Source organism: Eublepharis macularius, chromosome 2 (genome assembly GCF_028583425.1).
Source record: "Eublepharis macularius isolate TG4126 chromosome 2, MPM_Emac_v1.0, whole genome shotgun sequence".
In the NCBI taxonomy this organism is placed as follows: Eukaryota; Metazoa; Chordata; class Lepidosauria; order Squamata; family Eublepharidae; genus Eublepharis; species Eublepharis macularius.
Genome location: NC_072791.1, coordinates 217474047 through 217546135, shown reverse-complemented (window position 1 = coordinate 217546135; position 72089 = coordinate 217474047).

Sequence of the window (72089 nt, the reverse complement as noted above, 5' to 3'; positions counted from 1 at the left end):
GCCAAAATGGGTCCAAAATGGCCGCAAGTCAGGTGGGCGGGGCCACCTGTCATGTGACCTCTTTGGGGAACTGCCAGAACTGTGTTCCTGAGCATTTCCCCTCAAAATGAGCCCTGGAAACACTGATGTACATGACAGTGTTTCAAATTAGAATGCAGCAGAATTGGAAGTCAGGGTGCATTTCACAAAAACTTGCCTCTCTGTCACGAAGCGCACAACGTTGTTTTGATTATTGTCAGGGCTGGGGGTAGAATGGTGGAAAACTACTTTCCCAGTCACAGTGAGGGCAGTATTTCTTGCTGTTGCTCTGATTGGGCTTTGTGATGTCATCATAGAATCAGACCTGATTGGCTAAATCAAGAAGACTATTCAGATTGAGAGTAATGCTTCTTGCCCTTACCCTGATTTGGCTGTATAAGGACAGAAGGCGATCATGCTGCCTCTGAGACTGCAAATTGGTTGAACTCGTCTAAGGGTGAAGTCTTGTCTGTTTCTACAAAGGCGCTATAGCCACATATCAAGGAAGGAAGAAATTGGATGGCAAAGATGTAGAAAAAGGAAGGCAGACAGTATACATGTAACTAGGGCTTTTTTCTAGCCAGAACACCATGGCATGGCATTCTGGAGCCTCTTAAAAATACCCATGTGACTGGGTATTTTAAAGAATTTTTTTGGCCATTTTGGGCCAATTTCGGCCTAATTCGGGCCCAATCTGGGCTGTTTCAGGCCCATTTTGGCCATTTTGGAACTCTTTTGGTCCAATCTGAGCCCCAAATGGCCAGGATTAGACTGCTGACAGATGGGGGAGGGTTCCCATGTGCAGTGGTGGGCCATTCCATACTGATTTGGGCCCCATCTGGGCCATTTGGGGAATGTTCTGGTTGAATTTGGGCCCAAAATGGCCAGGATTGGGCCACTGCTGGGTGGAGGAGTGTTCCCCCGTGCGGCAGCGGCCCATTCCACTCCTATTCAGGCCTGATCCAGGACATTTTTTGTCCATTTCAGCCATTTTGGGCTTGTTTCAGACAAATTCAGGCCTGAAATGGCAGGAGAGGGTCCTCTTGTATGGCAGAGGCCCATTCCTGGCCAATTTGGGCCATATCTGGGACATTTTAGGCCCGATTTGGCCCGATTTGGGCCCAAAACAGCCAGGATCGGTCCGCTGCCAGGCAGGGGAGTGCTCTCCCACATGGCAGCTGTGCATTCCATGATGATTTGGGCCTGAATCGGGCCCCTTGTGGAGTGCAGGAGTGCTTCTGGGACAGCCACAGCCTGAGTGATTATGTCACTTCCTGGAAGTAATGTCATCACATGGTCCCAGGAGTATGCACACATTTCACGCATGCGCGTATGGTTCCCAGTGAGTTTCACCACCTCTTTTCCCAGAAAAAAGCCCTGCATTTAACTATTTCACTCCTCTGAAACATTGAAAAATTTTGTGTATGAGAATTTGGCACGCTCCAAGTTTTAGCCTTTTCTTCTTTCTGATGTACCACTGGTCTTTAGGTACCTGCCCCACTTTTCAGTAACCTTGTTCATGTGTTACTGTGAACATACAGCTGTTTTCAAGAAAGAGCCAACATGAGTTCCCTTTGCAAACGGATCTGGATACCAGTACCTGAATAAATGTGGGGTTTGACTCCCATGTTCAGTGATACATAAGTTGAACACAACATGAGAATTACTGGATGAACATATAAAGAAAAATCAAATGTATCTCCAGAATGGCAGCTTCGCTCATCTGAACAGGTCTCCTGCAGGTACCAGGCTGCACACAGGTGAAGTCAGCAGCAGCCCGTACAAGGGCTTTCTCTGTGGTGGCCCCTATCCTGTGGAATGACCTTCCTGAGGAAGTCAGAAGAGCCCACAATCTCCTGGCTTTCCATAAATGATGCAAAACTGAACTATTCAAAAAGGCTTTTTACTCAAATGGGAGGGCTGCATTGTAGGGATGGGGTCTCAGGTGCTTCAGTGACAAGTTGGGGGTCATAGATTTCATCACCATTTTTGCCTTATATATTATCTGCTGCTTTAAATATGTACTCCTATGTACAACCAGCGCACCATGTTGTCTAATGTTAGTGCTAGAATTGATTATGTTTTGCTCCAGTATTTTCTACTCTTTCTTGGATCCTTGCTAATGCTGCGTCTTTAAACTTGTATCTACCTTATGGTATTGTATTGAAATGTACTTACTTGATACTGATTGCATTACCCTCATACTGTTTAATCCACCTTGAGTCTCAGTGAGAAAGGTGGACTATAAATGACGTAAATAAATAAATAAATATGTAACCCCCATGAGCGAACTGGTAGGGCAGAGTCGGCATCTGGAGCCAGGCAGCTGAGAAAGGTGCCGGTTGCTGGGGAGCTTGATAACAATTAATGTGCTCTGATCACCTTGAATAAGATCATCAGAAACACGTTGCATGTGGACAATAGTGAGTGAAGTGGCGTATGTGTATTCTTTTAGGTTTGATATTACTACTGGAATCCAGGGGTCATTTCGTAGAAAAAGAGCTGGAGGAACTCATTAGCATAGCTTATTAGCATAACTCATTAGCATATGCCACACCCCTTGATGGCACCACAAGTGTATTCCTCCCTGTTCACTTGCCATTCACTTGGTCTCAAAGTGGAGTGAACAGGGAGGAATACACGTGAGTCTGTTCACTTGCCAGCCAAGTGTCATTCATCACTTGTAGCTTGGCCCTTGGATGCGCACTCAGTTTTGCAGTACTTTCCCCCCATCAGCCTTAGGCACAAGCTAAGTTGCCAAGTATACTCCCTGCTTAAAATTGGGTCAGCTCTGTTCAAAGTATCTTCTTCAGGGTTCTGCACCTTTTCTGCTCTACAAGGAATGATGCAACACATGTTTATGTGGTGGGAGTGGGGGGGTCTAGATCTTGAAGACCCTCCTCCTTCTCGGTGGTTTAATGGAGAAAATGGGCGGTGGGGATTTTGAGTTTGCTTTGAATGATGCCTGTCTTCCATCAGGTTTTCTTTCACTTTTTGCTTCTGGCAGAACCCACCTTCTGTTGGGGAAGGAGGAAATGTTCCTGGTTCTTGGCTACTTTTCCCACCCAATGTCAAGGGCTGATTCCGCACACGTTAGATAATACACTTCCAATCCTCTTTATAGATCATTTGGAATGGATTTTTTCGTGTGCAGAACAAAAAATCCACTTCAAACGATTGATAAACTGCATTGAAAGTGCATTATCCAATGTGTGCGGAATCCGCCAAGGTTTCCTTTCAGTCGGATCAGAGATATGATGACGACACCAACATGAGAGCTGAGAGACCTTCTACTGGGAAACATTCCCGTCTCAAATATTTTAGGATTCTCTCTCAACTCGTTTGGCTCGGGCTGTGCATTTTCATATGACTTTTCCTTAACCTTTATTTTATTTTATTTTTTTAAAAAAATTGTTTGGATGCATGTTTATGATTACCCCGTGCTTGCCGGAGGGGGGAAAAATTGGCCCCCAGAAGAATATATAACATGTGTGCATAATGCTGTGTAATATTATCTCCTTTTCATTGATAAACTGGTCTCATTCTCCAGCGAAAACGAATGTCGAAAAGTCGCATACGTGGAAAGAGTTTTGTGGTTAAGATAGTCTTAAGATTTGTAATGAACAATTTGTGGTTCTGACATGGTTCTTATGTGGCCCTGAGCAAATCACTTTGGAGCCCAGTTCTCTGAGATTGTGTTTACTGAAGTAGAACAGTTGAGGCTGAGGTCTTTTGGTAGTAAAGGGTTCAGCCAGCCAATATTTCTTAACTGAACAGGTGAAGCAGCATACATTTGCATGGATCTTTCCCCCACCTTCTGCTTTCCCTCTCCCAGGCACCTCTCTCCAACGAACCTATGCTGCATTCACTGGGAGATGCTGGTTCTTGTCTCCGCTTTGCCATGGAATTTTGCTGGGTGACCTTGGTCCACCAACACATTCTCAGCCTAACCCACCTCACATGGTTGTTGTGAGGATAAAATGGAGGAGTGGAGAATGATACTTTGATTCCCCATGGGAGAGAAGGGCAGGGTATAAATGCTGTAAATAAGTAATTTCATTCCCACACCATGGCCGTTTCCACACAGCTTACCTTTTGCCGGAACGCAGCGTGTTCTCGTGCAAAATCGCGCGATAACAGCATGTTCTCGTGCGAAATTGCACGATAACAGAGTGTTCTCGTGCGAAATCGCATGATAACAGCGTCTTCCTGGCGCGATTTTGCGCAGGAAGACGCTGTGTTCCGGCAAAAGGTAAGCCGTGTGGAAACGGCCCATTTGAGAGTATGTATGTGAGTGAAGCAGGACCAACTGTATGGGTTTCCCTTTCCACCGTCAGATGATTGGGCAAGAAAAAGCTGTGGTCATTCTTTGACTCACATGAATTATTGTAGGAAAGGGAAAGAAGCTTTCTTTTCATATGTACTGTGGGTATCTATAAAAGGGGCCTTAGGGATCCACTTCAGTTAGGGTTCCCAGGTGCCCACCAGTGGTGAGCAAACTCCCAGGGATTTGCCCCTTGTCTGCTGATTGCCCTGTGATTGACAGGAGGGGGCAAGGGCTGTTTTCACATGGCCACGCACCTGGAAGATTGCACGAAACTCACAGCACAAAAGCATCTTTCTAGCGCAATTTCCCAGTATGATCCTGTTTAATGGTGCTTTTCCTGACGTCATCGGGTCATTAAAGAGGATTGTGCTAGGAAGACGCTTCATGTGGTGAGGTTGTGTGATCTCCTGGGGCGTGTGTGATAACGGCCAAGTTCCCAGAGGTTGCCTGCCACTAGCAAGCACTTCAGGAACATGCACTGTGCACACACTCCCAACCAGCACAGTGATGTCACTTCCGGAAGTGATGTCATTGTGCTGGCTGTGGGAATGTTCCCACGCATTGTTTGGGGTCAATTTCTACCCCAAATGGGCCAAATTGGGCGTGTACAGAGTGTGGGAGTGCTCTTGCAGCTGGATTGGTGATGTCACTTCCAGAACACGCTGCTGGCACGAGGTAAGTGCCAGGTCACCAACCCTCCTGTGGTGGGGGGCTAGAGGGACCTGGTGGGGGGCTAGAGGGACCTGGCAACCCTCACTTCAGAGCTGTCTCTGTTGGGCCTGTAAGCTGCTTCTGTTTCCCATCATACAATGTCAAGTATCACTCATCAGAGGGCCAATTGTATTGGCCCTCAAGAAGCTATTTGCCAGCCAGTTACAAAATTTGTGTATGCTGATCTGTCTGTTGATAGCGGTTGGATAAAGATTGAGAGGTTTCTGGTTTTTTGTGGGTGGCAGCTTGCCTGTTCCTTCTTGGCTTCTTGCTGGAGTTTCGCCTCACAGCCTGCACAATAATTGCCAGAAAAGTTTGGCCAGGCCCTTCTTTAAGCAAGGGGAGAATATTTGAGGAATGATCAAGTGACGGGAAGACTCAGAAAATATGGTTCTAATTTCACTTAAAAGTGGGGCGAGTGTGCACAAAAAGCTAAGAATGTAAAAAAAAAAGAGAGAGGATATTACAAAAGTGTATTAGAAGACAACAAATCAGGGATTAGAACAATGACGCAAACAGCCCTCAGTATTGTTGGAATTGTCTCTGATCTCGGTAGGCTTACCAAGTGCAACACTTGTATTCCTGCCGCTGCTGATGTCCACAGGGGAAGAAAATGGTTGGAGAATGGCATCTTATGTGGAAATGACTTGACTTCTGGGTTACGCTCTAGGAATCCCCCCAATTTCTATGGGTTTGACCATAGAGATCATGGGGATTCCTAGAGCATTGTCTGGAAGTGACATCATTTCTAGGTCAGATGTGACCCTCCTAGTCCCTGCCCCAGGGGCTGCAGGCAGGAAAGTCTGGCCACTCAAGCTCCCAAGGATCTTGAGGCTGCCTGTGTGTAGCTCTATAAGACTCTGTCCTCATCAGAACCTTTAAAGTAAATGACTGATGCAAGATTACCCTGTGAGCTTCATGGAGAGTGGAAATTTGAACCCATATCTTCCCTGTCCAGTGCAGTAGACTCTATATCACACCAGTTCTCTAGATAATCTTCACACACTTCAAGTGAAAACCTAGGAAGAGGAATCAGAACCAAAGGTGAAGGCTTGGCCATTTCCATACGGCTTACCTTTGCTCATAACGACCTGGAACATTGCACAAAAAACGTGGAAGATTGCGTTTTCTCGTGCGAGATTTGCACGACGTTGCGCAAATCTCACATGAGAAAACGCAATCTTCTACATTTTTTGTGTGATGTTCCGGGTCGTTACGAGCAAAGGTAAGCCATGTAGAAAAGGCCCTTGACTTTTAATTTTTTTTTGGCCTCTTATTCCACTACTGAACCACCAGGCATGTCATAGCCAGACTTGTCACCTGACCTATCAGGGCCCACTCTCTGCTGCTGCTAGTCTCCATCCCTATCTCACCCACCAGGCACTACTCCTTATCTCACAGATGTCACTCCCCTCCATTTTGGAGCCCCAAGATACGTAGTGATTAGCAGGAATGCCAAACTGTTCTCTCCCTTAGCTAGCTGCCATTGATCTAGAAGAATAGTGCATCCAAGTTCCATATTGAATTGATCTCCCACTGCATCATGGGCTTCATGCTGGGATGCCATCTGGTTTTCCAGGGGAGGTTGCAAGAAAGACAAATCTTTCTGGAAGCACTCACAGAGAACTTTTGTTTCTGATTTTACCATTTCACAGAATTTTAGCATGAAGCTGCTTTTATAAAATGTGTGCCATCCGACAAAAAGGCCAATAAACACTAGCCGCTGACAGAACACTTACTTTAGATGAAGCCACTGAGCTTTATCTAAAGCACTGAACTTGAGGCACAAAGTTTGACAATACGGCCAAGATTTGTTGATAAGAATTTTTAGGATTCATAAAAAACTCGTCAAAAAGATAATCAGATTCTCCCATCTAGTCTGTTTGCAACAGCAGCCAGTTCAATGTCTCGGAGTCCTATGCCATGGTTAGAAGGCACATGATGCCACAAAGACCTGGGTGGGGATACTTCCTGGGCACCCAAACCACGGCAGCTTGAATTCTATAGAAGAAGAAAGGTGGGATACAGTGTGTAACCTGGCCATCCTAACCAGTTATTGATAAATAAATTGTTATGTAGGCCCCAGAAACTTAAAGGATTCCATGTTTGGACCATTAGCAGAGTCTATTGTTTGGCATAGGCATAGGAAGCTGGTTCTGGTGGCTGGTGTGTGTGCAGGAATGAAAATAACCAATCCATACACTTGCTTTATATTTAGAAAAGAAATAAGAGTTCTTTATTGTAGGAACTCCATACTCTGATAGGAAAGGAGGAGAGACAGATCCTAACTACCTATCTAGTCTAAGGATGGACATGGATGGCAGGACAAGGCCTGCATCCATGCTGCCAAGATGGAGGGAGGAGGAGGAGAGAGCTGTTGCCTGGAACAGAAGGAAGTTAGAGGGAGGAAGTCAGGAGGAGGAAATCCTGAGAATAGCAATCTACATATCAAAGGACAGTCAGAGTAACAGTAAACAGTAGTGACCTCTCTATCTTTTTAACTCTTTGGTTTGTCCCCCTCTGAAACCTGAGGAGAAAGGCAGCGTTGAATCCTCCTCTTCCAACAGTTATGCCCTTCTAAGACAAATGAAGTCAACTGACTTAGAAGAACACACCTCTACTTAGGAGGGCACCCTAGCCCTGTATAGACACTCCATTAGCATGTTAACTCACAAATGCAGTAGCCCAGACACCTGCCTGCATGGTATTCCTGAGTCATCAGTACAGTGCGAATGCATGGAAGATGTGCCTGTGGGCGCATCCCCTCCCCCCATGACCAGCAACATTCTAAAAACAGCCGCACTGATCAGGGGAGGTGGTACATGTTCTGGCATTCCCCACACATATTCACTCCATGTAAGACCACTGAGCGATTACTTGGAGGTGGGAGGTGGGGCCAGCACATAGATGCCCCCCGTCCCTTTCCCTTTCAGTGATTCAATGGGATCATCTGCACAGGGCTTCAGTGTGTGCTGAATATTAAATTCAGAAGCAAGGTATGCCCCTGACCTGGATAGCTCAAGAGAGCCTGATCTCATCAGATCTCGGAAGCTAAGCAGGGTCGGCCTTGGTTAGTAATTGGATGGGAGACCTCCAACAAAGACCAGGGTTGCAGAGGCAGGCAATGGCAAACCACCTCAGGTAGTCTCTTGCCATGAAAACCCCACCTGGGTCGCCATAGGTCAGCTATGACTTGAGGGCACTCTCCACCACAAGTGGAGCATAAAGCAGAGGGACTTCTATGATTGTTTATCCTCAAGAACTTTCTGAATGTCTTCAGAGTCTAAGTGAAAATATTACACATCTGCGGATTTTGTGTTCTTTTCAAAAGCGCTTTGCATATTTCTCTTGGGAAATATATTAAGGAGATGGCTATTTTCCCTGTCTTGTTGAACAACTGAATCTATGGTTGGAAGGAACTAATGGAATTTAGTAATCTTAAAAGTATTTAGATGATATTATTTTTATGCCACATGTCAGTTGTAGCCATTTTGCTGTATCCTTTATTCATGTTTTTATATTCATGTCGATAATATTTACTCATAAATGCTAATGTATTTTACTGTGCTTTTGTAAGACTTGGCAATTTTTAAAGTGTAGTCTTTGTTTTGCAACAGTGAGTATAATGAAAGTGGATATGAAGTGAGGTAAAATGAAAAGAAAATTGGTAGCGATGGTAGCTACAGAGTCAACTTCACTATGTCTAATGCACCGTAGAGTGCATGATGAAGCAATTATACTGTTTATAATTGTGAAAGGTTAGAAGTAAAGGACGGCAGGAAAAGCGACCCAAAATCTTTTGCTGTAGCTTACATAGCCTAACAATTAATCCAGCTCTAAGCCCAGTTATGGTTACTGACGGAGGTAAGCAGAAGGCTTGTTAAACTTCAAATAGTGGTTGAAGGTGCAGACAGGTGTGGTGTAGTGGTTAGAATGCCAGACTAGTATCTGGGAGACCCCGGTTTGAATCCCCACTCTACCATGGATGCTTGTTGGGTGACGTTGGGCCAGGCACACACACTCAGCCTAATTTACTTCACATGATTGCTACGAGGATAGAAATGGCAAAAGGCCAAATCAACCCCTCGCACAACTTATCACTTCTGCATCGAGTGTGCCATGACTGGCCGATGCTTGGAGGGTTTAACGATAGAGTTCTGTAATTCCTAGAGCTACCCATTATTAATTCAAGGTTGCACCCTGGAAGCGACATGCCAGCAACTAGCCTGGAGCCTTCTTAAAATTTATTTCTCTCCCCTCCCCCCACTCCCGCTGGTTGTTTGGCTCATCGTGGCAAGCCTAATCCTCAAGGATTTGCAAAAGGCAGTTGTGGCAGGAGGAAGATTTATAATTCCTCAGCCTGGCATCCGAGTGGCCCTCTTGCATCTCCAGAGGGTGCTGCCGATCTTTACCTAGCCAAATTGCATTCTTTCCTGTACAACTTAATTGTCAGCAGGTGGAAAGAAAGGCATTGTGCCTCACTAATCTCTTTTTGTGGCAGATATAATGCGGGCTGCTTGGAAAGTTAGTCAGCGGCAAGCACCCTGGGCATCCTGACATAGGTTTGCCATTCCCCTGCCAGGGGCAGGGGGTCCCCTGCTCCCACCTCCTCCCCCACCCCCACTTACCTGGCCAGTGGGGGGAACACCTCCCCGGGCACCCCCCGGTGGTGTGGGCACATCCCTGGGCAGCGTGGCACGCCCCTGCACCCCACTGCAACGTGCCCTTAGGGGAGCATGCATGTGCTCCCAGGCCGCCCTTTGACCTGCGTGATGATGTCACTTCCCAGGAAGTGATCACTCAGCTGGCTTCAAGTGGACGAGTGGGGAATCAAACTTGGTTCTCCAGATGAAAGTCCTGCTGCCTTTACCCACGACACCAAACTGGGTAGCACCACTTGGAGAAATGTTAATGGGCAGGCAAAGATAAGTGAAGAGTGGATGAATTACTGGGAACAATGATGGGACTACTCATATGCTAATGAACCTGCTGGGTGGCCTTTTTCGATGCTTCCAATAATTAGGAGCGGTGGTTGTGTTACCGGTTTCAGTTCAGCTTTTAAAAATAAACTTTTGTTCAACCCCAAGTTGGTGTTTGTGGGCTAAAGTAGGCGATATGACATTGTTGGGGAGGCTGCCCCCATTTTACCTCTTGAATCCCCTCCGTTGACAAATGCTGCTGGGCCCCATTTCTGTTCGGGCCCTGTGTCTTTCACTTGGCGGGAGGTGAGGGACAAAGGACATGTAGTGTATGAATGAGAGCAAGTTGCTTTTCATCGCTCCAGAGCATATTTCCTTTACACAAATATTTGAACTTCAGCTTTGAGCTTCCGCTTGTTCAGCATGAATGGTTTGCATCAAACTCTGCTAATGAAACAGAGATTTCTGGTCTCCTTGCCCCTCCTTGAAGGCTTCCAGAAACTGGGTCCTGAGCCTCAGAGGACCTTCAAGAACAGCCTGGGCTAGGTGGGAGCCTTTGGAGGGGTTGGGCCTCCTCCCTTTTGCTAGCGCAAGGACAGGTTTGGATCCAAGCCAATGAGCTTAGTTTGGATACATTTTTAAACCCCTTACTTCTGTCAGCTAAATTATCTGTTTCACACCTAGAAGCGCCTTTTAAGACAAGCGAAGCTGGTCGTCTTTAATAGAACTCTAATTGGCCCCACTCGCAGCTTCCCAAGGGAATTAAACTATCCACACACCCACGTTTATGAAGTATGGCACTCTTATCTGGTATCAGATAGTAACCATCCCAGAAGGCAGGCACTCAAAATAACTCCTCAGTATCTGCATAAAGAATATACTATTTTTTTTAAACTTTTTTTTTTAAATTAAAATTGACTGCTCAAGGCTTGCAGCCTTTGCCAGTGGATTTTCTCCAAAAAACACTCCTTCCAACTCTGTGTAGGAAACAGCTAAGATAGCACGCTTTCCATATTGTACGATCAAAGTTGCTTCCAAAAACTCAAGCTTTTCCCCACAACAAAATGTCATCAAGGAGGTTTTTGCTCGAATCCGCCTGCAGAGACAACTTAGGCTCCTATCCTGCTAACAGTAAAGAACTATTAAAGACTCAACAAGAAAAAAAGGCTAAGAGATTGACTGATTGAGGGCCAAGCTACAAGTGACAAATGACACTTGAACGGCAAGTGGATCGAGTGGAGAGCAAGTGGAGGGCAAGTGAACAGGGAGGAATACACTTGCCATTCAAGTGTCATTCATCACTTCTAGTTTGGTCCTGAGACTGTACATCTCTGACTGCCATCTTGCTCAAACAAGAAACAGAGAAATAGAACATTTAGCTTCTAAAAAATTACCCTAGGTTCTTATTGGCATTGGAACCTTTCCACATGTGATAGGTCAGGTTTTGGCTACAGAGAAATTACTATTCCCTAGAACTTCCTGTAAAATAAGGTGTTTGGGGAAATGTGATTCTTTCCAGTGGCCCATCAGACTTGGCACGGCTGAGTGGCATGTTTGTGCCATGGCGACATACTATTTGGGTGCCCATGTAGAACTACTAGTGCAAGAAGCTGCTCACAGTTTGCTCCTCATAGGGACTCATAGGAAGAGGTAGTCCGCTGTACATTGGGGATATGATCTAGAGAGAATAGAGATTTTTCAAATGTTATAAAAAATTTCAACAATACGAAAATCTAGTGGCACCTTAAAGACTAACAACATCTATTTCTACATGAATTTTTAAGGGTCACAGGCTCACAGCTCACATCATCAGATAGATATGTGATGGAAAGCTAGACAGGGGATTTTTTATGAATTTAGGCAGGGAAGGAGTCAAGGCTTGGTGTGAATTATAATATGAGCCTTTCTCAATGTTCTTATTGTGCTATATAACCTTGCACTAAAATCAGTGAATTTCCACTTAAACTATTTGCTTACCTGTTTGAGCTTCTGATCTCCTTCACCATCCAATATATGCTCATTGTGTTGACTTATGACAGTTCTCGTACCTACCCAATCTGCATCAAATCCCCCTCTTCTCTCTCTCTCTCTTTTTAAAATTTTTTTTAATTGGATTAGATTATAATATCATTCAGTACATTCATTACCCCCTTGTAAGTCTATTTCTAACCTCCTCCCTTTCCTCCCCCCTTTTTAGTTGACTTCCAACAGTTTTCCAACCCTTAGTCTATTTTATTACTTAATTACTTAATATCTCATATACTCTGTTATACACACACTTAATACTCTTTTCTCTAAGCTTATTAAATCTCTACTAAAAATATCTCTATATCTCTATGGTACAAGTTTCCCTTTAAATACCTCAGGTAAACAATATATTCTACCTAAAATAATGCTAGCATAATCATATATATTAGCAATCAAGATATTAAAATATAACATTACATCCATTTTACTTTCCGATTATCTAAACTCTTTACTTTCCACAATCCTCCTGATTCTAATATTAACAAACTCTAATATTCTATTACACACCCATCTTTTACTTTTTCTTGTTCTGAGCTTATTTTAAGTCTATAAGGTAACTGTTATACTCAAATATCTATTATATACTCTTTACTTAAACTATATATTGTACATAATATCTAGCTAGCTTAATCTTATATATCTTATGTATCCATAGTAAAACATCTATTATTTAATACTCTATAATTTTTACTTTTATCATAACCCCAATAGTAGCTTAGATTTCTATAATTATATTCCCCCTTTCCCGGTAAAGTCACTTCTCTCTTCATCTTCTATTACATTTCAATAATTCTCGAACTGCCACAGTTCCTAAATTCCCCTCTTCTCCTTTCCACTGAGATTTACACTTAAAAGGCGCATTATTTAAGTCACACCAAGCCTTGACTCCTTCCCCTCAGCCTGTCCCCTAACATTTTCCTGTATGAATTTCCATCACATATCTATCTGGCAAGGTAGGCCATGGCCGTTTCCACACGGCTTACCTTATTCTGTAAAATAGCGAAATCTCGCACGAAATCTCGTGAGAAGATGCTGTTATCGCATCTTCTCGCACGATAACAGCGTCTTCTTGCGAGATTTCGTGCGAGATTTCGCTATTTTGCAGAATAAGGTAAGCCGTGTGGAAACGGCCCATGAGGCATGAAAGCCCATTTTGAAATAAAAGTTGCTATTTTTTAAGGTGCCACTGGGTTTTTGCTTTATTGTGCTATGGCAGAGTAATAATGCTACCCATTAGCAAACATAAACCCTGCAATCCTAAGAAGAGTTACTCAAGTCTAAGCCCATTGGGTTACTGGAGTAACTCTTCTTAGAACGGCATTGTTAAAAATTTAAAAAGTTGAAATTAGTGAAGTACCAAACTTCTGTAAGACAGCATGTTCAGCGTAAAAAGAGTTTCCCCAAATATTCCTTGAAATCCTTTTTTTTTTTGCTCCTGTTTACTGTTGTTTCTTTTCTTCAATTTGATATGATTTTTTAAAAACAGCTTTTATCTTGCTGGCTATATGACCCTGACCAAACAGGGAAGGTAGCATGACAAAATATGGTCTCACATGGCCAATTTGATTAGATCTGCCGAGCCCCTGGTGGGGACCACGGATGTTCCACCTAGAGCTGCCAGTGCCTGGTGCCGTTCCAAGTGGTTCTAGGGGGGAAATCTTTTAAAGACCTAGGGCCAAGCTAAACATGGCGAATGACACTTGAATGGCAAGTGAACAGACTCATGTGTATTCCTCCCTGTTCACTTGCGCTCCACTTGATCACTGTGATCAAGTGGAGTGCAAGTGGAGCGCAAGTGAACAGGGAGGAATACACGTGAGTCTGTTCACTTGCCGTTCAAGTGTCATTTGTCACTTGTAGTTTGGCCTCTAATGGCACTAAGGGCCAAGCTACACATGACAAATGACACTTGCCTGGCAAGTGGATTGAGTGGAGGGCAAGTGAACAGGGAGAAATACACTTGCTGTTCAAGTGTCATTCGTCATGTGTAGCTTGGCCCTGAGACTGTGTAAATATCACTATCAGGGAAAACCTGGAAGTGGTGGTGAGAAACTCTAGGAACTGGTGGAAACTCAATGGTGTTACTAGAATTTCTAGCAGTACTCAGAGTTACCTGTTATCATGTCCTGGTTTTCCCCAGAAGTGACATCATCATGTTTGTGAAGACACTATCCCCATGACCTCATCCCAACACTCCCATTGGTTGTTGGGCTACCTAAAATTAAATTTGGATATGGGGCAACAGGACAAACAGAGTCATTGCATTGCTCTTCCTCTGAATGGAAGAGGGAATATGGAATGTGTTGCCTGTTGTGAATAAATCAGTCCTGAGCTCCCCGGCTTCCCGCACTGTCTTGGCAATTTCATTGTCCATCCATGCAGGGCGGCATAATAGGACATGTCAGCCTGGACAGCCAAGCCCATCTGGTTACATAACCCTTTGATAGCATCATTCTTTTCTCCACCCCACCCTCAAATTATTTTCATGCACCCTTTTTAAAAATCATCAAAATATAGAGCTTTTTTACAGAAAATTTCCTTTAAAAAGGAACACATTTGGGGGGCACAGAAATATGAAAATCACAGTGCAATCTAACCAGCATCTCCCCCTTCTGAATTCAATGCCTTTATAGTGTTGTAGCCTTGCTTAGGGTTTTACTGTCAGTCTCCTATCTGGGCTGTATATTAAAAAGAGAAGCACTGACTTGTGTGCAAAAAATGGCAGAGTGAGGTAAAGAAAATTTTCAACGATTCCAAGTCAAGCCCCAGCGTAGAACCCGCCAGAACCGTTTCCCCCTGGTTACAGTTTCATGGAAAGACCAGCCTGGTTCAAGACTGGTTTGGTTTGAACATGGAGGAGGTCTCCGTACTGATGAAAAACGGCGTCCGTGTTTGCTCTCTGGCTCACAAAAGCAGTCAGTTCATAGCCATGGATGATAACAAGCACTTTAAGCAGCACACTCGGAATACAACGGATAAAATGGGAAGACAGACGGAGAAAACTGCAGGATGGTATAGATGCCACCCTCATTAATTATATTGCCTGCATTACCAGAGTGGCTCTCATTCCTGTCACTTGGAAATGGTGGCATTTAGCATGAAGGGAGCCTGAGAACTTTTCTTTAACAGATGGTCGGTGCCATTTTGGATTTGGCTTCGGTTGAGGAAAACTGTCCTTGTTGCTTTTAAAGCTGCTTTTTACATGGTGAAAAAAATACATATTTAAGGATTCCTTAATAATCAAATGCGTTGCTCTATGACAACAAGAAAGCTTTTAAATCATTCAGGAAAGTTGCCAGGACATGCTCTACAAATGGATAAAAGAATAAGGGTAGTCCTGAGGTGTTCTTTGGTCCTGTGAGAGCCGTATGTTTTCAAAGTATGGATCAGTTGTTTGGAATAGTTGTTGGAAATCATTAGCAGGAGCGATATTGCTGACATTTGTAATTATCTTGTTCAGTCTATGAACTTGTCCCTACAAAATGTTCGGTTTCATGACGAATTGAGCACCATTTCCCTCAGAAGTTCTTCTCAAGTTCTGAATGTTAAATAAGACCACACATGGGTTGCCAGTAATCCATAAACGAAGTGTTCCCCAAAAAGCAACCGCTTCAAGGGAGCATGTTCAGATGGTCTTTAATGTATTTGTTAACCATTTACTCGCCACAAAACCCTCTTAGATTGCTGTAAAATACATGACTTGGCCACCTGACTGAGCAACCTTTTATTTGGTGGGAATCTTTTCTCTTGGAGTCAATTCCTTTGACAACATTTTAACAACAACAACAACATTCCATTTATATATCGCCCTTCAGGACAACTTAATGCCCACTCAGAGTGGTTTACAAAGTATGCTATTATTATCCAACAAAACACCCTGTGGGGTGGGTGGGGCTGAGAGAGTTCCTAGAAGCTGTGACTGACCCAAGGTAACCCAGCTGGCTTCAAGTGGAGGAGTGGGGAATCAAACCTGGCTCTCCAGATTAGAGTCCTGCTGCTCTTAATTGACTGACCCAAGGTCACCCAGCTGGCTTCAAGTGGAGAAGTGGGGAATCAAACCTGGCTTTCCAGATTAGAGTCCTGCGCTCTTAACCACTACACCAAACTGGCTCTCTTTTGAGCAGCTCTTCTTCATCCAGATCTTGTAAAACTCTGTCTAGTTCATGGCTTTGTTTATTACATTTGTGTTTTTGCATTTGAATTTCCACAGTTTGTACTGGAAAGATTGGAAGCAGTGCAGGTACAACCAAAATACAATTCCCAAGGATTTGTGTGACACCAGCACAGTGTACATGAGCTGGAATAAAATTCTCTGGAAACGGATGAGTTTTTATAAATTGCTCAGTGAGAAAACTTAAAAATTTCAAGCTGCATCTCAGCTGATAGGAGGGGAATGTTCCATTGCTGGTTAAAATTAGAAGGAACACTTTGTCATATATATTTTATTTTTATGATGGGGAGAAAGAGTCAGGAACTTAGTTTGGGCTTATGTCAGCTCATGTTATTATTATTATTGTTATATTTCAATGTATAAATCGCCCATCCTCGGGGGCTCTGGGAGGTAAACAAGTTAAAATCAATAAAAACAAGAAAACAATTCTAAAATCAACAGATGATAAACAATAATGAAATAAATTAACCAGATACATTAAGATGCAATGGTGGGGAGAACCCACCCCCACCCCAAAGATGGGAGGCCAACATGGCACCGCCCCCTTCAACCACGGAACGTCTGGTGGAACAGCTCTGTCTTACAGGCCCGGCGGAACGATAATATGTCCCGCTGGGCCCGGGTCTCCATTGACAGAGCGTTCCACCAGGCTGGGGCTAGGACTGAAAAGGCCCTGGCCCTGGTTGAAGTGAGGCGGGCTTCCTTAGGGCCGGGGACCACCAGTAAACATTTATCCGCTGATCGAAGCAGTCTCCGGGGAACATACAGAGAGAGGCGGTCCCGAAGATATGACAGTCCCAACCCGCTCAGGGCTTTAAAGGTAAGAACCAACACCTTGAACCTGATTCGGAATTCAACCAGAAACCAGTGCAGCTGGCGCAGGACAGGTGTGATATGTGACTAGACAGTTTTGTGACATGTGTCATGTGACAGTTGTTTTGTGGGCCCAAAGGATTCATGGTGGAAACACTTTTGCAAGGAACAGAAACGCTACTGTGATACTGGAGCAGGTGAATGTACAGAAGGCAAAAATACAGTTTGCAAGTGAAGATGAGGCATATGTCTCTGATACTGTAATGAGATGGCCCAACTTAACATTGCAACGTCTCATTGGTTTAGATGTTTCCTCTCTGCTGCCCTTCTGCAGACACATTATTGATTTGCAGGAGAAATCCTATGTCTTCGTTGGAAATAGGACATGAAAGAGTAGAGTGCAGAGAATTTGTTTGCATAACGGCGATGCCAAGAAAACTGGAGTTGCTATAAAGAGGGCTTGGCTGCAGTAGAAGTAATACCTGTTTCCATTTCTGATCCTTGGTGGCCCGTCTTCATTGAGAGTGTACCATGACGGATGCCGAAATTGCCAATATAGGAACATTCTGGAGATGTGTTGTTCATGTTGCAAAGAGACTGAAAGCTTTCCCTTCCCTTAACAATAAAACCTCCAAGAATTTGGAATCATCTGTAGAAATTACTGGCAATGGTAACACATTTAGGCCAACCAAAGGGAAGTCCTTTTTCACACCCCACTCAATTAACACAGGATTTGTTGCCACAAGCTTAGAATTAGATTCTTTCAGAGTGATAAGGCATTATTTACTCCCGTGCCACGCAGCCAAGTTGGAAGCTTTCCTCTGGCTTTAAGGAGCCACCCTCCAGAAGTCTGGGGAAGGTTCCTACGGCAGAAGGAAGGCTTCCGATTTGGCTATGCAGTGTGGAAGGAAACAAGCCAAGGTCTATAAATGGTTATTAATTCTGCTTTTTTATATTCAGGTTTGATAAGTTTCCTTCATTCTTTAGAGAGGGGAAATCACATTCATTTATTAGGGGTTGTTTCTGGCCATAATCCTGTGCCCTGCATGAACACAAAGGAAAGAGCAGAGTGGCTCTTGCTTCATCTTCCTACCCCCGTCATGGCAACTCAGTTCTGGCCCTTTCCCACCGTGCCAGGTGTACTGCCTCATGCTAATGGTTTCCAACTCTGGTTTGGGAAATTCCTGGAGATTGTGGTTTTTGGGTGTTTGGGGAAGGGAGGGAGCTCAGCAGGAATATGATGTCACTTTGGGACTTCTGTTTCTCTTAGGCTCCGTGATATACCATAGAGTTTACCCTCTGAAACTGCCATTTCCTGCAGTGTGGAACTGACTGGAGATTACTTATAATTCCAGGACATTTCTAGGCCTCAATTTGAGGTTGATAAACCTATTCGTGCCCAGTCTTTCCATTTAAACATAGGCTTTCCATAGTCTCTCTCTCTCTCTCTCTCTCTCTCTCTCACACACACACACACACACACACACTCACGCATATACATAAACAGGGGACTCAGGTAGCCACACATGGCAGCCTGAGTGAGGGCCAAGCTACACATGACGAATGACACTTGAATGGCAAGTGTATTTCTCCCTGTTCACTTGCCCTCCACTCAATCCACTTGCCGTTCAAGTGTCATTCGTCACTTGTAGCTTGGCCCCAAGATCAGCCCCAGAAAAGGAATGGTTTAAACAAGTGAGCAACCAATTAGGGTGCAGGGATGGCCTAAGGAAGTGAGGTTAAGTTGGGTCCTTTTAGAGAATGCCATTCCAACCTGCCACCTCACCCCACCCCACCTTTGCACAATGTGTGGGGAAGGGTGGCATTTGGCCACAGTCTGACAGAAAGGGTCTCCATCTAAAGCTGAGACTGCGTGTTTTGTGCACAGTGCCAGGGCTGTATTATTCATAAGAGTGACTAGGATGAAGCCAAGGGGCCCTGCAGGGACTAGGGGCTCATCAGTTTTTTTACTGAGGCACACCTGCACATAAATTACAATTAACTGATTCTCTTATATAACCTCTATTAATAAGATACTTAACTACGGGCCAAGCTACACATGACGAATGACACTTGAACGACAAGTGGATTGAGTGGAGGGCAAGTGAACAGGGAGAAATACACTTGCCGTTCAAGCGTCATTCGTCATGTGTAGCTTGGCCCTACATCTTTATGGAAGTGAAACAAATTGTCTCTTATATTAAAACAATTATATATTTTTAATAATAAAAATTTTATTCACTTCAAAATATTACAGTATTGAACAATTAGACCCCCCCCCCAAAAGTGCTTCCCTGAAGAGTTCTACTTGTGCAATTAAAATATTTTTTAAAATTGTGAGAAGAATTTTTCAGGAGACCCTCAAAATGATTATAGGGCTACATACTGCAGTCTGGTACCTACCATACCACAATCAGGCAGTCAGCTGCAGTGGGGTGAAAGCAGGGCTTTTTTCCTAGGAAAAGAGGTGGTGGAACTCAGTGGTGGAACTCAAGACCGCACAATGATGTCACTTTGGGTCACCTGGAACAAGGGGGGAGTTTTTTAACATTTAAATTGCCCTCAGTGAAAATGGTCACGTGGCCTGTGGTGTGGCGGGCAATCTAAACTCCCCTACACCTGGACTTCAGGGGGAGGGGCCACCGGCCATGTGACCATTTTTAAGAGGTGCTGGAACTCCGTTCCATCGTGTCCCTGCTGAAAAAAAGCCCTGGGTGAAAGAATCAAGTGCCAAAGGGGGCCCAAAATACCTGAAAGCTTAGGGGCTTGGCCATGGGTTAATACAGCCCTGCACAGTGCCAGAGTGGCCCAGATGAAGGTATGTAGAGTCTGGCCTTTGCCAGAGTCTTTTGGTCCCAACAAACATGGAGGTAAAAGGTGAGTTTATGGCAGCGGACTCATGAGGCCATTTGCGTTCTCCGAGCACCGCAACAGTTAACGTCTAACAAACCCCTTGCGGTGGTTGAGTTCCTTCTTCCATTTGATGGCTCAACTGAAGCTTGATGTTTATGGCGAACATTGTCTTGATTCCTTTAGAGGAGATGAGCATCTAAGGAGTTTGAAAATGTGTTTTAATTAAGATTCTGCTAAATTTTATCAGACACCTACTTGGAAAACAAAGCAACTGAATAATTAACTCTGATGAGAGCAGATGCTGCTCTAATGACAACCTGTTACTACTCAAGTGCCTCATTAGTTGTTTTACTGTGTTCTTTTAATATGTCCAGAGCTCCTCGGCTAATGAGTATATCGGCGACCATGTACTTTAAATAGTTCTTCATTGTGGACAGTTGCGAAGATGGAAGCTTCCCCCCCCATCAAAATCTCTATTTAAACTCCCCCCCCCCACACACACACACTCCCTGCTGTATTGCGTTGTGTGCAGACACTCGGAAGCAGGCGTTTGCTTACCTACCCTTCTGGGATTAGTTTAGCTATACATCAAGTGAAGCTTCCAAATTGATGGGAATCTAATGATGCATTTATTTACAGATGTGCACCTCTGTTCCTTGTTACATTGCCAAGTGGTGGGAAGAGGAGAAGCCTCCCTCCCTCCCCTAACAGTAATGTGACCAAGCCACTTTTTTCAAAATGCCTATTCCATTATTTATAGCCATCTAAAATAAATGTGTGCACAAGTCCACACTCACACATATAGGCACTCTTCTAAAGTATGCACACAGAAGATTGCAAAAATAGAAACTGATTATTTATATCCAAATAGCCTATTTTAGTAAAATACATTGTGGTTTTTCTCTCTCCCAGTGATATGCTGTGGCTTCCTCTTAGGGAATGTATTATTTTTATATTTAATACTGTGGTATTCTAGTTTGAACCATAGGCATAAAACAGGACTGATCTGACTATAAAAATAGATCATTAAAGGTTTAAACTGAATTTTTCTAAAAAGGAAACTGAATTAATCAGTGAACTAGATTTCTCTTTTATGAGGCGCCTGTTTTCACCACCAACAGATTCCCAATGACATGACATGTTTAAACGATTTCTGAAAGATATGGTACAGCTGTTTTCAAGATAATTAAAGATTGGGATAAAGAAAAAGCGAATGACTTTAAAAAGTTTACAGTCCAGTAAAAGGCTTCCAAATACATTAAAATGAAGGCCATAGTTTTTCTGCATTTTCAGCTGAGGATGGAATTGCAGTCAAGGCTCGGCTTATGGGTGGAGCTCCATCTGAGTACCTATTGTTTGTAATGAACTCTCATACTCGTACAGGGGTCCAGAAGTCATAGCCAGCACTGGCAATCTTATACTTGTACATCACAGCCAAATATTATCATCTAGTTACATTTAAGTGAAATCAATAGGATTTCAGCATATATAAATCTGCTGGATTGTAGCCAAGCTGCATAAAATCCGAACAGAATTTGATGAAGATCTTTTTAATTACCAGCAATATTCAATTTATGAACCCCTAGAGAAATATTTGGATGGTGATTTCTTCTTCTTCAGAAATGCCCATTGATTGCTGTTCTCTGTTGACTTAATTAATCATCTGAGTTCAGTCACATGGTTTGATCACATGGCACACCGTGGTCAACTGGAAGTTGAACTTTTCTACATGGTATCATTTTTTTGTTCTGCGGTTTATTCCCTTGCATTATTCACAGTTTGGGCCATGTTGGTCCTCGTGGAAGAGTGGAACAAGATTTACATCAGGACAATTACAGCAAAAAACCCACACTGTTCTTGTTAAAGAATTATGGTTGGTTATGGAACACGTTTGACATAAAGCCAATGAAAGGGGTTCGCTCAGATAAACAAGGGCCTTTTAAAAACTACTTTCCTTCTGAGCTAGCTGGTATAATAGGCTTCATCCTACTATAGGAGAACATTTTCCATGGGAGCTGCATGGCAGTTGGACTGAACGCTAAATTAGATTTCCCCCAGTTGGTCTTGCCACACAGCGAAAGCATGCTGTTGCAGTCGATGTCTCTCCTGATTAGAGTTTCACTATGCATGCACCACCAGTAGTGTGGGAGGGAGGCGCTGGTCCAACATGACACATCCTACTGCTGATGCAATATGTCACAGAAAGACACGCTGAGAGCCTTGATTAAAATTTCCCTTGGCACGCGCATCAGAAGGAGCTCCATAGAAGGAAGTGGAGTGCCATCGACTGAGACTGGCTGGCTGTTTGCATTTGCAACAGGTTGAAAAACTGACGGCAACAGCTCGGAGCCTCGCTTCCAAGTGACCTTTACAATAAGTGCACATTCTGTATTTCGACTGTTCACAATAAACATCCCACGTCAATGCCAAAAACTGGGTGGCTTCTTGCCATGTGGGGACTGGAGCTTCAGTTACGTCTGGTTCCAAACACATATTAGAAACACTCCTGTGATTTCTGAGTGGCTACTTCAAAGAGGGGAGCAGTATTTTGTGCGAAGGAACTGCAAAGAACGGCCCAATACGAATGGCTCCCCAGGCCATGGCCTCCCATTACCCCCCAGGCCCTGTTCACACCAATCCCAACTGAGCATTAGAAAAAAGGAGGAAGACAAAATGGCACAACAAAGAAAAGTGTGGAGTAGGGTATGCCGATTATGATGTCATAATGTCAGAGGTCACAGGAGTGTTCTTGGACCCCTCATTAGCATATTAGAAGAGATCTCCTTGGGAAAATATTTAGGTTCAGGTCATAAGAGATGAGGGACATGTCATTTATTAGCCCAGAGAATGGTCTCCACATAGAGGTTCTTCTGCTATAACTGAGGAACAAGATTAACTCCAAGGACAACCTTGAAAAGTTGGTGTTGCATGAATTGATGGAGAATGGGAGACATTCCATAGCTCTGTCTCATGGTTCAGAAAGCCCAAGTTCATGGTATGCAGCCCAGTCACCTGCACAAGCTCACCGCTGAGAACCTGTTCTGCTGAAGGGATGCCCTTTCTGTTGGAGGGTGGGAATATAAACAATCTGTAAGCCTGTCCCAATTTATTTGGACCTATCTGTGCTCAGGTTATTCCCCACATCCTGAGATGTATCCTGGGAAGAGCAAACTCAATAGACCATGTGTGTGTGTGTGTGTGTGTGTGTGTGTGTGTGTGCAAGCGTGCACATGTGAGTGTATGCTTCTGGGACTCTAAACTAGTAGGAGATCAGCAGAGTAACATCAATTGGAGGGATGTGATGGGTGTAGAAGCTTTGGCTGGCTTGTGTGTGTGTGACATAGAAAATAACAAACTTGCACAAACTCATACTCGGATAGGAAAGAGGAGAGATAGATCCCTATTTATCTAGTCTAAGGATACCAGTGGATGACAAGATGAGTCCTGCATCCATCATGCAAGATGATGAGGAGAGAGGATTGTGACAAAGAGAGGAAGAAAAAGCAGGGCTTTTTTTTCAACAGGAACGCAGTGGAACGGAGTTCCGGCACCTCTTAAAAATGGTTACATGACTGGTGGCCTTGCCCCCTGATCTCCAGACAGAGGGGAGTTGAGATTGCCTCCTTTAATGATGGATCTTCCTCCACTAGAAGCATTGCTACTTAGGAGAAGGGGGTCACGGGAGTCTATCTGACACCTGCACTTGGAAATAGGTCCTATAAAAGGGATTGTTGGAAGCCCACATTGGCACAAGTGGACATGGGTCTGGATGGCAGGAACAAGAACAACAACAGAAAAGTTTCCAGCCTCCACTACAGGTTACAACACAAATTGCTATGGGGTGCCGCAGGGACCAACTCCAGAACAGTATGGGCAGGGGGAGCACTACGGCTTTTGAAATCTACTTTCTGTAGATGGCTTGTATTGCCATATGCCTCAGTTCTTCCAAAGCAGAATTCCAAACAGATCACCCATCACTTTGCTTATCAGCACTCCAGTGTTATAGTTGAAGCTTTGTACTTTAAATGATGCATATATTTTTGATTTTCTAGGATGAATTTACTTGCGCAAAATTTCATTTAGATCTCAACATGATGCCTTTCCTAGAAAAGTAACGAATCTGGGGGCCCTTACCTAGATGGCCCAGGAAAGCCCGATCTCATCAGATCTCAGAAGCTAAGCAGGGTTGGCCTTAGTTAGTAATTGGATGGGAGACGTCCAATAAAGGCTAGGGTTGCAGAGGCAGGCAATGGCAAACCACCTCTGTTAGTCTCTTGCCTAGAAAACCCCAGTAATGGTCACCATAAGTCAGCTAGGACTTGACAGCACTCTCCACCACCACCAATGAATCTGGGGACAGAGATTTTTCAAGCAGGTCTGCCTCCTTCAGATTTGGTTTGCAAACATTCTGATTTATGTTCCATATCCTTATTTAACTTAGTCATTAATAAAAACTATAGGCTGGGAACTTGGAGAAATGTTGACCAAACTTCTTGGAGTTCTGGCCTTTTGTGTAAGGGCTGGGAACTCCTGCTTGGAAAATTCCTGGAGAGTCAGGAGTAGGCATGGGCATGAACAGGAAAAAAATGAACATGGTGTTCATTGTTCATTGCCATCCACGAACAACGAACAATGAACACTGACGATCATGATCTCTTCAGAAACATGTTCATTGTTCATTGTTCGTGAGGGCCAGCAGGCTCTCCTCCAGCCATCAAAATTCCTACCATACCACTCCCAGAAACCCTACATGAGCAGGCAGCAGGAAAGGTACCAATAATAAATAATAGCTTGGCCCCAGAGCTTGGCAGCAGCTCTGGAACCTGAAGGGGTAGATCCCTATCCCACCACACACAAAGGAAATTCAAGCTCCGATGCACTCTCGCTGTCTCTCTCTCAAAATGCCAACAGCAACTGTCCCCCCCCCTCACTGTCTGCCAAAACAGATCTGGGAGCCCCCCTCCCCCTGTTCTTTGATTCCTTGCAATAAATTTGGAGCTCCACACTTGAAAGGAAAACCTGCCTATCAAGCTAAATTGGGCTTAGATTGGGGTTTCCAGGGCAACAGCAGGAGTTCAGAGTTCAGGCAGTCCCTGCCTCTGGTTGCCAAGGGAATTGATTACAGGTGCCAGACTGTCTGGCTTGACAAACAGCAACGAATGAGGCTTGCAATGAAACCTGTTCATTAGAGTTCGTTTAGAATGGGGCCTCATGAACAGCTTGTTTGCGAACAGCTGATTGGGCTGTTTGTGGCTTTTTTTAGTTCATATTGCTGTTCGTGCCCATCTCTAATCAGGAGTGGTGTGTGGGCATAATTCAGAAAGGGAGAGGAACACAGCAGTTATGTAATGCCATATAGTCCCCGTCCCCCCCGCCAAAAAGCAACCTGATAGAGCTTAATTGAAATCTGTTCTGATGCTCATTTGATGGTAGGGGTCTCTCTGGTCTGTACCTCTTCACACAGTTAATGGTGGGGGACGAGCTTCTCACACAGGAATGTATCTCCCCATATAGAAAATGACTATTCCTAATACATTCAAATTAAATAATAAAATTTAGTTAAATAAAATATCTCTGTACATAGACGATGAGATGTCAGAGAGAAGAGTTCTAGCCTAGCCTTCTAGTTGTCTGCATTGATGGGAAAGCATTCAGTTATGTGAGGCCCTACCTATAGTTGGAAGAGATGCAACTCCAATTAAGCTTTCAGTGAAAACAAGAACGAGAGAATCACATTTCCTTAAATTATGTCAACATGAATCAACACCTCCATTCCCCCCAATGTTAAGAATCTCCAAATTGTTACAAGAAATTAAGACTTTTGTTATACTGCATCACAGGGCATGGAAAACAACAGCGCAGAAGTTGCCTACTGCTGTTCAGAAAAAAAAGACAGCATTTAAGAGACTTGCGGTGAAATCCTACGAAGAGTTGCCATCCTTCTAAATCGATTGAAGTCAACTGGCTTAGAAGGGTGTATAACTCTCTTTACGATTGGCCTGGTAGCCGACAAGTAGCTGTTCTTGCGGCGGTGGCACGAGTCATCACAGGAATACTGATGGGCGAGCATATAATGCCAGTATTGCGTCAGCTGCACTGGTTTCCGGTGGAGTACCAAGTCAGTTTCAAGGTTTTGGTACTAACCTATAAAGCCCTATGCGGACTGGGACCGGCGTATTTGCGGGACCGTCTCTCCCCATATGAACCCCAGAGGACTCATTGTTCTAGTGATAAACATCTGGTAAGGGTCCCTGGCCCCAGGGAGGCCCACCTGGCATCGTCCAGTTCCAGGGCCTTCTCGGTCCTGGCCCCAGCCTGGTGGAACGCTCTGTCTAACGAGACCAGGGCCCAGCAGGATTTGTTATCCTTCCGCCGGGCCTGTAAGATGGAGCTGTTCCTCCAGGCGTTTGGGCGATGATAGGCGAAGCCCCCTGGCCGATAGATTACAGAATATGCCCTCCCTACTGGCAATACCCCCATCAAATAAACAGTTTCCCACGATGATGTTCTGGTGATGGGTGAAGGTCGGTTGGCTGGCTGCTGTGCCATTATGAATCTGTATATAACAACAACATTCAATTTATATACCGTCCTTCAGGACAACTTAATGCCCTGAGCGGTTTACAAAGTATGCTACTATTATCCCCACAACAAAACACCCTGTGAGATGGGTGGGGCTGAGAGAGCTCCAGAGAACCATGACTAGCCCAAGGTCACCAAACTGGCTTCAAGTGGAGGAGTGGGGAATCACACCCGGCTCTCCAGATTAGAGTCCCGCGCTCTTAACCACTACACCAAACTGGCTGTCCAGTATGTATTTTTAACTGTGTAAATCTGAATTGTTTGATGATTTTAATTGGTATTAATTATTTAATGTGTTTTAATCGTATATGATTGTAATCCGCCCTGAGCTTGCTGGTACGAGGAGGGTGGAATATAAATGGAATAAATAAATAAATAAATAGTATGAAACCAAGTGGTGCAATCAGAAAAGGAACCACTATGAAAAATAAACAGTTTCATACATGACATTTTTAGGTGTACTTCTAGAGGATTTTACGTTTGGTGTACACCAGTGTGATTTAGCGTAGTGTTGGACTAGGATCTGGGTTTGAATCTTGCTGGGTGGCCCTGAGGCCAGTCAGACACTCTCAGCCTAGCCTCCTTTGCAGAGGTGTTGTGAGGATAAAATGGAGGACATGAGATGATGTAAGCCACTTTAGGGCCCCCCTGGGGAGAAAGGTAAGATACAAATGAAGTAAATAAATGAACACTTAATGCTACGTTATAAACATACTAAAATTGATTCCGGCTCCCTTCCAATTGTGGAGGATACGCAGTTGAAAAATCTGGGTGTTCCCTGAGTAATGTGTGAAATGGGCATCATGTACGAAAACGTCTGTATTTCCAGTTAAAGCTTGGAAATATATTCACCCCTCATTGTTAGGCAGATATAGGACCACAATGCCTTTAAATAAATGTCATTTCCTGCAATCTGACATTGGTTATTCATCCGATTTCTCATGGTAGCACGAAGAGGAAAACTGTTGTCACCGGCAAGAATATTCCCACTTGAGGGGAGATCATAACCAGCAATATATAGCAACTATATATTTGTAGGTCACCTTTCCAACTTTAGAAAAAATAGAACGGAAAGGCAAGACAACAGGCGCTTTTTGAATTCATGGGGCTCACAGCTGAATGCGGGGTCGTTTATGGAGACTTCTTTGGGTCTGATTAATTAGTAATTGGGGTGGGAGTTCTGCACTTGAGTGACTCTGGTTGGGCTGATTGTAAATTGCAATCTGGTGCTAAAGCTCAGCAGGTCACATTGCAGGTTTTTTCTGGGCCCCAGTGACACAACCGATTAAATCTGTGTAAACAGTTGTGTTAGGAAAGGCTTTCCGTACCGACAGAGGCTTATACCCCTTTAGAGATTTTGTAACAGTTACGCTTGGGGCGGCGTGCATTGCTCTCAGCTGGTTCAGCAGACATTTGCTTTGGGGTTCAGATAAAAAATAATACTCGTGATGATCCTGTTTAGGCAGAAATAACTTCACATGGTCAAGAAGGATTTCACAGAGTCCTAAAAACACTGGAGGAGGAGGCCTAGGGTTGCCAACCCTGGCTGAGGAAATTCCTGGAGGTTTGGAGGTGGCACTTGGGTAGAATGGAGTTTAAGGAAGGGAAGGAGTTCAGTGGGGTTTGTGCTCCTTATGGCATTACAGCCTGCTCCCTGAAGCCACCAATTTCTCCAGGGGATTAGATCTCTATAGTCTGGAGAGCAGTTGTAATTTTGAGAGAAATCCAAGTTCTACCTTGAGGTAGGCATCCTGCCCTAGCCCCATCTTGGTACTGAAACCTTTTAATGCATTCACATAGGCCAGGTTAAGGGTATCAAAGAATAATCAGAGAAAAAAGCAATATGCAGGAACAGGAGTGGAGTTCAGTAATATGGAAATCTCTCCTGTTCCTACCGCCTGGCTGCATTGGCCTCCTCCCCGAGTTTTCTGAAGCAGGGGAAAACTATACCCATGCCAACTCTGCAACAAAATATGGCTACGGGAAGTGGTGGTTGAAGTAGAAATGCCAACCCAAGGTTGGGAAATCCCTGGAGATTTGGGGGTAGAACCTAGAGAGGGAGTGGTTTGGGAAGGGGAGGGACTTCAGTAGGGCATAATGCCATAGAGTCCACCCTCCAAAGCAGCCATTTCCTCCAGGGGAACTGATCTCTGTTGTCTAGAGATCAGTTGTGATTCTGGGAGATCCCCAGGCCCCTAGAGCTGGTGGGATATTGGGTTTGAGTCAGGAGCTAAAACTTAAACTGCTTTGTCTGTCAGTGGCAGACTCCACTCTCCCAGTCCCCCAGGCTCCTACACTTCAGTCTCTTACATGCAATTATGTGTACATATCATGAAAGCATTCTGGAATGCAGCAGCCCACTGCGCACACCTCTTAGGTCCTCTTTGCCATTGGCAGGGGAGCGGATTACTTTTTGTGGGTGATGAAGAGGATGTAGCCAATGCAGCATGGGCCACAGGAGACTTTCCTTGTCATAAAGGTGCAAGTTGCCTACTCCAGAAGATTAATCTCAATGGCCATTCCTGCCATACGCAGCTTTGCTGTGAGGTCTCCCCTTGATGTACTTACAGGAACAATGAGATGTAAATAGCAACTCTTCCTTATACATGCAGCCCACTAGGGAAGTACAATTCCCTTCGAAATAATTTTAGTGGAATCTGGCTCTTCCAAAGCAAAATACTGAATCAGACTCAGCATTCCAAGTTTTTTACTGAATTTATTCGGTATTCAGTATTTACTGAATTTATTCGGTAATATTCGGTAAAAGTTGGCCATTGTTTCCCATGGAAAAATCAATCACGGAGCTGTCTGATGGGCTGGGGGTGGTGGTTATTTTTCAATCAGACTTCACCAGATTTGGAGGGTGTCTACTCCTGACTGTCTGCTAAAGACTAGCATTTACATTGTGTGTGTATGTGTGTGTGTGCGTGCTAGTCTGACTATCTGGAGCTTTAAGGTGCCAGTTGCTGTCAGGGCCATGCTCAATGATTCTTTTTTCCCCCTAACTTCCCCATGGCTGTGTAGACTTGGCAACCCTCCCAAATGACGAAATCGGTTGCCCACATATAGAAGAGAACTTCTGTTCCCCTTGCTAGTATTGTGGCAGAGGGGATCTGGGGAAGTGTAGCATTTCTCACCCCGTAGCACTCTATGGTTTATTGCACACATCAAAACCCTGTCCTAGGCACAACTCAAAACCCTGTCCTAGGCACACGTTCAAGGGACCTCCTGCGAGAATAGTTTTGTTACATGCAAAAGAAGAGCTTCAGGAAAGGACTGGCATTTCTCTACACTGCAGAAGACTTTTAATTCTCACCAGGTCTCACCAAGTTTACACCAGGTCATCCTGGATTAATATCAGAAGTGGGTAATTAAAAAGCCTCAGTCTCTTGTAGCTAGGAGCACCAGCTGTTTCACCTCCTTGCTGATGCAATAAATGGCTATCACAGTTGGATCCTGTTTGGTGATACACTTTCTGAACAAAGTAGACGTTAATTACTAGAGCCTGCTTTACTCAACAGGCATTTCAATGAAAGGCTAACAAACACCATCGTCCTGTTTCAATTTATAGAACACGATGCAATTTTTAAAAAACAGAATAATTCTATTTTGCTGACTTTTACAGACAGAACAGATTTGTTTACTGATACCATTATAATTCCTCGAGGTGTGAATGCTGCAATATGTAAGAGGTGAAGAGACAAGATGGAAGACAGGTATTCTACAAATGTGTTAAGGAAGGCAGACGGTTGTAATGCAAACAGAAAATGGGAAAGATTTTTTTTTAAAAAAATGGATGTCCTGAGAGATCAAACTGGATAAGAAGCTTAGGGCCAAGCTAGATGTGCAGGTTTTTAAAGAGCTGGGTCTGAGTTTCCCAGACCCAACTCAGGTTTCCACAGACATACAGCAGTTTAAAAAATAAATGGCTGTTGAAAAATAAAAGAGGGCCCAAATGCCTCCACGAGGGAAGGAGGGGCTCCTCCCTATATCTGTTGATAGACGGCCAACTGGATGTTGCACTGGATACCTTGTCCAAGGGTTTGGATGCCATGGTGACTTAGGGCCAAGTGACGAATGACACAGGTTGTACACTTGTCAGCTTCCCTCAAGTTTTGATGGGAAACGTAGGCATCCTGGTCTTGCAGCTTGGCTCTCCGACTGCTGTCCAATGGACTTTTCAACTGTCACTTGTCCAACATTCCGCCGAGCTGCCTACATTTCCCATCAAAACTTGAGGGAAGCTGACAATTGTCCAACTAGTGACATTCGTCACTTGTAGTTTGGCCCTTAGTTGAAGGAGAGCTGCCTGAAGTGGAACCCTCTGAAGATGGAGATCTGAATCTGGGTCATCATGGGACGATGGGTAGGGACTGAGATCCAGCTCCCAACACTAGAAGGAGTGCAGCTGATGCCTGTATTGATGGTGAAGAGTCTGGGTGTGACCGTGGATGCCTCACTATCGATGGAGGCCCAGGTTTTGGCAGTTGCCAGGCCTGCATTTTTTGTCTTCGGCAGGTCAGGCAACTTGTCCCTTATTTCTCCTCCCATGACTTAGCTACAGCGATGCATGCAATGGTTACTTCTAGATTGGACTACTGTAATGTGCTCTATGCTGAGCTGCCCCTGGGCCTGACCCCGAAATTAAACTGGTCCAGAATGCAGCAGCCCATGTCCTCATGGGGACACTATTCAGGGCACATATCCAGCCAGTGCTATGCCAGCTGCACTGGTTCCCAGCTGAATTCTGGATCCGGTTCAAGATTCTGGTCTTGACATTTAAAGCCCTTAATGAACTGTGACCAACATACTTGGAGGACTGCCTGTCCCAATGGATCCCTTGGAGAGCTTTGCGCTCAGACATTTGTCTGGCCTTGACCAGGGCCAGGGCTTTTTTGGACCTGGCTCTGGCCTGGTGGAACTCTCTCTCAATGGAGATCTGGGCCCTGAGAGGTTTATTACAGTTTCAGAGAGTCTGCAAGATGGAGATGTTCCACCAGGCCTATGACTGAGGCCTGGCAATGTCCCCTCTGACTGCTGGTGCCCCCCGTGCCACCCTGAGAATGATTTGTCTCCATCTTTTTGCTATCTGCATTTTATGGTTTTTATACTGCTGACATGAGTACTAATGCCTATTTATTGATTGATTGATTGGTTTTCTCTGTTTTAATGTGTATTTTAAACTTTGTTTTCCATTGTCCGTTGTGAGCCACCCTGAGCTTATGTGTGGGGAGGGTGGGATATGATCTAATAAACTGAACAGAACTGAATCCTCAAATTATTTCCCCCTGTTACAATAGCACAGGAGTTTCCTCCCATTTTTACTGCTCCATGTGCACAGAATAATCCATGTGGAATAGAAAAAATGGGGGAGAAACCCTCCCTCCCCTGCTGTTTTGATATGAGAAATGTCTTGAGGGGGGAGGGGAGAAGCCCTTCCTCCCCCACAGAGGCATTCTGAGGTCATGTTATACTATGTTTTTTATTTATCTATTTGTGGTTTTTAACGGTATAAATTAATGTATTTTAATATGTTGTAATGTGCCCTGAGCCTTTCGAGGGGAGGGCAGAATAGAAATCCAAACAAATAAATTAAAAAAAATAAAAATCATGTGGTAGAGAAGATTGCCATCAAGTCATAGCTAGACATGGGCACGAACAGAAAAAAAATGAACATGGTGGTCGTTGTTCATTGCCATCCACGAACGACAAACAACGAACAACAAACATTGACGAACATGATTCTTTTCACGAACATGTTCATTGTTCGTTGTTCGTGGGGGCCAGCAGGCTCTCCTCCAGCCACCAAGATCCCTACCGCACCACTCCCAGAAACCCTACCTGAGCAGGCAACAGGAAAGGTACCAATAATAAATAATAGCTTGGTCCCAGAGCCTAGCAGCAGCCCTAGAACCTGAAGGGGTACATCCCTATCCCACCACACCCAAAGAAAATTCAAGCTCCAATGCACTCACCCTGTCTCTTTAACAGCAGCTGTCTCTCCCTGAAAGCCAGAGCTGGGAGCCACTCTCCCCCCTGGTCTTTTCCTCTTGTAACAAATTTGGAGCTCCAGTCCACACTTGAAAGGAAGACCTGCCTAGCAAGCTAAATTGGGCTTAGATTGGGGTTTCCAGGGCAACAGCAGGAGTTCAGCCAGAGTTCAGACAATCCCTGCCTGAGTTGCCATGGGAATTGATTGCAGATGCCAGACTGTCTGGCTTGATGAACAGCAACAAACAAGGTTTGCAATGACCACCTGTTCGTTTAGAATGGGGCCTCAGGAACAGCTTGTTCGTGAACAGCAGATTGGGCTGTCCGTGAGTTCTTTTAGTTCGTATTCCTGTCCGTGCCCACCTCTAGTCATAGCTGACTTAAGGTGACCCCTGGTGGGGTTTTCATGGCAAGAGACTAACAGAGATGGTTTGTCATTGCCTGCTGTGGCCATGTAGGGTCTCCTTTATTTTTAACAGCTCCTCCCCAAAGCTGCTGTGTAGCTTCAGGGAACTCAAATTGGGTCTGGACAACCCAGACCCAACTCTTTGAAACCTGCACATGTTGCTTGGCTCTTAGTTGCCTTGAATGCATGTGGCACCCAGCAGAAAAACACATACTTAGACTTTATGGAGAATGGATTTATTGGGATGCAAAAAACATTTTTTGGTCATTGCTTCCAATAGTCCTTCAGTGTTATCCTTGGGACTACACTAGAATATAAAGTTTCCTTTACCTCTGGAGTTAGATGTGCAAAGGTGTTGTAACTACAGATCTATTTTTTGCGACAACTTTTCTACCTGAAAGTCCTATAGAACACAAATGACAGATGTTACCAAATTTAATGACTTTTCTGTTTTGATTCAGAATGTGGGCTTTTTTGTGGTTTCTCAGATGCCAGGAGGAATTTTTGGTTGCCTTTTTCTTGACTGAATAATGCAATTTGATAGTAAAAATAAAATTGATGCTGATTTTGTGTAACCATGCCAGAAGATAGTATATGGCTTAAAAATGTCATAAAAATTGGCATAAAATGTAAAAATTGCCCTAAAGGAAACATACACAGTGGGTTTGGGGTAAGTAGCTGTGCTAGTCTGTAACAGTGGAACAAAACTGGAGTCCAGGTATCTAGTGAAGTGAGCTTTGACTTGTGGAAGCTTATAGCTCGGAAAATGTTGTTTAAGGTGATATAAAATGGGAAATTAGTGAAGAAAATAAAAAAGATGATAACCTTCAGAACAAGCGCAGACAGATAACAAGCAAGCGAGCGCAGCAGTGGTGGCCTGAGGAGGCCTGGTCCAGTGGGGCTATCAGGTCATATGATGGATATTCTGGTCAGAAAATAGTCAAAATCTTGTGAGGAGCCCTTGGAGGGAACCATACCCGAAGGTTGAGTGATTGATGTTTAAGTTGCATGTAATAAAGAAATGTGAACTACGTTGGTCTAACGTCCATCTTTGATAAAGAGCCAGAAACGGGACCTTTTCAGCGAACTGGTCAGCCCATTCGATGGTCGACTCTGCTCTGCACAGACACACCTATACCTGGTCATGACCTGTTGAACTTATTGGACGAAACCAGATAACTGGTTCAAGTGACTCATTGTGCAATATATGTATTGGTAATACAAATTATCATCTATTATATGTATCTTTAGCACTTCATGTATAGGATCGGATATAAGGTCTGCGTATAATTACATTAATTGAAGAATTATATTGTAAAGTAATAAGGGCATTGTGATTGCAACTGTTGGCTAAACTATGAAATAATTGAGAAGTTGATTGTAGTGAGTTGGTTATTATTGACTTTGTTAGGATTCACGATAATTGTCTTTGGTTGTTGCTATTCGTGATTCTCCGTGGCTTTGAGTAAGCTTAACTGATCTCTTCATTTCTGGCGCTTTTCTTAGGACACATTTTGTATTTGGGACGGAACAAAACTTGGTAACATGCTGGGAAAGGGGGATAGCTCAAGATATTTTTCATTACACAGAAGTAGCTGTCATTAAACAAAGGGTTGGCAATCCCAGTGTAAAACTTATTTCAGATAAGGATGCTCAAACACCTGCCCGTTTGAGTTCTGTTCTGTTTGCTGGTCATCATGAGCAGAGAGCAGGTTTTTTATTGATCAGTTTGGCTGTTTTTGCACAGTTCAAGCCTGTTCATTGAGTTACTCTTCATGTATTTATATAGTCCAGTACACTGCAATGGACAATGTTTCACCTGTGTGTCTTGTTACACAACCCAACGAGAATTCAAGTTTCTCCCCTTTTCTGCAGATCGGTCCTCATTGTCAGACCATCCTTTTATAAGGTGGGGTTTTTTTTAAAGGCTTCATCCTCCATGTTACCTCTGATCTAACCACTCATGACCCTGGGGAAAATCGATTTGCACAGATACAGAAGTGCTCACCAGGCAAGGGCATAAACCTCCCCACCACCAAAGCTATTGTGCAGCCACAAAACTGTTCAGCTGCTGTAAGACTTGAACTAGGGTGAGGCCAATAGATCTGAGGCTGAGTGACTGGGATTACTAAGCACAGTGTATTTATTTGCTTACCAAACAGAATCACTACAAACATTATGGTATCCCCATTTCTGAATGTTGTACTTTCCCAGAAACAGCAAGTTCAACAAAGATTGAACTTGGATTTTTCCCCCTGTCCCTTCAAGCAGCAGAGGTGGTTAGGAATACTTTCTACTACCTTACGCAGGTTCATCAACAGCAATTATTTCTGGAGAAGGCAAACATGGCCAAAGGTATGCTTTCCTAAGTACATCCATCGCCATTTTCACATGTCTCACTGGCTGTGTAAAATCGTGCAAAACTCCCGGAATGATGGCGTCTTCCTGGCGTGATTTTCTGTCATGACTCCGGTTTGTGGTACGAATCGCGCCACAAACTGGAGTCATGATGGGAAATCACGCCAGGAAAACACTGTCGTTCTGGGAGTTTTGCGTGATTTTGCGCGGCTGGTAAGACATGTGAAAGTGGCCCATATTACACTGCTGTAATGTGTAGTTTATGGGGCAGCCTTTGAAGATAGTCTGGAAACTAGAAACCAATTCCGCTTGTTGAGACCGAATGCAACCGTCCTAAATGGTTTGCAGACAATATTACTTGCAGGACTGCCTCCACTTTTGTATACTCATCTGCATTCTGAGACTGACTGAGAGGATACTGTTTCAGGGAACCCAAAAGGCAGAGTTGCATTGGATGGGTACTCACACAAAGGCCTTCTCAGTGGCTGCCCCTAGACATTAAAACACCCTCTCCTCTACTTTTACTCGCAACCTTGTGAGATAGGTTAAGCTGAACGTGTGTGACTGGCCCAAGGTCACCTAGCAAGCTTTGGTGGTAGAACAGGGATTTGAACTTGGTCCAGCACTCTAACCATTAGAGCACATTGGCTCTTCTGTTTTGAACCTTGAGCTGTTTTTCAGAATGAAATTTTGAAATCAGATTCCACCCAAAGTTATAAAAAAAAAAGCCCAAGTAAAACTTGCAACTGAAATGCTGGCATTTTAAGTTGGAAAGGAAATAGCAACTCCCATGTACAGGTTTGCTCTGGGACCTAGGGTTCTAGTTTACATACCATTGTAAATCCAAATATTCAGGGGAGTTAGCTGTGTTAGTCTGTAGTTGCAAAATAGTAAAGAGTCCAGTAGCACCTTTAAGACCAGGGCTCATTTTGAGGGGGAACACGTCGGAACGCAGTTCCGGCAGTTCCCCAAAGAGATCACATGTCAGGTGGCCCCGCCCACCTGACCCTTGGCCATTTTGGGCCTGTTTCTGCCTGGATTGGGGCCGAAACGGCCCGGATCAGGCCTCTGACGGGTGGTGGATCACTCTCCTCTCAGCAGCGGCCCGATCCTGACCATTTTGGGCCCCTTTTTGGCCATTTTCAGCCCCCTTTTGGCCCTGAATGGCCAGGATTGGATCCAAAACAGCCAGGATAGGTGATATCAGGGTGTGTGGCATATGCTGATGAGTTATGTTAATGAGTTATGCTAATGAGTTCCTCCAGCTCTTTTTCTACAAAATGACCCCTGTTTAAGATTAACCACTACTGGATTCTTTACTATTTTGCAACTACAGACTAACACAGCTAACTCCTCTGGATCGATGACCCTGGAGAAAATGACTGCTTTGGAGGCTGGACTCTAAGGCATTATACCATGCTGCGGTCTCTCCTCTCCTCAGACCCTACATCATGATAGCTGCGTGGCAGCTGGACGTGGGAGTTCCTATTTCCTTTCCAACTTGAAATGCCAGCATTTCAGTCACAACTTTTGCTGGGGCTTTTTTTGGTTATGTCTTTGGATAGAATTTGATTTCAGTGACAGTTCAGGTTTAAATTAAATTTGTGATTTTATTTTTGAATTGTTGATTTGAAGTGAATGTTTTTGCTTCAAGGCTTCTCTCTAACCTGTCAGGGATTTCAAGGTTGACTGAAGTTTCAATTAAATTGTACTTTAAGGAAACCGACACGAAAAAGAAAATGGAGTTGCCCCAGTTAACTGTTGTGATATAATGGGTACCTGTTCATGCCTTCATGTTCATGCCTTCCTCAAACAAATTTATATGACCGACCCGCTAACTGTAACGGCCACTTTGTACAATGCATGGAAAGTGATGTCTGTATAAAAATAGAGCAGCTATCCTGCCGTTATCATGATGTATTGTCCTGACTTGGGTAGCCCAGGCTAGCCGGATCTCTTCAGATCTCAGAAGCTAAGCAGAGTCAGCCTTGGTTAGTAATTGGGTGGAAAATCTCTAACAAAGACCAGAGTTGCAGAGGCAGGCAATGGCAAACCACCTCTGTTAGTGGCTCGCCTTGAAAACCCCACCAGGGGTCACCACCATACCTCATCTATGACTTGTGGGCACTCTCCACCATCTGCAATTATGGTTTTCCTTGGAGGTCTCCCATCCAATTACTAACCAAGGCCGACCCTGCTTATCTACTGAGATCAGACAAGATTAGGCTCACCTGGGCTATCCCAGGTCAGGGCAATATATCATGATAGCTGTACATGGGAGCTCCTATTTCCTTTCCAACTTGAAATGCCAGCATTTCAGTTGCAACTTTTACTCGGGCTTTTTTTGGTTATGACTTTGGGTGAAATTTGATTTCAAAATTCCCCAAATTTCATTTTGAAAAGCAGCTCAAGATTTATACAAGAGAGCCACTGCCTTGTAATGGTTAGAGTGGCAGACTAGGATCTGCGATACCCAAGTTCAAATCTCACAAAAGCTTGCTGGGTGACCTTGGGCTAGTCACACACTTTCAGCTTAACCTACCTCACCAGGTTGTTGTGAGTATAAAATGGAGGAGAGGAGAGCCTGCTTTGGGCCCTATTGGAGAGAAAGGTGGAGTATAAATGAAGTAAATAAATAAATAAGAACATCTTCTTCTTCAACACACAGAGGCCCAGTTCAGATGTTTCTTAGACCTTGCATAATGTCCCGTGGCAAATCGGCAACCCCAGGGAACATAGTGGGGTGCACTGCAGAAATTCGTGACGAGGGTTGCCAGCCTTCAGGGTGGGCTTTACAATCTCCCAGAATTACAACTGACCTGCAGACTATAGAGATCAGTTTCCCTGGAGAATATGGCTGCTTGAGAAGGTGGACTTACGGCATTATACCCTCTTAAGGTCCCCCTCATCCAAAACTCTTCCCTCTCCATCTTGCACTCACAAATGTCCAGAACTTTCCCAACCTAGAGTTGTCAACCCCATATGATGCCATGACATCACTTCCTGTTATGTACCTGGAAATGACAGCATGGCATTGTGTGACACTTCAGGACTTGCCCAAATCTCTATGGTAATGACCCCAATTCCATCCTTTGGAGGGCAGGGACTGCAGAAATTGTCATTGCACAACATGACTTCCAGGTATGGCAATTTTGGAGGGTTTTTTTCCTGCCGTGGCTTCCAGTGGAGACAGGAAATGACAACTGGGCACTGGGGATCCCCCAGCCTGATGGGGACTTGACAGCTAATACTCAAACTCATAAGTACTCATACTAATATTCAGGGCTCATTTTGAGGGGGAACATGCAGGAGTGCAGTTCCGGAAGTTCTCCAAAGAGGTCACATGTCAGGTGGCCCCACCCACCAGACTCTCGGCCATTTTGGGCCCGTTTTGGCCTGGATTGGGGCTGAAACGGCCCAGATCAGACCTCTGATGGGTGCTGGATCACTCTCCCGCTCAGCAGCGGCCAGATCATGACTGTTTTGGGCCCCCTTTTGGCTATTTCAGCCCCTTTTGCCATTTTGGCCCCAATTTTGGCCCTGAATGGCCAGGATTGGGTCCAAAAAAGCCAGGATAGGTGATGTCACTGGTGTGTGGCATATGCAAATCAGTTATTGTAATGACACACTTCTGGTGATGTCAAGGGGTGTGGCATATACTAATGAGCTATGCTAATGAGTTCCTCCAGCCCTTTTTCTACGACATGACCCCTGCTAATACTCAAGCACTCATAACCCAGCAGACAAGATGTACTCGAACAGTTTCAGTTTGTATCACGAAAATTGTTCTAGCCTTCATGACTGTGGAGAAGGAGGTTGCCATAAACATGCGGTATTTTCTGTAAACTCAGAACATAAGAGGGAATGAGTGGGAATGCACAGTAAAATCAGGCACTTACGTTATGTTGAACTCACTGGGGCTAAAGTTGCACCCCTATGGATATGACGTATTTATTTGCTTCATTTATCCATTTCTTCCCAACAGCAGCTTACCTCATTCTCCCCTCCACCACTTTATCCTCCCAGCAACCCTAGGTTAGGCTGACTATGAGTCTCTCTACACGAGGCATCTTACGTGAGGACGCTCAAGTGTAGGGAGACACAATATTATCTGGGAAGTGAAGTTTTAAAAGACAGAGCCGGAAGAGATCGCTCCTCAGAGGGTTTGTTAATTTCATCTTCACCTCCCTGAAGGCTCTGTCCTCCTTTGGGGAGGTGAAGATGAAATTAACAAAGCGATCTCTGCCGGCTCTGTCTTTTTAAACTAACCTCGGTGTTGAGAGGTTAAATTGACAGACCCTTTGACTCTGTCTGTTAAAATACGCTTCCTGGCTAACATTGCGTCTCCCTACACTTGAGCATCCCCATGTAAGATGCAGAAGAGACTTTATGTGTGTGACTGGCCCAAGGTCCCTCCCCACTGAACTTCTATGGCAGAGCAGGGATTTGAATATGGGCTCCCCAGATCATAGACACTCTAACCACTACATCACACTGTCTCTGTTGGAACTGTGGTGACCTAAATCAGTGAGAGTTATTTCTGAGCAAACATGGCTGCAATTCTATGCACACTCACTTGGGGTGAGCCCCACGGGACCAAAGCAGAGACTGCAACTGCTCCGTCTTGGAAACTGTGGAAACCTACAGCCAACGGCTGCACGAGAGTCAATTGCTTTCCTGTTTGCTGGGCTCCAGATTGAAGCATATTTTTGCAAATCAGCAGGGTCAGCGCCTGAAAAGCATGCGAATATTGTGCGCTTGTCAATATTGGAGCACATCTGCTTAGCTCCCCTACAGAAACCACTGGGGGAAAAAAACACTTCATATTGTGCCATGCAATGCTCTTGCCCTGCTCTAATTGTCAAATCTGGTGAGTAGCATTTTTTTTCTTCCTTGTGCACACAAAAAATTAAAAATTACTATCCTCATTTATAATTGATTCAGGTGCAGGGCTGCACTGTGCCACACTGAATTTTTTAAATCCTCTCTCTCAGGGAGAAAGGTTTTCATTAACATTTTTGTCATCTAATTTTTTTTAAATACTTCAGATGTTGTGTTTAGTTGTGTTGGTATTCTTTTGCCTGTGCACCATAGACTTGCCCATCTCCACTGGAAAATTGGCCCAGCTACTTTGTAAGGTCAGGAAGAGAGCGATATATTCAGTACTGATTCAGGTGGGTAGCCGTGTTGGTCTGCAGTAGGACAGAAGGATTTGAGTCCAGTGGCACCTTAGAGACCAACACGCTTTCAGGGTATAAGCTTTTAAGAGTCACAGCTCCTTTCTTCAGATACGTATCTGAAGAACAGAGCTTTGACTCATGTTCAATATTGTTGCAAATCGACTGCAGAACCACAACCCATCTCACCTCTTGTACTTCCCAGGGATCTTGACTTCCCAAGTAATGACTCGTGTGCCTTTAGACAGATGCCTCTGCTGTGCCAACTGGTTGGGTTACCAACTCAAGGTTGGGAAATTCCTGGAGGTTTTGGGGGGCGACATATGGGCAGGGTGTGGGGAGGGGAAGGTCCCAAAAGTGGGGTATAATGTCATAGAGCCCACCCTCCAAAGCAGCCATTTCTTCCAGGGGAATTGATCTCTGTCATTTGGAGATCAGTTGTAATTCTGGGAGATCTCCAGGTCCCACGTGGAGGTTTACCCATTTACCAGGCAAGTAGGAAAGGAATGAAGGTACTGGGGGTGGCCAAGCTTCTTGGGGAGAAGAAATTTGCTTTGAATTTGTTATCTACTGATAAAACATGTATTACGTTCTCATGAGAAAAAAGATCAGATCTCCCCTTTTTGAGAACGGCTTAGAAGATTTTGGTCACCTGCTTCTGAATCAGCTGATGAGTCTGTCGAAAAATGAATGTTATTGATTGATTCTTTCATTTTGTCTCATCATAGGATATTCAAGGTAAAAGATTAGCAGAAGTGGTTTACCATTGCCGTTTTCTGCACAGAACTAACCAGGGTTAGCTGAAGTGACATTGCTGTTGTAGTAAAAAATCTTCTTCCAGTGTCACCTTCCACTAGTGCTGCTGCCCAGTAGCTAGCCTTCAAGAACGCTCCCATCATCATTGGAGCAGTCAATTCTCTTCTGCTGATGCAACTGTTGATTCCTGAGGGGAGTGGATGCATTTTCGTCCAGTGTCTCAGCTTTGACCATTCTGCTTTGAGTGACTTTTGACCAAGCCTGCGCTATTGACGGTGTTGCTCTCAGCTTCATTCACACACTCAAACCCCCTCACCATGTTAAGATGTGTATCCAGTGTGTGTGTGTGGATTACTACTGAGGAATTACACAATTTTAAAGTTGACAATGAGGAAATCGTTCAAGATTTTCTATTCCTTGGCTCAATCATCAACCAAAAAGGAGACTGCACCCAAGAAATCAGAAGAAGATCAAGACTTTTTGGAGCAGCTGTAAGGGAGCTAAAGATGTCTCTCTGGGAACCAAGATCAAAATAATCCAAACGATGGTATTCCTCATTACTATGTATGTCTGTGAAAGTTGGACAATAAAAAAAGCAGATAGAAAGATTCATTTGAAATGTGGTGCTGGAGGAGAGCTTTACAGATACTGTGGATGGTTGAAAAGACAAATAAGTGGGCTCTAGATCACACCTGAATTGTCCCTAGAAACTGAAGCCATCATACTTTGGTCACATCATGAAAAGACAAGACTCTCTGGAAAAGTCAATAATGCAAGGAAAAGTGGAAGGCAGTCGGAAAAGAGGAAGACCTAAAAGGAGATGGCTTGACTCAATAAAACAAGCCATGTCTTCCAGTTTTCATTCTGCACACATTGGATAATGCACTTCCAATCCTCTTTAGAGATCATTTGGAACTGAATTGTTCATGTGTGAAACAAAAAATCCACTTCCAAACTATTGCTAAAGTGCATTGAAAGAGCATTATCCAACGTGTGCGGAATCATCTCACAAGTGTGATAATAATAGGATGTTTTAGAGGTCTTTCATTCATAGGGTCGCCATCAAGTTGGAGGCGACTTGATGGCACATAACACACACACATTTATTGATTATTGGGAAATGAGATTAAAGGATAATATTTAACCTTTTTTAAAAAACAAACTTTTTATTAATTATGTTATGTATGGAGGAAAGCCCTTTAATTATAAAGACTGCGGTAATCGTTTTGTGGGCTAGAGAGATACAATGTGGTTATTTGTATTTATCATTCTCTATTATTGATTTTGTGTTGACATCTTTTTTAAAATGCCGGGAGAACTGATCAAATATATCTGAACATTTCACCTGTTTTGACTATTGGACCTTTTTCCTGAGAGGAAAGACAGAGGACTCTCTTATTTTGATAAAAGCAAAATGCCCGTACTGTTCCTTAGGGCAAATATGTTGGAATGCAGGGAAATGGGAAGAATTTACCCTGGCTGTTCCTACACCACTCACCTTCATCCAGAATGCAGCGGAACGTTGCGAAAAAACCATGGAAGATAGTGTCTTCTCGTATGAGTTTTGCACGACATCGCACAAAACTCACGTGAGAAGACGCTATCTTCCGAGTTTTTTCCGCAACGTTCCGCAGTGTTCCGGATGCAGGTGAGTAATGTGGAAATGGCCCCTGTCTGCCTCTCTCCCTCACTATTCCCCCACTTATTTGGAAACATCTAGTGTGGCATGTTAACATCCTCCGCACCTTCTGTCTCTTGTTTTAACCAGCACCTAGTCAATGCATTGTCTGAAGCCTGTGTGACCTTGGCAATTCAGCAGAGTCACATTTGAGCATGGATGAACTGCTTTTGAAAAGTTTCTCCAGTGTATGAGGCACAAATGTGCTTCTCATCAATGTGAGCCATTCATATTCTCATTCCACCTGGATTCCTTCACCCCCTAAATGATCTGTGGTTGTTTTTGTGACTTTCTGTTAGAATCTATGATGCTTTCCTAAATAAGTGCAAGAACCAAACTCTTCATTTATGCAAATGTTTTTGTTTCTCCACTCCTTGATAGCATGCTTCCTGGAGAGTTATCCATAAAACCAGGGCTTTTTTTCAGCGGGAACGTGGTGGAATGGAGTTCCGGCACCTCTTGAAAATGGTCACATGGCCGGTGGCCCTGCCCCCTGAACTCCAGACAGAGGGAAGTTTAGATTGCCCTCCACACCACTCCAGCCATTTTCGCTCCACTCCAACCATTTTTGCCGAAGGTGATTTAAACTTTAAAAAACTCCCCCCTTATTCCAGCTGACCCAAAGTGACGTCATTGTGCAGTCCTGAGTTCCACCACTGAGTTCCACCACCTCTTTTCCCAGAAAAAAAGTCCTGCGTAAAACTATGTGGATTTGTGATTTTCACAATGCACATTCATTTATTTTTGTTTAGAAAATACATATGCTGCCTCTCCATAGACCTGCTCAAGGTGGGTAACGGAGTCAAAACAAAATACAATAAAACCATATGAACCATGATGATCAAATGATGAATATGAAAGCAAGCTTGAACAACAGTATTAAGCAGACTAAAATGGCATCCATAAAATGTTTGGGCTACATGGAGAACATAAAACAGCTAAGATGTATGCTTCAATTAAAAGCCTGGCTAAAGAGGAACATTTTGGCCAGGCACCTAAAGGACAGTAAAGTAGAGATCAGGTAAGCATCAAGGGGGAGGAAGTTCCAAAGGTGCAACTGCTGAAAAAGTCACCATGCACTTCACCTCTGCAGGCAGAGTTGCAGACAGCAGGGCTTGGGAAAGGGATTGTAACCTGCGGGTGGGACTGTATAGGAGAAGGTGGTCTTCCAAGTATTCTGCCCCCCAGCTACTCCATGCTCTTCCAGTTGTGCCTGGGAACAAAGAGGCAGTCAGAGCACAGCTGACTATCCAGCCCTGACTTAACCTGGCTACTACATTTTGGAACAGTTGATGTTTGGGGACAATTTTCAAAAGCTGCCCCTTGTAAAGAGCATTATAGTAATATAACTAAAACGTGACCAGAGCTTTGCTCACCTGGGACAGATCCTAGTTGTTTAGGAGGATCCATTGTTGGTGTAACATCTGAAACTGTAATCAGAATCACTGCAATGTGTTATTATCTACAGTCAACTTAATTGTGCATGCAGATCTGAACAATGGTTTTCTACTCTATGCGCAATCGACTTAAGGGTGCAAACATTCTTACATCCAATTATTGCTTTCCCCCCCAAACCTGAGACTTTTTTCAGGGTGGATGTTCCAGACTCTTCTCCACAACAGCACGTTTGCAGGTTTACCATTGGTGTGTGTGTGCAAGTGTATGCAACATTATACTATTTTGTTCTTACTTTATATGAGAGATGGAAGGGGTGAAGGAGAGAAAGCCTGTTAACTTCTACCTGGTACCATCAGCTCACCTCTGGCCTGCCTGCTTGCCTCTGCCTTTCTTTCTTTCTTTCTTTCTTTCTTTCTTTCTTTCTTTCTTTCTTTCTTTCTTTCTTTCTTTCTTTCTTTCTTTCTTTCTTTCTTTCTTTCTTCCTTCCTTCCTTCCTTCCTTCCTTCCTTCCTTCCTTCCTTCCTTCCTTCCTTCCTTCCTTCCTTCCTTCCTTCCTTCCTATTTTAATCTTTCTTTTCCAAATGATTCCAAATGATATCTGTTCAAAGCAGGTCACAATAAAATCAACATAAACAACCGTATAGTAAATAACATTGTAATTACACTAAAAACATATCCAACAGAACACACCATTTGGCTACTCCCCTCAAAAAACAGTTTCCTGAATTTCCCGTCACCTTATTATGTAAGTGAAATAGTTGGTGCCTTGCATCTGTTTAGGTGCCTCCTCTCGTCCCCTGATGCATATTTTGTAAACCACCTTGAGTGGTTTGGCAGAAAGGTGGTATAGAAACATCATTAACATAGTAGTAGTAGTAGTAGTTTGAAGGAGCCCTGTGGCGCAGAGTGGTAAACTGCAATACTGCAGCCCAAGCTCTGCTCATGACCTGAGTTCGATCCTGGCGGAAGCCAGGTTCAGGTAGCCGGCTCAAGCCCACCAGAGGGTGGGGCTAGCTGGCTTCCACCTGCCCCATCTGACCCTCTGTGGCTTGGGTGATTCTTCCCCCCCCCCCCCTCTGTTGCTGGCCTGTTCAGGACCTGGGTGACTGACGGGGTGGCTGGGTAGCTGTCTCCAGGCTGCCTCCTGTCCCCTCCTCCTGGTACGTCCAGGGGCTGAGCCTCAGACCCCAGACATCTATAAACCTCCTCTTTCTTCAATTATTATATGGACTTAAAATGATAATTTTTCCAATGCACACCCCGACCTAGCTGATAGTCTTTTAAAAATGTTTTTTGCAGGAGATGTAGGAGTAGGCCTGTTACAAAACAGGTAGCGTAAATGAGGGGTCTATTGCATCTCCAGCGCATTTTTTTGCCCCACTCTTCCCCTATGGAAGCCAGGGCCACATTCATGGATCTTCACTTTCCATTTTGCTTTCACAACCAACAACTCTCTGAGATAGTATATGTTGAAAGTAAGTGAGGGCTCAATGAATGTCAGGGCTGCGTCAAGATTTGAACTGTAGTCTCCCAAGTTCTAGTCTGACACTATAACCACTAGACAATACTGTTAATTTCATTGTTAATTTGTTTGATCTTTTAAACTTTTAATAAGTTATTTGAGAACTCCGATTTTTACAGATCTTTTATATGGCAGACTCTCGAAGGTTGCATGTAATGTAGATTAATTTCTTTTATAAATTTAAAAACAAAATACTTAATGCAAAGCAGCTCCTTTGTATTGATTTATTTTTAGGAAACTGATGCACATTTGCACCAGCCTACATTTCAATGATGGTTTGTATATTGGACTGTATTTAAGAATCACATTGCATTTTCAGTGTAGTCGTTTTGCACCACTCAATGTTGTGGATTCACAATTATTTATTATTATTTATTTATTTTATTTGATTTATACCCCGCCCTCCCCACAAATGGGCTCAGGGCGGCTAACAACATTAAAAAATACATTTAAATCACAAAAACATAAAATCAACAATAATTTTTAAAAAATCGATTCGGTTTCGTTTTCTCCGCCATGTCGGACGCTCCTCTTCGCTGGCTGGAGAGGAAGCGGCCGAGCACCCTGTCCGGGCGGCTGATCTGCGAAGATTAGCCCCCAAAACTCCCAGTGAGGGAGGCTGGGTCCGGGACGCTGCGGGAAGAGCCCCCCGGAATCAATGCGGGGGGTTAATTGCCCGTTTCTCCCTACGGAGGCCGGCGGACGTGCATGGCGCCTCGAGTGCTGCCGGGCCATGAGAAACGGCAAAGAGCAGAACTAGGCGAGAGCCTACAAGTAAGCAAATTCCTTCTGTTATTACAAGCGTACGTGAAGGAGAGGTGAGATCTGAAGCTAAGAAGGCTCACTCTTCCCCTTTGCTGAGTCTCAAAATTTGGTTGGCGCCCCCCCCCCCCAAATGGCAACAAAAAAACAAAGTCCTGCCCTTGGCAAGTCAGTTTCGGCTGCCTTAAAGGGAGAATCACTGGAGGAAATTGTACGGAGGGCGGTTGGTGAAGCTATAAAACCCTTTGTTGACAAGCTGAATGAAACAGATCAAAGGGTGGGCTTAATTGAGAGCGAAGTGAAAACCATCAAGGAAGCAGCAGGGGGGGCAGAGAAGTCTGCTCAGGAAAGTGCGTCACTCGTGAAGGCTACGAATAAAGAGCTTAAACTGGTGGAGAATCAGTTGATCGGGCTACAAGTGGAACGAATACAGACAATTTTGCGCCTCCAGAATGTGAAAGAGGAGAAAAACGAGGACTTACGGGGTCTTGTCTCGGAACTATTGGCGACACCCGCGAGGGCAACTAAAGAAGAAGTTAAAAGCGCCATTTTGGAAGCCCGTCGGGCTACTTCAAAGTATGCAATGAAGCGTCAGTTGCCGCGCGAGATCATCATCGATTTTTCATCTAAGAGGATTCGGGACACTATCCTATACAATTCATACAATGCGGATTTGGACTTCTTGGGCAACAAAATTAAGATATTGAAAGACGTCCCATTTCTAGTCCGGAAAAGACGTTTTAAGTATAAAAAGTTCGCAGCTCTTCTGAGAGAACGTGGAATAAAGTACAAATGGTTATTTCCGGAAGGAATCTGGTTCACCCATAAAGATCAAGCCTTTAAGATATTATCAGAAGATCAACTAAGGGATTTTGAGGACAGGAACCCAGAATTCCAGTGCACCAAGCAAGACGAAAAGGAGAAGTCTGAGGGGGAGGGGGAGGAAACGAGCACTGCGGCTGCAGTTGCGCAGAGAGAACTCCGTCCGGGACCCAGGAGGAGAAGAAAAATTTAACTTGAAATTAAATTGTAATTTGCATTTAGTAAGGTCAACCACTCCATCAATATAATATAAAGCTTTAACTTTTGAATAATGGCAGTATGAAGGGAAAACAGAAATGTAGTGTTTAGTGTTTAGTGTTTGTAGGGTACCTTCCCCTTTTTTCCACCCCTCCCTCCCTCTCTCTTTTTTCTCTCCTCTTTCCTATCCCTTGTGCTATTGTAGTCTTTTGTAGTTACTGTTTTGTAGGGTATGTATGTATGTAGTAGTTGTATGTTAGATATTGAAAATAAAAAATTATATTAAAAAAAAACAAAAAAAACCCAATAATTTTTAAAAAATCATTAAAATAGTCCAAGAGCAGGCTATTTAGACAAATATTGGGAGTCCATATACAGGCATAGCAGATGGCTGAGGGCAGCCCCAGAAGAAGTGGTGGTCTTAGATGGAAGAAGGAGGATACCCGCTGGCACTCAGCCAAAGGCCTGGTGGAACATCTCCGTTTTACAGGCCCTGTGAAACTGTAACAGGTCCCGCAGGGCCCGGATCTCCAGCGGGAGAGCGTTCCACCAGGCCAGGGCCAGGGCAGAAAAAGCCAGGACAGAAAAAGCCCTGGCTCTGGTTGAGGCCGGACGGAAGTCCTTCAGATCGGGGACCACCAGGAGTTGCTTGTCTGCAGAGCGCAACACCCTGCAGGGGACGTAATGGAATTAAGGTGCATACCAAAGTGGGAAAAGACTGGCACCCTACTGGAGTTCCATTTGGTAATCCAGCATGATTTGGGAGGTTAGACCTGTCCTTAAAGTCCTGGTAGAACTTTAGAGAGCAGTTCTTTAACTATAGGACATCTATTACAGCCCCATAAAGTCATACTCATTTTAGAGTATTACAGAGAAGGACCAGTCAATAAGATAAATCCACTAAGGGGTTTTGGGGGGGCATTCTTATGGTACATATCTTGATCAGAGCCATTTTCACACTGCTTACCAGCCACAAAACATCGTGCCAAGCTCCTGAAATGACAGTATCTTCATGGCATGATTTCGCACGAGAACTACAGTTCTTATGCGAAATTGTGCCAGGAAGACGCTGTCATTCTGGGAGCTTGGCGCAATGTTCCGTGGCTGGCAAGCAGTGTGAAAATGGCTCAGGATGGGTGCCCACAGGCAAAAAATATACTTAGGGCCCTCTAGGTGGCAAATTGTTTAAAATGATGATACAAATAAATTTTACAAACAGTACATATGTATAAACCAACGATTAAAGATTTGGATTGTGATATTTGTGTTATATTATTATTAATTTTATTAAATTTATAACCCCTGGGAGAATTAAATTTGCCGCATCAAAGATGTTACTCTTGATTTAAAAATGGAGTGAGGCATTTCTCAATATTCAAAATAAGGTTTTCTCCTTTCTATTAGCTCAGTTACGGCTCCTTCGATCCAGTGCTGAATGATAAAATTAGATTCCCTTCATTCTACTGGATGGTTCCAAATGAAAATCTTCAGTGTGTCGGGATTTTTCAGCTACCTAAGCATTTCGGGTAGATGTCGGTCGGCCTCCTCACGTATAATGAAGAGAGTGGAGAAACTTTTCTACAGACCTGTTGAGACCTAGGCTCCTCCAGGACAGCTTTTACACAAGTGGTGCCAATTTTATTGAACAGCACTGCAAATAAAAGCATAGAAGGTGTCTTTTTCCTCTCTGGGTTTTATAGGAAATGATAAAAGGAAACCAAGAGAGTAAAAATGTGCGTGATTTCTTTGTACCAGAGTAAGCAAACAGAAACGGAAAAGGGAATGGCCAAATGGAAGAGGTGTGATTAGAGGAGGAAGGGAATATATCAACAGGAAAAGGGAGGCCAGTTATACTTTGTTGCCAGTTCCAGGGCCCCAAAAGACCTGGAACTGGCTCTGAGCAATGCTTCCAAACTGCAAAACATAGACTAGCGATCTTATTTGTCTCCTCCTTTACAGCCATTGACTAAATACCTACCAGTGATTTTGAGGCCTCGGCATAACACAGGAAGGTTTATCAGCCAGGCGGCTTCACAGAGCTGCTTGATCGAGTCCAAACCCTGAAAAATGCGGCAGTCTATTTTTCTCTTGAAGTTCGTCTGTAAACGAAACACGGTTGGCAGCATGTTGATTTCTTTCTCCCTCAGCTTAAAAGAAACTACCCGAACCATCAAAGTCTCTAGTGAACCAATAACTAATTGTTTTTCAGTCCTGGGAACCAGTGCCCAACTGTACATATAAACAGCCAAAATAAAACAAACGTTTCACTTTGTGCTGCTATAAAAATATGGAGAAATCAACACCATTTTTTGTCTTTCCTTTCTCTACGACATTGACGTCCACTCTTAAAAGGGCCAGTTTCCAATGGGATACTTTTTAAAAAAAGGACTAAGCACTTATAGTTTCTTTGCTATTATTTGTTTCTTTGCAAATGTACAGGTTGAGCAGGCATTGTGGGGGATGCAAGAAAGGGCCTTGCAAACCAAATTTTAATAACACAGAATTTCCCAAACTGGTATATCTTCTGCAACACTCAAAACAACATGCCACAATCTCCCCTGCCCATCCCACCCCCCGGATGCCTGTACTGTCAGACAGGCAAGCCAGCCTGCCTGCCATACCTGTGAATGTATATCTACTTGGGGGCGGGGGGATGAATAGTAGTGTAGTTGCTTTCTTGCTTCGCTGTGTCTTTGCTACGTTTTGTTTGGGTTGAGTAGTGTTATCAGTACAGCTGAGACTGAGCATCTGGGAACCGATCAACCTTGAGAAACTCGGCTCTGCGTCTTTTCCAGGACTTTCACCCTTCGCAGCTCTGTGCCAACTTCAACTGATTGTCGTTTAATAACAATAACAACAACAACAACATTTGATTTATATACTGCCCTTCAGGACAACTTAATGCCCACTCAGAGCAGTTTACAAAGTATGCCATTATTATCCCCACAACAAAACACCCTGTGAGGTGGGTGGGGCTGAGAGAGCTCTGAGAGAGCTGTGACTGACCCAAGGTCACCCAGCTGGCTTCAAGCGGAGGAGTGGGGAATCAAACCTGGCTCTCCAGATTAGAGTCCTGCTGCTCTTAATTGACTGACCCAAGGTCACCCAGTGGGCTTCAAGTGGAGGAGTGGGGAATCAAACCTGGCTCTCCAGATTAGAGTCCTGCTGCTCTTAATTGACTGACCCAAGGTCACCCAGTGGGCTTCAAGTGGAGGAGTGGGGAATCAAACCTGGCTCTCCAGATTAGAGTCCTGCCGCTCTTAATTGACTGACCCAAGGTCACCCAGCTGGCTTCAAGTGGAGGAGTGGGGAATCAAACCTGGCTCTCCAGATTAGAGTCCTGCCGCTCTTAACTACTACACCAAACTGGCTCTCTCAAACTGGTTTGAACTGGGGGGGGGAGAGTGAGGGTATAACTTTTCTGGGAGGACTTTGCTTCAGCATTCCAGGCAATGACTATGTACCGTGTACTTCTAGGGAGCAAATCTCTAATAAAGACAGCCGTGTCTGATGAAGTGGAGAGTCTGAGAGAATCCCCTAACCAGGCCTGACACTGTTCGATCTCCAGATCTGAGTCAACCTTGCAATGTGGGATGTCTGCAGGTTAAGGTTTACAGGAACAATGACTTGGAAGCTGTAGCCAAATAAGCCAAAATTCTGGGTTTCGATTGAAGCCCCAAATAACGCCACAGAATAAAATGTGTTAAGAAGTGTGCAAAAACTTACAACTGCTGAAAGTGTGCAAGACAGAAAAGACAATAATAAGAAACCTAAAGAACTGCTTTTAAATACTGTATTAGTCCTCTGACACAGATGTTTCCTTGTAAGTCTAGAAGCACAGAAGTCCAGATAGAACCCCAAAGTCCAAAATCCAGAGACTATCTATCCTGGTAGTCAAGTCCAGAGTACCAAATGGCATGTAAGCGGCAGGTATTCCGCCAGCAGCACAACAGCACTCAACCCCAGCACGGCAATGCCCAAACTATAAGGAAGACCCTTGCTTTATGCCAGGCTGCCCACAGAGTGGCCTGATCTTGCTTGACTAACCATAGGGTGTTGCTAGGACATGCAACCATGTTCCTCTGCCAGAGCAACTTACCCTCCACCAGGGTTTGTTGTGCTAATGAGATGGCTTGCGAGTGCAAAACTCTCTCCTGGTCTCTGGTGCTGAAGCTCTGATCTCATGACCTCATCTATACCTGTGTCTGAGGGCCAAGCTACAAGTAACGAATGACACTTGAACGGCAAGTGGATCGAGTGGAGTGCAAGTGGAGGGCAAGTGAACAGGGAGAAATACACTTGCCATTCAAGTATCATTCGTCACTTGTAGCTTGGCCCTCAATTTCTTCCCATCCTTTATCTTCTCCGGGAACTACAAAGTTATAGTGACTAATTTTCCAGAGATAGGCCTTCTCTAGGCTAGCCAGGCCCTAAAGCCTGAACCAAAGATATGAAAAGCCAAGAAACAGGCTTAGAGCCAAGCTACAAGTGACAAATTACACTTGCCTGGCAAGTGAACAGACTCACATGTATCCCTCCCTGTTCACTTGCCGTTCACTTGCTCTCCACTTGATCAAGAGAATGGCAAGTGAACAGGGAGGAATACACGTGAGTCTGTTCACTTGCCGTTCAAGTGTCATTCGTGACTTGTAGCTTGGCTCTGAGTTGCAGTCCGAGTCCTGGGTATAAACTGTGCCTCCATTTCCAATCATTTGCGGAGCTGCATAAAAGAACGGCAGAAACAGGACAGGCGGTTTCAAATTATGCTAATAAGCATTCAATCTTCTGCACAGACTGTGGGCCAAGCTACACATGACGAATGACACTTGAACGGCAAGTGGATTGAGTGGAGGGCAAGTGAACAGGGAGAAATACACTTGCCGTTCAAGTGTCATTCGTCATGTGTAGCTTGGCCCTGAGTCTGTTCACTTGCCATTCAAGTGTCATTAGTCATTTGTAGCCTGGCTCAAAGAGAGGCCAGTTTATGACAGAAAGGGCTAATCAGAGAGGGTGTCTATAAAATGGCATTTATGGCATTTATGCATGACATTCATTCACTTAATTTATTGAAGGCCATTTGACCAATCAGATAACACATTTACACTGAAGAAATTCAAGGCATACAATAGAGCAAATAAAGCAATTTAAAATTAGGATGTAGTTACAGTACAGGATATTTCCAAGTCCTGAATATCACCAAACAATAGCTGGTTACTTGATAGGTAATCTTGGCATTCTTATCAGGTAGGAGATAATCAAGTTTAACGTTATCAGTGAGATTTTACCAGAGATTATCTCATCACATGCTTCCTTCTAGTATGGGGCAGCAAAAGAACATGTGCTCTATAGTTTCCACCTCTCTTAGTGGGCAGGACAGAGCCTTTCCAGATAAGGGATTTTATTATATCTGCCTTCCAGTACTGCAGAAGGAAGGGCCAAACACCTTGCCGGGATGAATGTACATCTGAATCTATTTATTTCTAAGGATGTTAAATAAACTACCTGCTTCAGAATATTTTGAAGGTTTGACCACACATGCATATTATGTATACTAGCAGTTTCAGTTTGGTAGTCTATGCTCTCAATCCCTGTTTAACTAGTCTCTTTGCCTAGTCATGACCACAGGATAGGGAAACATGAGGGAAGAAGCCAGTTCTAGCTATAAGGTTTTGAACAGATTTAAGCCAATTGGATTGAAAAATGCATGACGTTATTTATGGCAGTGTCTGGGGTCTGAGGCTCTGCCCCCAGATTTAACTGGAGAAGGGGAGGAGAGATAGCCGGACAATCCCTACTCAACTGCCCAGACAGACACCAAGACCCTGCCACACCCAGCAACAGAGGAAGGGAAAGAAACACCCATGCCCCAGAGATTCAAATGGGGCAGGTGGAAGCCAGCCCCTCCCTTCAGTGGGAGGCTGGGATCCCAGGCTGGGAGGGAGAGGGCACAGGTGTCAGGGACAACCAGATAGCAAGACCACCCACAAACTCACCAGCAGTAGATGGACAGCAAAGGCAGCACCAGGCCACACTTTAACCAGCAGGTAGGCTAGATGAGGATGGGAAGGAGAGGCTGGAAGCAAAGCAACCACAGATGGGACTGCCTAGGGCAGTCAGCAGAGCAAGCTCAGGTGCAGTTACGCAGGGCAACCAGCAGAGCAACTCCAGGTGTGGCTGCCTAGGACAGCCAGGACCAGAGCTTGGGTGTTGGGGCATGGCCAGCAGGTGGAGTTAGGAAGGGGTAAAGGGATATAAGGGAAGTCCACACACAAGCAAGGGGTCGGTAGTGTAGGAGCATGGCGGAGTTTGGGAGAGTGAGAGAAGCTGGAAGGAGTGAGGTCAAGGGAGATGAAGAAGAGGAGAAAGAGCAAGCCTGGAGGAGGCAAGGAGGACAGAGGCTTTGGAAAGCTGGAAGAGGAGGCAGCTGGGACTCTGTCAGGTTGAGCAGGCCTGCGAGTAGACTGAGAGGGAGCGAGGGTGATGTATACCCCCCCTCCTTCCACAGAGCAAGAACCTGCACAGTCTCTGACGGCTTCCCAGAACTGAGGTCAGGCACCCTGGCGCCTGATATAGCTGCGTCCAGGGCAGAACCTGACAGGCAGGATAGAAGGTGGCTGGAGGAAGTAGTTGCTAGGTCAAGAGGCTAGAGCTTGAGAAGAATATTCTTCCAGGGCAGCACTGTAACATGAGGTCCATAATGACCAAAGAGAAGGGAGTGAGCTTCACATGTTGATTAGAACAAATCAGCCAGTTCTTTAGTGGCATTCTCTGGGACCCAATCTAAAGGGAACCTTCTTGTAACAGAGCAGCATTTTTGACAGCAACATTTTTGGATACTTATTGAATTATGACGTTTTTATCAGATATTTCCTCTGAAGTTTCTCAGGAAAGGGTGCACTTGATCCTTCAGTTTCAGTTGGAGCACGTTATGCTGCAGACCTAGTGACCTACTCCACTATCATCTGTGAGCATATTGGAGAAGCAGGGATTTTAACCCAGATCTCTACAGCCAGGGCTTTTTTTCAGCGGGAATGTGGTGGAACGGAGTTCCGGCACCTCTTAAAAATGGTCACATGGCCAGTGGCCCCGCCCCCTGATCTCCAGAAAGAGGGAAGTTTAGATTGCCCTCCGTGCTGCTGGAGGGGCCACTGGCCATAGCTGGAGTGGCACAGAGGGCAATCTAAACTCCCCTCTGCCTGGAGATCAGGGGGCGGGGCCACCGGCCATGTGACCATTTTCGCCAAGAGCGATTTAAACTTTAAAAAACTCCCCCCTTGTTCCAGCTGACCCAAAATGATGTCATTGTGCGGTCCTGAGTTCCACCACTGAGTTCCACCACCTCTTTTCCCAGAAAAAAGCCCTGTCTACAGCCTAATTCTATTCTTCAGTTACACCACACAGTCTCTTGCCGATGGATGCATTTAGACAAAATGGACATGGTTTATTGATAATATCAAGACATGAAGTTTCCTAATACTGAATCGAGCTACTGGTCCATCAAGGTCAGTATTGGCTACTCAGACTGGCAGAGGCTGTCTAGGGTCTTAAGCAGAGATCTTTCTTATAACCTACTATCAGATCAGGTTAACTGGGGGTGCCGGGGATTCAACCCAAGACAGTCTGTATCCCAAGCAGTTGCTCTACCAGTGAGCCACAGCCCACCTGCCACTTTGACTTTGGCTGTTTTCACACTGCTCACCGGCCACGGAGCATCGCGCCAAGCTCCCGGAACGACAGCGTCTTCCTGGCATGATTTCACACAAGAACTGCTGTTCTCGTGTGAAATTGTGCCAGGAAGACGCTGTTGTTCCAGGAGCTTGGCGCGATGTTCCGTGGCAGGTAAGCAGTGTGAAAATGGCCTTTTAAGCCAGGGTGGCACTTCTGCTGACTCCAGGACCTCTAAATGCAGAGAAGTTAGCCATGTTAGTCTATAGTAGCAAAATCAAAAAGAGACCAGTAGCACCTTTAAGACTAACCAACTTTATTGTAGCATAAGCTTTCGAGAATCACAGTTCTCTGCATCTGACGAAGAGAACGGTGATTCTCGAAAGCTTATGCTACAATAAAGTTGGTTAGTCTTAAAGGTGCTACTGGACTCTTTTTGATTTTGCAGGACCTCTGAAGAATACCTTCCAGTCTGGTTGCACACAACTGAAAACCGAAAAGTGTCTTCGGTGATGTGGTTCTTAACAGAATGGATCCGAACAGCTTGCGAACCAAGTGTCAGCTAAGATTAGAACAAACATCGACCAAAGGGGGAAACAAACAGCTTTTGTCTGGAAGAAATGGATTTTCAGATCCTTCAGTAAATAAAATAACATGTTGGCTGAAACTGGTGGCCCTGTGATGATCCAGTTTGCAGAAATTTTTACTGGCAAGCTGCCATACTTATTTTCATTTATCTGCCTCAAAGCACCATTTCAAAAAGTGCAAAAGCATGTTGTTGATAGAGTAGATTGTTTATAGCTGAACTGAGTATTTCAGAACAACACGCATTGTAATAAAGTGGGGGGGAGAGGTGGGGAGGGGAGGAAAGGATGCCTCCAGCTGCAGCTTCTTGAAATCCTTTGTCAAAAAAGAAAGAAAATCATAGCCAAGAAATACAAGACGTTTTTATTCCGACTTAACAATGGTAATAACAGAGTCATTTCCAAACCTACTGAAAGATGAGTAGGAATGAAAGCGATAAAGTGCGGGAGGTCAATTTCCTTTCTAATTCACCAGCCCAGCACCTTGCACCCATATTGCATTTATGGTACTGTATTTTTACAGTATGGTTTGTTACCCAGCAGTGATTTGAATGGCAGTAAATTCTATGCATTCACCGCTCTGTGTGCGCCGTGGAGGTTTTATTGCCTGTGCAACAAAGGGCTTGTTTACGCAAAGAGTTGTCCTGGGATGGCAACTGGATCGACTTGGATTGGATTTGAGCATGAGGAAGGGGTTAATCTCAGAAGCTGAAATGAGTTTTCTAAGGGTCCCCCCAGGAGGAGGGATATAGAGGCTTCACCTTGAACTAAGGTCACATCTGCAGCTTTTACACAAAACTAAATCACCATCCCAAAGCTAAATCAATCTTGCTGATCATTATCATTGAACTTTATAACAGAAACTCCCCATGGCTACTTATTAGTATCACCTACCTATTAATGTCATATCTAATAAGGGCAGTCCACCTGAAGTCCATGTCAGTCACCTTCAAGAACCACAGCTCTCTTTGTCAGATACATCTGACGAAGAGAGCTGAGGTTCTCAAAAGCTTATGCTACAAATAAGTTGGTTAGTTTTAAAGGTGCTACTGGACTCTACTATTTTGCAACTACTGGCTAACTCCTCCGGATCTATCTTTATTTTTCAGTGTGCCCGACCTGTTGTCCAGCCAATAAACCATCCATAGAGGCCAGGTACTTACCTTAATTCGGTCTCCCAGCACTGATAGTCAAAGGTTTGCAACTTCTAAATATGGTAGTTCCTGGCGGTCACCATGGCTAGTAATAGTAATAATAACATACAATTTATATACCGCCCTTCAGGACAACTTAGCTCCCACGCAGTTTATGAAGCATGTTATTATTTTCTCCACAACAATCACCCTGTGAGGTGGGTAGGGCTGAAAGAGCTCTCAGAGAGCTTGACTGACCAAGGTCACCCAGCTGGCAGGAGAGGGGACTCAAACCTGGCTCTCCAGATTAGAGTCCTACCACTCTTAACCACTACACTAAGCAAGCTGCCGATGGATGTATCCTCCATGAATCTGCCTCCCAGTTGACAGCCATCTATGCTAGATGGCCATCGCTACGTAAAATGGAGGAGAATTCCACAGTTTAATTGTTCCCTTTATTACTCATTCCCTTCTAGGTCAGGTCACAGGAATCTATGGAAGTTTCTCCTTGTCAGATCCCTGCATCAGCATCTAAAGATACTTCCACAGTTTCCTTTGTGGAGTTGTGCCTGAGAGTATAATGCTGAACAAACGATACAGTCTGCAGCTCCAGTCACAGTAGCAGTTGGTTGTAGGGCAAGGGGCAGCCCAGCTTCAAGGTATTTTGCCATTCGAAGCAAAGCAGGACTGCTGCCTCCTTCTGCAATGCTGCAGGGGCTCGGCTCAGCTCTAGCTGGCAGTAGTATAGGCAGGGCTTTTTTTTTCTGGGAAAAGAGGTGGTGGAACTCAGTGGGTTGCCAGCACAGGGGGCAACACTTGGCAGGTGGTAGTGCCCCTGGTACCACATGCGTGTGTGTAAAGTGCACACACGCTTCCAGGACTGCACAATGACGTCACTTTGGGTCAGCTGGAACAAGGGGGGAGTTTTTTAAAGTTTAAATCACCCTTGGTGAAAATGGTCACATGGCTGGTGGCCCCACCCCCTGATCTCCAGACAGAGGGGAGTTTAGATTGCCCTCTGCGTCGCTCCCCTCTAAACTCCCCTCTGCCTGGAGATCAGGGGGTGGGGCCACCAACCATGTGACCATTTTCAAGAGGTGCCGGAACTCCGTCCCACCGCGTTCCAGCTGAAAAAAAGCCCTGAGTCCAGGAAGTGATGTCCACCATCTTCTGTGTTGCTAGTGGCCCCAAGCCTGTGTCGTGCATTGCCACTTCCTCATTGTGTTGGCTCAAGCAGCCACCGCTTGGATATCCTGACTGGAGAACTGGTCCTGAGGAAAGGTATTGAATTCAATGTCATCCTGTATTTAGGTTAACTGCTCCAACTATACATTATGCAAATATGCAAATCATGGATCGACGGGCTTAACCTTATTGAATCTCTCTGTAGCCTTCCGTATCACAAGGATCCTGAAGTATTTATGATGTAGCTATTGGTCCTGACAGGAATTCTTTCAGTTGTATGAGAGACTGACGAAGAGGTGGCCAGTAGCTGTTGGCCATTGTCAAGAACAAACATGTGGAATCACTGCTGGGGGAAGTTTCACTGGTCAGGGTAGTCGTATAAAGTCAAATACTACTTTTTGACCTGAGGGGTCTGAAAACGAGATCAATTCAAGTTCTAATCTCACGGGACTTTCCCTGAAGAGTGCATTTAGATTTTTAGAAAGCCTTTCTCCTTTTTCTGTAAAATAGGCCCTCACAGCTCCTGAGATACGCATAACTGTGCGGATGACAGACTAAAAGCACGAGGCTGATTTGTAGCTCATCAAAATGATGACAGCAGGTTTTGTTCAAGTCTTGCAAAGTGATGCCAGCGATGCGGAGACACCTGCATAACCCTTTGAGGAAAAATGTCCTGTGCGGATACTGTAAATCAGCACATTACACCATGTGCATTTGCAGCTCTTTTGACTCTCAAGAGGGTCCTCCGTCTCCATGTCTTTTTAAAACATGTATGGTGCATTTCATGCTCTTAACGTTTTCCAGAAATTCAATGTGACAGAACCGGAGGTATCGCAATCTGGAACTCTTAACTTTAGTAAATGGGTGAGAATATTGGAATGTGCATGGTCCTTATTTAACTGCTTCACCATCTTTCCCTATCCATTGCTAGGCACAGCCGTTCAGGATACATTATAGGCCTCTAACATCTGGACTGAATATCTATTAAGACCATATGCTTTCTGCAGCGACAGCAGCATGCTGCAGATTGGGGGGAAATTGAAACCGAATGGGGCTTTTAGAAATTTTCAAGGGTCAGAAACAAAGTCGTTGGGGTCCTTCCCTACCCCCACTGCTGACTCTCTTGTCCAACCAAAGACTACAGTGTGTTGGCTTGTAATATGGAGCTACCTTGTTGTTGAAGTTAAGCTGTTTCTTATTTTAAAATTCAGACCATTGCCGCATCTCTAAACAGATGCATCCCAGCTAGATTTTCTCCTGGGAGTGCCTTGCCCAACAGTGAGCTAAATATTTCGATCTTCGAAATGAAAGCCAGGCAAGACTTCAACCGGCTTTTGACTCTGTGACTGGCTAACTTATGAACTGTGCTCTCGGTAATAGTGTGATAAATTCCAGTTTTCTCCCAGTAGAATTCTCTCGGTTTACAGTTGTGAGGTCTGCATGTGCCCTTCAATGGATCTGCATGCGGACTGTAGCTTATATAAACAGAAGCAAGCATTTAAATGCCAATAAAGGCTCTCAAGGTTGTTGAGTGAATACAGTTCCAATTCCCTTGCTACTGAGAAATGAATGTATATCACAGAAGACTGAGAAATATTCCGACAGCACTAGACTGTATGAAAAGGATCTTTTAATCTAGCTACAAGATAGGTTTGGAAAGAAGCAGACTTTCAAAGTTCCCGAAGTATCTCTCTGAACACAAACTAGACAGCTTTGCTTCCAATGTTTTGGAAGACTTCATCTTGGATGCAACCAGGGCTCATTTTGAGGCGGAACGCCCCGGAACACAGTTCTGGCAGTTCTCTGAAGAGATTACATGACAGGTGGCCCTGCCCACCTGACTCTCGGCCATTTGGGGCCTGTTGTGGCCTGGATTGGGACTGACACGGCCCAGATTGGGCCTCTGTTGGGTGGTGGATCACTCTCCCATTCAGTAGCAGCCCGATCCTGACCATTATGGGCCCTTTTTCGGCCATTTTCAGCCCCTTTCTGCCATTTTGGGCCCAATTTCGGCCCTGAATGGCCAGGATTGGGTCCAAAACAGCCAGGATAGGCGATGTCAGGGGGTGTGGCATATGCAAATCAGTTATGCTAATGGCACACTTCTCGTGGTGTCAAGGGGTGTGGCATATGCTAATGAGTTTTGCTAATGAGTTATGCTAATGAGTTCCTCCAGCTCTTTTTCTACGAAATGACCCCTGGATGCAACTCATACCAGGCACAGTATAACACATGTAATGTAGGGAGGTGTTGTAAAATCTTGCTCTTCTGAATACATCTTCTTTCATCAGTGAGGGCTGGTGTTAAGAGTTGGCATGGGGGCAGTTATCTACCCATGATCAGAAAGAGTTGTGTTGCTGGCTAGATATGTTTGTCCTGTCTGCTCCCACAAGAATAGGGAACTATCCCGAGGCTTCTGTAATGTTGCAGGGCTCTCTGGGACAATTTCTAATGTCATGGAAAGGGACACACAACGGGAGCTGACTGCAAGTCTTTTGCATTCTCACTTGTCTTGCCACTTCCAATAGAGCTTAAAAGGAGCATGGTAAAGTTAGGCTTCTTCCTCCAAGAAGCAGCAAAGGGGGCACTGGAAGGCATTTTATTCAGCCTCCCACCCAAATCTGCCTACAGAGATGCTTGTGGGTCGATATAAAAGATGCCAGTTGACCAACACATCTGTATATGTGGTCATTCAGTGGAGGACCTCCCTTATTATATCCTGGCTTGCCCTCTATATGCAGAACCTAGGAATAAATTCCTGGCTAAGATCTTGTTTGCTCTACATCCCGTCTGACTCTGATAAGATTGTTATGATGCTCCCCGACAAGGATTCTTTTATTTCACTAAGAGCCAAAACACACGTTAAGAAATACCTAGGTTCAGCACGTGTTCTCTTACCTCAAGGTTTGCTGGGATCTGTAGGCGTCCTGGAAGCTTAAAGTTTAGCATTTACAGAGCAGCAAAAAGGGGAAGGGAAATACAGGCGCCTGTATTTTAAGCTTTAAGCTTCCAGGACGCCTTTAAGCTTCCAGGACGCCTACAGATCCTTTAAGCTTCCAGGACTTTAAGCTTCCAGGACGCCTACAGATCTTTAAGCTTCCAGGACGCCTACTTTAAGCTTCCAGGATGCCTACAGATCCCGGCAAACCTTGAGGTAAGAGAACACGTGCTGAACCTAGGTATTTCTTAACGTGTGTTTTGGCTCTAAGACTGGTGCTTTTTGCTTTAGCTGCTAGGAAGATCAGAGCAACGGAATCAGCCATTGATTCGCTGTGATTGCTTTTAGAAGATTTTATTAATTTTAAAGTTTTTTTTAGTAGGGTGTTTTATGTGGTTTTGATGTGTTTGATTACCTGATTATTTTGATAATGTATTATACTGATATTTGAGAGTGTTTTGATATTGTGAAGGCCAATGGCCATATACAATAAAACGAACCTGAACCTGCCACTGGCTTTCTTATTCATTCATGTAGTTTTCGTTTGTGCCGAAAAGTCATACATATCAAAACTATCATACTAAAATAGCAGATCTATTGGCAGTGGAGGACAGGCCATCAATAAAGGACGATTACTGGTCTTTCCATGGAGCAATCCCTGATAAACTTGAGCAGTATGCCAGGATTACCTGGAGTAAAGTTTGAAAACCGCCGACATACAGAATGGAAAGGATTAATTCTTTTTATCAGACTGGAGGTGAACCTGTAGAATAGTGTCGGAAGGACAGTATATGGGGGATACTGTTTCACATAGCAATGGAACTGTGTCTTTTGTCACAAAAATTGTCAATTGGTAGCAAATATGTTATATTTCTCATTCGTTTAATATATTATGTGATCCGGCAATAAAACTGGAAGACACTGCCATCTACACATAATAATCTAGAAATAGAATTGACCTGGCTAACTTACGAATTGTGCTCTGGGTAATAGTGGCTTAAATATTTTCCCTCCAGGACCCCTAAAAATTTATTTAATCAGAAGGATTTTCACTTCTCCTGATGAGAGGGATTGGTTATGAAGCGTGAGCTCAGCGATGAAAAGTCCGTAATTCACTTCCCCGAGTCAGCCCCCCATCCTGTGTATTCACTTATTAAATTAAATTCCAGCTGTTGCCTGCTATTCATTCTCTCTCCCTCTCTCACTCTTTCATTCCTTAACATACCCAGTAGCAGCCACAGCAATAATAAACAGGGCCTTGCTATTTATTTTTTATTTCAAGTGACTCATTGATTAAATGTTTTATGTAGAAAAAAATAGGAAGTCAATATCGATTAGAATGATCAGATACACCAGAATGAAGAGTACAGAGTCCAGTAGCACCTTTAAGACTAACCAACTTCATTGTAGCATAAGCTTTCGAGAATCACAGTTCTCTTCTTCAGATGCATCTGAGGAAGAGAACTGTGATTCTCGAAAACTTATGCTACAGTAAAGTTGGTTAGTCTTAAAGGTGCTACTGGACTCTTCAGTTTCTTCTCAGTCAGTTGAAACTGCTGGGCTTGAAGACTCTGGGCCAAGCTACACATGACGAATGACACTTGAACAGCAAGTGGATTGAGTGGAGGGCAAGTGAACAGGGAGAAATACACTTGCTGTTCAAGTGTCATTCGTCATGTGTAGCTTGGCCCTGTAACTTCTGACAATGCATCTGACGAAGAGAGCTGTGGTTCTCGAAAGCTTATGCTACAATAAAGCTGGTTAGTCTTAAAGGTGCTACTGGACTCTATTATTTTGCGACTACAGACTAACATGGCTAACTCCTCTGGATCTATGACCCAAAAGAATAACACCACCAATGGGGATAATGGTGGAGAAGAAATCTCCCCTTCAAGTTTTTTATCCCGCTGTTTCCTCAGGAGCTCAGGGCTGCATAGGGATGTTCTCCACCCCCATTTTATCCTCACAATAACACTGTGAGGTAGGCAAAGTTGAAAGCGTGACCAAGGTCACCCACTGAATGGTACAGGTCAGTGGGAATTTGCTCCCAGTTCTCCCCAGTTTTAGTCTGATGTGCTAGCCCCTACCCCACTCTGGCTTTCCAACTGGAGCAAAGCCAGATAGATAAGAAATTGATCTGTTGATTGATGGGAAGCTCTGATTTCCCATCCTTATACCTGTCAGATATAATAATAGCATTTATAGATATTAAACCTATGAAACAAGGACCACATAACACTAAAAACTCAGTCAAGGTTAGACTGCACTTACATGCCTTCATGCCATATCAGTACTGGTATTCATGAATTCAGAACCTGACTTCGTTTTTTTCTTCCAGCATTTTGCTTGTAGGAGCTTTGACCCCAGAGGCCCCTCCTTCACATTTTGCCTCTGTGATGAACTTGCTAGGCCAGCCGCTAACTCTCAACTTCCCCTCTGCAGATAGGGAATAATACTATTGGCCTAACTTACGGAAATGTTGCGAAGGTTCCAATATATGCTTCACAGCAAGTGCTATTGCACATGCCAACATTTCCCCAGACCGGCTCAGCGCATGGACTTTGAAGAGGCAAAATAAACCTTAGATTGGCTCACAATCTTGCATTCTTTTCCTGAAAAGCAGCTGCCATCTTGTTGACAGTTATCCTTTAGAGGTAGTGACAATGACTCGAAACACACCTCTTTCTCATAAGCAAGAACATGATTAAGGGGAAGCCCAAGAGTGGTCCTGAAGCTGTGGAAGTTTGCTTCTCTTTCCCATCCAGATAGAATACAGCTGCATGGCCAGCTGCCCTGTGGCCTCAGAACAGAAGGAACAATGCCAGCTAATCACCTTCCAAGCACAAAGTTGGTATCTGCCAACCAAGAGCCAAACTACAAGTGACACCTGACACTAGTTGGACACTTGTCAGCTTCCTTCAAGTTTTGATGGAGAATGTAGGCGTCCTGGTCTTGCAGCTTGGCTCTCCGACTGCTGTCCAATGGACTTTTCAACTGTCACTTGTCCAACATTCCGCCAAGCTGCCTACATTTCCCATCAAAACTTGAGGGAAGCTGACAAGTGTCCAACTAGTGTCAGGCATCACTTGTAGTTTGGCTCTGAGTGTAGAATCCCTGCCACAAAGCATTTACTGTCAGAGGTGTTCATAGAATCTTTAAGAGAATTCAATTTCTTTATTTCCATCTGTTTATATTTGAGCGTAACATTTTAAATGTTGGGAGAGCAGATCCAAGACTCTGGGGGTGTAGCAGGATAGAAATAAAATCAGGCCAATAAAAACGGCATATCTGATCAAGAATCTCCAAGTTAAAAAATGGAGAAGAAAAGCTTCAGAGACTGAGAAGTGATTGTAGCCAAGATTGACTAAAAAAACTGTTAGTAACCAGGTTGGATCCAGTCAGCTTTTTCCACTCAATCTTGCTCAGTTCTCTTTCTGACCACAGTCTTGGTCTCATGTGACTTTTGTCCATGTAGGGCACATTACCCCAGTAGAGCCTTTTGGATAGTCAAAGTGGATCCATTTTTCCTTTTTCAGCAGTGGAAAAGCTAATTAGATCCAACCCATCATTTCATATCCTGCCTCAAGCAGGTTTCTAGAAAGGTAGCATAGACTTTTTTTAAATGAACAAATCAATCCCATCTTACAATTTTGTGTGCCAATATAGAGTTTGTTTGAGGGCAGATCGGGTATATAGCCCTCCCTGATCCTGTTACTCGGTTACTTTTCCTGCAAAAAGGAGAATTTCAGAAGTGTGCCTACATTAAAGGAGTTCAGGTTCAGTGAGGAAAGGTTAAGAATGTGCTTACAGTTTATGTTGGAGGAGAACATAGAAGAAAAAATACTTAACTTTGGATAGATCATGCCCCATAGTACTTTACCCTTTTGTTTAATAGCAGAATGTTAAGAGAGCGTTCCTTCCTATCAGCTCCCCTCTGCTATAAATTTGATTTATGCGCTTTTATAGTGGCAAATTATTCTGTCAATACAGTTTTAAACCTATAGCAAAATAATACACTCAGCAAGAAAATAAACTTCCAAAGAGATAGTTAAATGGAAAAATAGCTTAAACCTTTGTTTTTATTGTTTTGGTTTAAAAAAATGTTCCTTTATAATATGAAACAAAGGGATTATAGTTTGCTAAAATTTCAACCAGTCCCAGAAAGGAGACCTGCTTGCCATGTTACATGATTTAGAACCAGTGGACAACGTTGAAATGAAGGAAAACAGATCTATACATTGGCGACTTTGCTCAGTCCCTCGGCTCTGCCAGATGCCAACAAATCCATTACCGAGAACGCTTTTTGCATGAAAAAGAGTCTCACCGCGATAGTTAAGGGTTTAATAGAAGGAACATTGGCTGGGTGGAAAGGAAAATTCCACCTCCTGTGAACTATCTTCAATAGGGAAGATTTTTCCCCAAGTGAAAAAGTAAATTGCTAGGAACTTGCAACCAAAATTACTAAAATTGCCCAGGTTCTGTCTCCCTCCCTCGTTCCAGTGATAGGGCAGTCAGTGGCTCTCTCTTTAAATATTTGCCTTACAAATGGGGCCTTTAGCCGTCTCCTGCAGCTTGTGAAAGAATAGCAGTTTTACAGTGCAATCCTATAAGCAGAATTATACCTTTTGAAATCCACGGAAGTCAACGGGTTGGAAAAGAGGAACTTTGCACAGTACTTCCCTATTTCTGGTACCCAGCATCCACCAAATACTGCAAGATAATTTTTTTTCCATCACAGGTTTTCTCTGTTCTTTATATTAGGGGTGATATTCCTTTTTAAAAAGTGTGCTGTAACGCCCTGTGTTCGAATTGACAAGGAACAGGAAGGTGCCCTGGAAAATGTCAGGCTCATGCACTCCCCACAGATGTGCCTTAGGAGTCGAAGACTTCTTATTCCCAACGAACCACTGTTTATTGTTTCACCTCAACTGGATTGAATGATAACTCTTGGTTTCTTCTTTTGCTTATAAACCACTGGATTTCAATCCTTCTTTTACTTATAAACCACTGGTTTTTGATCCTGATTGGCTGGCAAGCAAGCCAACCACAGTTTGGCATTTTGTGTGAGGTGTGATGGCATGCGGTGGCCTGTTGGGAACATGGACATCCATAATCCCTGCTCCAGAAGAAAAGGGGAGGGGCATGTGAGCCAGATGACCTTCAAGGCTTTTTGTTATAGTGACAAATATGAACACATGAATCAGTCCATAGGTCCATTAAGGTCAGTATCGTCTATTCAGACTGGCAGCGGCTCTGGGGATTCATTTTCGTTTTCCCGGCCATGTCGGACGCTCCTCTCCGCAGGTCCGGGGGGAACCGTCTGAGCAGCCTGACTGGGCGGTTGACCCGCGAGGGTTAACCCCCAGGACTCCCAGTGAGGGAGCCTGGATCTGGGGCGCCGTGGGAAGAACCCCCTGGAAGTAATGCAGGGGGTAAATTGCCCGCTTGCTCCAACAGAGGCTGGCAGACTTGCACAGCACCGCGTGTGCTGCCGGGCCATGGAGAACGGCAATAAGCAGATTTAAGGTGAAGACCTGTAAGTAAGCGAATCCCTTCTGATTTTTAAGCGTATGCGAAGGATCGGTGGGAATTGAAGCTAAAAAGGTGCAGACTTCTTCCCCTGCACCGAGTTTCGGAACTTAGTTGGCGCCCCCCCCCCAAGATGGCGACGAGAAAGCAGAGCCCAGCAATAAGTAAATCGGTGATGGCGACGTTACAGGGGAAGGGGGAAACTTTGGAAGAGATGGTGAGACGAGCAGTTTTCGATGCTGTGCAGCCCTTTGTAGCGAAACTGAATGAAATGGGGCAAAAGGTTGATTCAGTGGAGAGCGAGGTGAAAGCCATTACAGAAACCGCGACCGGAGCAGAGCAGTCTGCGCACGAGAACGCAGTACTCATGAAAGCAACAAGTAAGGAAGTGAAGCTTTTGGAGAATCAAATAATAGGATTACAAGTGGACTGTGCCCAAACGGTATTGCATCTTCAAAATGTAAAAGAAGAGCAAAGTGAAAATTCAAAAGATTTGGTGTCTGGACTTTTGGCGCCATTCGCAAAGGCAACTAAAGAAGAGTTAAAGAGCGATATTTTGGAAGTCCGGCGGACATCTTCAAAGTATGCAATGAAGCGGCAGCTGCCTCACGAGATTATTATTGACTTTTCATCTAAGAAGACTCGGGACACCATCTTAGACAATTCGTGTAATGTGGACTTGGATTATTTGGGCAATAAGGTTAAAATATTGAAGGATGTTCCATTTTTGGCTCGTAAAAGAAGATTCAAGTATAAAGGACTTGCGGCTTTCTTGAGGAAATGTGATATAAAATATAAATGGCTGTTTCCAGAAGGCGTCTGGTTCAGATATAAAGATCAAACTTACAAGATCACATCGGACGCGCAGCTGACAGACTTTTTGTTCAACCATCAGGAGTTTCAGCAAGAAGAAAGTTCGAAGTCTGAAGGGGAAAGTGGGGGGGAGGAAAGAGCGGGTGCAGCTGCTCCAGCTGCGCAGAGAGAATTGAGACCGAGACGCAAGGGTGGGGGGAAGAAGTCCTGATCCTGAATATAATCTGTATTGTATAAGACCTACCAATCTGATAGCATATTAGAAAGTTAACTTTTAAGAAAGATTGCAGCATGAAGGGAATACAAGACATGTAGTGTAGTGTTTGTTGTTTGTATGTTGATTTTCCCTCTTCCCAGTCCTCCCTTCCCTTTCCCCCCCCTTTATACTTTTGTAGTCTTCTGTGGTTTTTTTATGTTAGATATTAAAAAATAATAAAAAAAACTTTTTTTAAAAAAAACAGACTGGCAGCGGCTCTCCCTAGTCTTAGGTCTTAGTCTCTTGGCTCTCTTAATCTTAGGTCTCATTACTCTTTCACATCACCTACCACTTCAGTCTTTTAGACGAGATGCCGTAGGTTGAACTTGGGACTTTCTGCATGCAAAATGAATGCTCTACTACACATGGTCACAAACAGAAAAAAACAGAACATGGTGTTCATTGTTCGTAGAGGAGGAGTAGAGGAGAGCAGTGTAAGCCATTTTCAGTCCTCATTTTGGAGAAATGCAGAGTATAAATGATGCAAACATACAAATAAATAAACAAATGTGTATAGGACTTATTTATTTCATTACAGCAACAACAACAACAACAACAACAACAACAACAACAACAACAACAACAAAGTTTATTAGCCAGAGGCCATCACATTCTCGAAATCAATTCAGAATTACATGATTGCACATCAACGAGACACACGCCATTTTAAAAGAAAGATTTAAAAGGTACATATTTCAACAAATTACCACCTTTAGAAATTTACTTAATAAACCAATCTTTAAATAAAATAAAATAACATTGATCCGTCCTAAAAGCATAATTATTTGGCAACAATATAAACTTAAAATAGCCAGGCGATCATTAAAATTGTAGCTTACAATAATGTACATAATATAAATACCTAAAATTCAAATTACCTTATATTATCAGATTATAACAATACTTATCTAGGATTTTGCACACTAAACCAGAATTTCCTCCTATTAATGACCATCCAGCCATATTTTGCCTCTTGGATTATTATTATTTCATTAATTTATAGTCCACTCTCCCTGTAAGCAGGCTCAGACGGGATTCACAAAATATAAATGCATATAATAAAACATTGGTAGCAATCATATAATACTGCACTAAAAGCATCCACGGCAGCTCACATTGCACCCCACATCTCAAAACATCCTCAAGGTCTACGGGGCAGGGAGGCTAAGATTGAATAAATATAAGGTCAGGCATATCTGTAAATACAAAGGCAGAAATTGAGTTCAAGTTTTTTAGAAACTCCAAACAGGTTTGAATTTAAAAAAACACACAATTATTTTCATCACTGCGATGAAATATTTATTGTACCAAGCATTCAAAACCAAACCAAACCGTGCAGACTGGCTCATGAAAGTGCAGATTTTAGTGGGAGCCCCTGAGAATGGAAAACTTTTGCATATAAAAAACGCACAGGTTTCTTTTACCTAGACTTAAAATCTTTTTTAAGGAATTCGCAAAAAAATCATGAATATTCCCAAACTGTGAATATTTGAGTTCCATACATACATTTCTTTTTGCAAATATTGCTCCATGAATTATTAAGCTGCAATCAATGTTGCCCAAGGATACGGCTTTTTGCTAGAGAATATCATTGTCTTCTTCTCGTACACTGTCTCCATAGGATACAGGACAAAATAGTATAGAACTCAGAGGGGGAAAGGGGAGGGGGCTCTAAAACGTTTGCTAAGACTGAGGTCCCCTTTTCTGCTATACAGACACACGCCTCTTAATGCTTGAGAATGTTCAGGAATTTGACTAAAAGGCTTCTTATTATTAAAATTGTATGAGAAGATCTTGGCTTACATTGCCAAGTGCTCTTGCCCTAGGATTGCCACATGTTAAGATGAAACGTGGGCATCCTTAATTGTATAGTGCAACCTGCTCCATATTATCACAAAAAAACCCTAGGCAAATTGCATATCATGGAGAAGAGACTGAGGCATGGCCTTGTTGTCATTCCACAGAACACATGAAGTGGCCTTATACGAAATTAGGCGATTCATTAGTCTCAGAATCAGGGCCAGATCAACGGGGGGGGGGGGGACAGTCTGCCCCTGGTGTGGCCAAAGAGGGGCCGCCGGGCGCAGCTGCCAGCCCTGGGAGCACACGGGCGACAGGACAGGGAGCGCACTTGCTGCATGTGACGTTGGATTTGTTCCACGTCACTTGCGGGTGCTGTAAACGGATTATGCAATGAAGGGAACAACCATGGAGAGATAGGTTGAATGCCCCTGATGAAGTCTTCATAGACGAAAAGCTGAGCGAAAATCTGCCGGCCCCAGTTCTGGGCATTCCTTTGGATTTCAACCTTCTCCGTGTTTACATCTGTTAAAGAAAGAAGAAGAGATAAATAACTATATGAACTATAGAGACTCACCTTGACAAACCTTACCTTTACACTCCCGGGTCTCCTTTTTTTTAAAAAAAATTTTTTTTTATTGGATTAGAAATCATTAATTTATACATTACAGTCAATTTCCTTTAATTTTCCCAATTCTAACCCCCTCCCTTCCCCCCCCTCTTGTTGACTTCCAACAGTTTTCCAACCCCTTGTCCCTTTTCCCTTACTCATTTCAAACTTATTCTATCTATTAAACATTAACTTTCACTTTCTTCTAAGCTTATCTATATAACACAGTGTTTCCTCTGTCTTCCCACTTACTTTAACAACTAAATGATACATAACTAAATAAAACATTCTTGGCATATATTCTTGGCATATATTTTGGTACTCTATCCTCTATCTTATAATCTCATCTTCAATATGGGACAAACAATTTATCCCTCATTTAGCCTAATTTTAGGTACTTCTAAAGACAATACATTCATTATAAGTCAACCAATTTAACTTATGCTCTATATATTACTTTTTCTGCATATCTTATCTTCGTACTGTTTTAATTATATAATTTCTCTATTATGCAGCTATCCACCAAAAATAGTCAACCAATTTGACCCATATATACCTCCAGCCTAAGTCAATCAATTTAACATATAGTCTATACATTACTATATATTTTTCCCACCTTGCTTGAATTTCTTCATTGTAATTATAAAATATCTCCATTATGCAATTATTGCCAGAAATATAATTGATTAGTTTCTATCCTTATAATTAGTTAATTTCTATCATTATAATTCTTATAATAACACCTCTAATACTTAATACTATATATGATAGTCGAATAAAATAGTTGCTTAGAAATTCTCATTTAACTCTCCACCCCCCGGTAAAGTCACCTCCCTCTACTTTTAGTGTATTTCAGAAATTTTCAAACTGCCACAGTTCTCCTCCCACCTCCCATTTTTTCACTAAATATTGTTTCAGCTTCTCCCAATCCGTGTTAAACTGTCCTGGTTCAAGGTCTCTTAGTTTTCTTGTCATTTTGTCCATTTCCGCCATGTACAGCAATTTATAAATCCAATCCTTGATAGTTGGCACTTCTTGTACTTTCCACTTCTGCGCGTACAAAAGTCTGGCCGCTGCTGTCATGTAAAATAGCAATGTCCTGTATTGTGCTGGAATGTCCTCCATTCCCAAGTTCAGTAGCAGGAGTTCTGGGTTCTTATTAACTTGAAATTGTAAAATCTTGCTTATTGCTCTTATTATTTCCCCCCCAGTACTGCCTAGCTACCTCACAAGTCCACCACATATGACACAAGGATCCCTCATGCTTTTTACATTTCCAGCATTTATTAGACGTGTTCAAGTTCCCTAGCGCAATTTTCTTTGGTGTCATATACCAACGATAAATCATTTTGTAGACATTTTCTTTAATATTGGTGCATGTCGTGATCTTCAACATATTTTCCCACAAGTATTCCCACGCCTCCATTGTTATTTCCTTATTAAAGTTTATAGCCCACTTCACCATTTGCACTTTAACTGTCTCATCTTCAGTATACCACTTTAACAACACTTTATAAACCTTAGAGATTCCCTTTTTGTCCTCTTGTAGAATTACCTTCTCTAATTCAGAGTTCTCCATTCTTATCCCTCCCTTCACACAGTCCGAATTATAAAGATCTCTAATCTGTCTATATTGAAACCAGTCGTAACTTGGAGACAACTCGTCTTGCGTCTTTATTCTTAATTTGGAAAATTCTATTCGTGTTATCTCCTTGTACGTTAAACACTGTTGTTCATTGTCGACAGTTCTCGGATCTATTACTTCGTAAGGAACCACCCAGGAGGGAATTCCTTCTTGTAGGTAATCTCTGTACTTCTTCCAAATTGTGAAGAGGCTCTTCCTGATATAATGATGTAAAAACATAGAGTCTGCTTTTACCTTATCATACCACAGGTATGCATGCCATCCAAATATTTTTTTGTATCCCTCTAAGGCCAGTAATTTACGGTTTTTCAACGTCATCCAATCTTTCAGCCACACCAAGCAGATTGCATCATAATAGAGTCTTAGGTTGGGCAGTTGCATTCCCCCTCTTTCTTTTGCATCCTGTAATACTTTCATTTTCACTTGAGGCTTCTTGCCTGC